The sequence below is a fragment of the Macrobrachium rosenbergii genome, chromosome 9 (assembly GCF_040412425.1).
Source record: "Macrobrachium rosenbergii isolate ZJJX-2024 chromosome 9, ASM4041242v1, whole genome shotgun sequence".
Taxonomy (NCBI): domain Eukaryota; kingdom Metazoa; phylum Arthropoda; class Malacostraca; order Decapoda; family Palaemonidae; genus Macrobrachium; species Macrobrachium rosenbergii.
Window position 1 is genome coordinate 50,858,062 of NC_089749.1, and position 72,089 is coordinate 50,930,150.

General features: G+C 39.1%; 1 protein-coding gene across 1 annotated transcript; it reads right to left on the bottom strand.

Annotated features, from left to right (window-relative positions):
• Positions 1-2,554: 2,554 nt before the first annotated feature.
• LOC136841984 (uncharacterized) lies at positions 2,555-43,683 on the bottom strand. Its single transcript, XM_067109388.1, has 7 exons — positions 43,599-43,683; positions 40,397-40,467; positions 40,195-40,306; positions 38,343-38,471; positions 37,853-37,948; positions 35,678-35,740; positions 2,555-2,658 (listed from the first exon to the last, which is right to left on the bottom strand). Exons 1-7 carry the CDS (start codon positions 43,681-43,683, stop codon positions 2,555-2,557), a joined length of 660 nt encoding a protein of 219 aa, XP_066965489.1.
• Between the last annotated feature and the right edge of the window lie 28,406 nt (positions 43,684-72,089).

Consider the following 72,089-nt stretch of genomic DNA (forward strand, 5'->3'; position numbering starts at 1 on the left):
CATGAGGAAAACAGTGTTAGCTGTGAATTCACAAACTTATCGATATAAATGAAAAAAAAGTTAACAACTACTTGGTAACTGTTACACTGAGTGTGAGAGTTTGGACGATACAAAAAGAGTCATGTTGCATGAGTAATGAGCATGGCTGTGCCTGAAAAGTAAATATTTTAGAAAGTATACCTCAGAACGACACAACAAATATGCAACTACCAAAAGTTGTAGTATCCGATGAAAACATATTCTTTTCGGCAAGGAAAAAAAACTTAATTCCTTAAAAGCAGGCTTATTTTGACCAATGGGTTTGCAAAAACAAAATACAATCACATAGCCAACAGCAACAAAAATAGGGGTAGGGCGAAGGCATACTCAATTTTAATCTTCACTATTGTTTGAATGGAAAACGTCTAGCAGATTCGTAAGAGCAGCAGCCGCAAGCAAGCCAAGTGGAGTACTGAATGACAGGTGGGCGGGCTTCCCCCTTCTGTCGGTAGTTTACTACCTTGTTAATAAGTTTGAATGGCCATTCCAGCTCGCGTTGGCAAGAACAATCCCTATGTAAAGAACGAAGGTTTGTATTTGTGCAGAGAGAAATGAATATATAAATATTTCTTCAGCCCAAAAAAATTATTATATTAATAAACGATATCTTCGAGCGGCCGTCTCGTTTACAGTTATCATATATATATATATATATATATATATATATATATATATATATATATATATATATATATATATATATGTATATATATGTATATATATAATATATATATATATATATATATATATATATATATATTTATATATATATATATATATATATATATATATATATATATCTCACAAATGTGTATGGTCTTGGTAAGAAACTGTCTAATGGCTTTATAAAATGGTGTGATTAAATCACTTACTAATAAGTAATATAAAATTTATTCGCAATGAAAGTATAGTCCACGATGTGTTTAAACTTTTTACTGGAATAACATAAGCAGAAGTTAATTTTCCCCAAACGAAGCTTTGGGTTTCTTTGAAATCATGACTGTAAAGTGTGCGCGGGAGAAGTACAGATTAGTTCAGTATTGTCTGTGCATCGGCACCTCCTAAGCTCCCTAGTCTTCATTCTGAGCTCATTTAATTTCGTCCCTTGACTTCCACATTCTTTGCGGTATGTTTTTTCTTCTCTTCTAGTCTTCTTCCTTAAGCAAGAAGTTGACTAAAAGTTTTTTTTTTAGTCTTGATAAGACTGCTAGAAGGTTGCCATACGTGAACCCCCGCCCCCCTTCCCTAGTTAAAAAATGCAGTTTGTATGATCTATCACTGATGTGCACGCGTGTGTGTATGATAAAATAATAAAAGAAAAATTACCTTAACATAAGGCTGATTATCTTTAATTTCTATTTAATCTTAATCTAGTTACAGGCTTCTTTGCTCATTATGTCTATGGCTTCATGTTGTGTGGCGTGTGCCCATCCATATTTTTAAGAAGATCTGATACTTTTCAGGAGAACTTTATTGGATCTTATGTAGTTGTAGAAGTCACTGCATGATGTCTCATGGAAGTTGTATTGTAATGTCAAGAGACCCTTCATTGTAGCAGCATTCAGCTTATTCCTCTCTTTTGTCCACTGACTTTTCATTAGTGAAAATACTCGCTCTACATTCGCATTGTGGGATGCTACAGCAAAGAAAAACTGTGCGATTCGTAGCAATTGTGAACGACATTCAATATTCATTGATTTTTCAAAGTATTTGGTCCATTTTCATGTGCTGACAATTTATTGAATTCTACATCATTGTTGTAATACCGAAAACTGTGTGCAATAACCATTTACTCTTCTTTTATTTTTTCACAACATTGCTGATATGAATGAAGTGTACACTTACAAGAGAAAAAAAATCAGATTATTTTAGCAACGTTAGCTAACAGTGAGCTAGATGTATGAAGGGCTTTGTGAGAGTGAGTGGTTGCTAGCCACTCTAAGGATGAATGCTTTATACATACATACATATATACACATACACATATATATACAGTATATATATATATATACATATATATTATATATATATATATATATATATATATATATATATATATATATATATATATATATATATATATATATATATGTGTGTGTGTGTGTGAAACATTCAGTATATATATATATATATATATATATATATATATATATATATATATATATATATATATATATATATTATATATATATATATATATATATATATATATATATATATTATATAATGTGTGTCTGTGTGTGTGTGTTAACCTTTTGTTTGACGAGTATAGGACGACCTTGTTAAACCATGCACATCTCCACTCTGGCAGTGACCGGCTGTAATCCACTAAGTACTGAGTACATCATTCAGTCTATCGGTCAGCATAACGCACTTCTAACTTGAATACATACCCAACCATTCATTCTATTCAGAAATAAAAATACCTGAGCATAAACACTTACAACTTTCACTTATCACAACAATCGTTTCTTGACTTGTAGCTTCTGTTGTATCTGTTGATGTGGAGAAAGACTCAGTTGTCGTAGTTGTCGGTAGATCTGTCATTTGAAGACTGCCGGAAATGAGTTGCAACACCAGCACGGTGAAGATGGACGCTGCTGGTCTCTTCATCGTGCCCTGAAAATAAGAATAAAAGTGTCTTCTTTACTCATAAACATATGCGTATCTATTTTTTTAACACACCTCGTTCCCTGTTTCCTGATCAAAATATTAAACTTTAAATGTTCATGACAAAGAAAGGAAATACAAAATCTAGATATGAGAACAATGAGCACTCTAGAAATACATTCCTAAAACAAAGACACTCAATGACTACATGTGCCAGCAAAAAAAAAAAAAAAAAAAAAAAAACAGAAGTTAATAAGTTCGGGAGAGTACCCTACAAAAGCAAAGAAAGCCCTCTTGGAACATCACACCAAGTGAAAGACAGATGTGAAATTCAAACATTAGAAAGAAAATTGGAAAAATTTTAAGGAAATGGGAAGTCATTTTATTAGTATTCCATCAAGCGCCATTTTTCCAGTAGGCTTTCCTACCAAGTCAATCATTTTATAGGATCCCAGATACGATAATTGGTCCTCAAAGTAAAAACAACTAAACAGTTACTACGCCTGTACATGTGTTCCAGAAGGATTTGAAAGACAAAATAAAGAGGATTACCGATAGGTAGATTTCGATGTTAATCTGTTAGCCGTTTTGTGATCTCTCAACCTTTTTATGTTCCCTTAGAACTTATATCCACCATATATATACATATCCAACATATATATACACCCTTGTCTTCTTATATCTTTAGTTGCTGTGACCATGTCTTGGTGTTAAGACGAAAGTACTTAGCATCTCATTGTTTCACTCTTTCTTTCGTGGCTGTAACTTTGTTCGTTTTTACCTTTTCGTGATTTAAAATCAAACACATATACATACATACATTATATATATATATATATATATATATATATATATATATATATATATATATATGTATGTATATATATATATATATATATATATATATATATATATATATATATATATATATATATATATATATATATATATATATATATACATATATGCTGATAGGTGCACAATATTAGTTCGTTACGAATAATACTCTTTTGGGATACCTAAGTGAGAAATCACGTAAGACTCATCGTGTATAGCATTACATTTAATAAGAATGTAAAGATATTGAGTCCAGAAATATCCTTGACTTCACAATAATAAAACAATAAACTCGACCCCATTCTGCAGAGGATGTTTGGAGAAGATTGAAGAGCAAAACTGAACTTTGAAATCCGGATGTGTCCTTTGCCTCGCCTTCTTTAATCAAAGTGCCTAAGTTAATCCTTGAAAGCTTTTCTTCTCCTGAAGATTTAATCAAATTAATAACACTTGTGTTGACTGAAATGTTTACAGACCCGACAGAGTTTAACTGTTTTTGTAAAACCGTATCTTCTGTGGAATCTTTGCTCCATTGTAAGTAGGTTGCTTTAAAGTGCCGTAGAGTAAAAAGCAAAAGACCTCGTTGTTTATCGTCATGACAGAAGTTATGTATATATGTACAGTGTATATATATATATATATATATATATATATATATATATATATATATATATATATATATATATATATATATATATATATATATACTTACATACACACACACACACACACACACACACATATTGTGTGTTTGAGAGCGATGCTGGTGAATGTATGCTTATGCGTGCTTTCAGTGAATCCTATATTCCTGAATCTAGTCATCGTAAATAAGATGTGTTTCAACATTATTTTCAACTGTGCCTGGCGTTACAATGACAGTAGAAATGTTTTAATTTCTATCATCAAGTAAATGAATATGGCACATCCTTCGGAAATCCATAGCTTTGAATACCAAGTGACTGATCTGTTGTAAAATTAAGGGAAATATGTGATTCCTGCTATAACCTAACATTATGTACAGAAAACGTCCATTTATTTAATGTTTTAAAAACAAATGTATTAATCAAGTCATTCTCTTGGTTTTGCGCTGACATTTTGAGGTAAAAATCCATTTCAGGCACTTGAAAGTCCGTAATTAGTGAAAAATTTACTTTTGTAAAGGATATAAATATCCTTCTTTCGTCGTTTCCTTCATCATGTTGAAACACACAGCAGTTCACGCTTTTGCTTTCAGTCATTTCCCCATATGAAATAACTGTTAATGACTGAAATCCTTGTCATGTACATTAATCGAAGAAAACACTTCGCATTCCTCATTTTCAACTTCAGACAACTTCCTCGGAACATCGCGAACGTCGGAACTCAGACTTACCACAAAAGGCGTTTGCGTCGGAAATTTCAGGAAATTTGTCTTTCCGTTTCCTCCGTCAGTCTCGGGCGAGAGGAGAAGGAACTCCGACGACCAGCAAAGCTTGGACAGTAATAACCAGAGGGAAGCAGGGAACGTCTGTCAGAGCTAAACGGCTTTCATACTGTAAAATTAATTGTACTGACGGTACAGACCTTGCTGGCAACACATATGTTTCCTCAGGCAGAGGCAGATCAGATGCTATCCCAAAATTATAAGATATTTTTCCAAAGCATTTCATTTTTTTCTAACGCCGTAATTTATACAAACCTCAAAGAATCCCAAAGGCCCTTAAGAGTCAAGTGTTAGGATGGGATTAGCAAATTGAGGTGCTACTGCATGGCGGAAGAGTTGGTCATTCACCAAATTACAGGGTGACAGATAAGGAAGTCAGGAGGAGAGAGAGGGAGGAAAATACAATGTCATAAAAACGAGTTAAGCATATGAGCAAGCATCTTCAGGGAGCAAGCATTTTTAGGGAGCAAGCATCTTTAGGGAGCAAGCATTTTTAGGGAGCAAGCATCTTTAGGGAGCAAGCATTTTTAGGAAGTCCATGCAGATGCAGAGAGGAAGGTTAGCTGTCAAATGGATCTTGCAATAAAAGATGTAAATGAAGAAATGTTACCTGAGGCGAATTAACTCCTGAGTCAGAGGAGTGAGTATTTTAAAGATTGAATAGGAAAGACAGAATATTTAGCAGAGGCAAATGGTACAAGAGTGGAAGAGGTTGGTTTAGGCTTGAGTAAGATTGTGGGTGTAAGCTGGTCCACTGGTACAGTGGTTGGTGTTGTGGCATGCCACTCAGATGTCGCTGATTCGCGTCTCCCCCAGGGCGAAGAACAATCACTGGCTCTGTATCATGATCGGTTACTGCTGCAGTGTGGGGTCTGTGGTGGGAGGTTGAAACCAACATTCTTTGGAAGTTTGAATTTCAAGTCAATGGCTCTTGTGTGCTTGTTTCATGTGAATAGGTTTCATCTACTGAAATAATATAATAACTATTGAGGATGCAAGTAGGGCAATTATGACCTGGTGTTTATAGTGTCTGGAAGAAACAATGTTTTTACGGGAGTGGAAAGAAGAAAAACAGTTACTTTGCACAATGACAAAGTTGATAAATGAATTTAAAAAATTATATTGGCATAATGTTACTTAGCATACCAGGTAAGAGGTAATTGGATTTGACTGAAAAAGTAAAGTAGAAGAAAGAAGAGATGATAGGGTAAGAAAAGTGCGGGTTTTGACAAGGAAGTGGGTATGTGGGTCAAGTGTCCGTTATAAAAGCAATTTTGTACGAAAGCAAAATATTAAAATTAAATTCTTCCAAGCAGTGTAATATGGTTCAGGTATGTTGACGACATAACGTATTTGGATAATGACAGAAGCCTACCCTTGTGGATATAGATAAGTTGGGTGCAGAAAAGCTACCAGTATTTTTGCTGTTGCTGTGCACATTCCTATTGTGATCCAAGCAACACATAAAGAAATGAGTTTCCACATCCATGCTTTAAGAGCATTACATATAAGCGCTCCTGAGTATATTGAGGATGAAATAGATATAATTAAGAATACAGGCAAGTAACTGAAATAGCCTAACTCTATATCAGACAATCGGCAGAAAGGGTTCTTTTGGAATAAAAACTACCATACAGTAATAATGTAGGATGTAAGAAAATTACATAATGAAACAAGCACTTATAAAGGACTCTCCCGACAGTGCCAGAGGATGTGTATATCAATTCCTATGTGACAAATTTTATACTGACCAAGCTGAAATTACTGAAAAAGAGAGTAGAACAGCATAAGATATCTATAAGATAAGCACAGGAGAACAGTGCAATTTCTGTTGACGTTAGTGAAGGCAATCATGCCACCAGTTGCACGAGGGCTAGAAAGATAGTTTATTCCAACAAAACAGTGGAAGGAAATAATGTAGAATGCAATTTTATAAAAGGAAGCTTTGGCGGGAATATGAATATCAACCAAGGAACGTATAAATTCTGTCCAGTTATTTCAATGGAAATATGTAAATGGTATAGATATTAAGGAAGGTAGTTTACCTGGCCCGACAGAAAAGGCATGAGCCACCTACATAAATAAACAAGATTTGTAAATGAAGCACTGGCCTCAAATGGTAATGAATTTGGTTCTGCCCCTTTTATTTTATCTACTTATCGGGTTTGAATATTATTTCCAATTATGTCTATGTTCGTTGTACTGTCACTCTAACTTATATATCATAAATTTCACTCACTATGTATCCGTCCCTTTGGTAATGTCGTAGAAAACTAAACGTGAAATCAACCAGGATTTATACTAAGGTTCCAATTGCTCCTTGTGTTGCATCTACGTATTTGTATGTATAGAGTGAGGTTGGAAAGATATCCTTCTACTTTGAAGAGTGGTTTCAGGCAACCTCACCTTGACTTATTACTTGCGAGCTCACGTCCTACCCCGGGCAAGGATGAGGAAGGGCTGTACATTTCATTATAATTCAAGTTATCTTTAAAATGTATGTTTAGACTGTATATAACTCATGCAGTTTGTATATTGTTATTTTTTGTCTCTTGAGAGAGCTCTACAAAGCATTAAAAACTTCGTTGCAGAATTCTAGTTTAGCCACCAGCTTTGGCAGCCAATCAGAGGCGACCCCGTTTATTTTCCGTCCGCATACCTGGTGGAAACAGGTTGATCTCATAGTCATATCCATATCATCCACTTTCATATCACAGAGCCACTTATGGGTTGACATGACGCCAGCTTAAACAAAAACAACTAAAGAATAAAGTCAGTCTCACTCGAGACTCCTATGCGTCTCTTTCCTTACACCAAATCTGAAATCCTGTGCACTGATACATAGTAGATATTTGACTTTCGTTTGGACTAATTAAGTTCGTCTGGTTACAGCTTCTGCACAAAGGTTTGTGCCAAAGGATTCTTTCATTATCATTTAGTATTTCTAATTCAAACTCTTATTACCTGTTCTAAGGGAGCAAGTTCAGCGTTTAGCTCACTAAGATTCATGAAACAGCACTATTGCGAGTTGCTCAATAGTACGATCTATCATACGGAAGAATCTTTCAGATAGAATAGTTTTCCCGATGCCATTAACTTACAAACACCTGTTTTGCTCTGAGGAGAGATGAAGACGGCCCCTTGATACAAGTGGTGTATCGACAAAAGTCATGCAGAGGACAAACCACAAATACTACAGCGTAGAATTATTTTGTCCTGAGATTAACAATGAAACGGAATTATCTTCATGCAAATCATAAGTAAAACACTTTTGATAGTGCACAGTATTACTTTATAAGAAAAATCACCGTATACGTACAAACACATTATATATATACAAAAAATGGATGTATGTGTGTGTGTATGTGCCATGCTAACTCTGAAACGCATTGAGCAATTTCATACAAACTTGGTATACATATGACTTACTCTCTAGAAAGCAGCACTGTTGGGGTAAGACATCACTAGCACCAAAGGGCACCAAAGGGAGGGGGGAAGGGCTTCCCTGAAACACGGCTGGTTATGCCTGTAGACTTAGGAACTTTACGAATTTATCATACCTAATTTCGGTATAGGCTACACATGACTTACTATCTGGAAAAGAATACTGTGGGGGTAAGACATCAATGGCACCAAAGGGGGTGAGGGTTGGGAAGGGGGTGACAGAAAGAGAGTGAGAGGGAAAGGAAGTGAGCGAGAGAGTAGAGGGGGTATTAGGGAGAAGAAAGGCGGGGAAAGACAGGAGGGTTGGAGAGTGAGAGGGGGGGAAGTGAGAGAGAGTAAAGGGTGTGTTTGGGAGAAGAAAGAGGGAAAGAGACAAGGAGGGCTGGAGAGAGAGAGAAAGAGCGAGAGGGTAAGAGAAAAAGAGTGAGAGGAAGTGAGAAAGAGAGAGTAGAGGGGGTATTAGGGAGAAGAAAGAGGGAAAGAGACGCGGGGGTTGGAGAGAGAGAGAAAGGGAGAGAGTGAGAGAAAGAAGGAGTGAGAGAGAGAGTAGAGGGGGTGTTAGGGAGAAGAAAGAGACAGGGAAAGTTGGAGAGAGAGAGAGAGTGAGAGGAAGTAAGAGAGTGAAAGGAGAGGAAGTAAGAGAGTAGAGGGAGTGTTTTGGAGAAGAAAGGGGACAGAGACAGGGAGGGTTGGAGAGAGCGAGAGGGGGAGGGAGAGGAGAGAGAGAGAGACATTGTGAGGGGAGGAAGTGAGAGTAGAGGGGGTGTAAGGGAGGAGAAAGAGGGGAAAAAGTGAGAGAGAGAGAGAGAACGTGAGAGGGAGAGGAAACGAGAGTGTGAGTAGAGGGGGTGTCAGGGAGGAGAAAGAAGGAAAAAGTGAGGAGAGTTGGAGACAGAGAGAGAAAGTTTATCAGTTGTAATTCAGAGTTATCCCGGGCAGTGCCGGGTTGTGTGTCACTGGATCAATACATTATTGATAAATTAAAGTCTAAATAGAATACATGCCTATGAAATACAATATGTAAAAATCATTCTTCTGACAATGAGTAGAAAACGAAAATACTCTCGGCATTACTCATATCAGGATCATCAAACATGACTCACTGGTTTCTTCAGTGCAAGGAAAGAGTGTTCTAGTATTTGATTTTCGTACATTTTCTTTTGAAGAATAAAAGTTCATGTTTGGAGCACTTTGTGGATTTTCGGCATTTATCTCGTAGGATTGCTTTTCCGGTCACAAGAATAAAGTGTACTGTATTATTCATGGATGTATACTGTCTTGCCATCCTTGCCGCAGTCACTTTATGAATGATTTTCTTTAATAGCGAAACAAATTTGAAAGTAATTTTTCAAATAACGAGTTATATTTCCGACAAGGAATAAAAAATATATTAACCAAATGTCATTTGCTCAGAAATGTCCCCAATTACCATGCTCGATTACGACATTAGTCTAGTTCAAAAGAGGTTCAAATGATACACTGGTGAACATTCACCAATGGTTCTCACTTTCGCATCAAGTACCTTTTTATTAATTCTTGTCTGTACGTCACATCTCCATGCCAGTTCTTTCACATAGGGCCATTATATACTTTGCAGCCTGTCTAAACAAATTATAAGAACTTTATTTTGGTTTGCACCCAGTCTTTTCTCGCCAAGAGATTCGTCGAAGTGTGTCCTGTAACGTCTTTCAACATTTTGCCAGCGTTGTTTCATTATTTATTTATTTTTGGCTGTAAAGGGTGTTTCAGGTCACTTTTGTGTTTCAGATAGTCTCATCTTTGTTGAGGACCTCGTGTATCTGCATGATGTAGTCTGGGTTAAAAATGCATTTCGGGACAAATTTCAAAGTCTTTGGCAAAGATTTTCTATATTATCTGGTTGACGTTTTGCTAGTGTGACATGACATTGTGACGGGTGACGGTGCTGCCATTTTTCCGGAAAGAAATGCCTGCAGTACAGTTACTTCATTTCCAGGATTCGCCGTATCTTTCCAACAATATCTCTTGTAGTAGTCTTTTAAAGAGCAGCATATTTAATTTTAGACTCTATGGCCATTGTGTTGCGCCGTAACAACCAAAAACAGGACGTCTATCTGATATATTAACAGGAGTCTCAGAAATATCAAAGGAAATAATTGAATCGCAGCTCCCAAGTGTCGATCCTGATGATTGAAAACAATTAGAAGTTTTGGTTCTAGTGATAACACAGAACAACACCTGTCGATACGTGAGGATTACTTCGCAGAAATAGGACACAAAGTGTAGTACAGGTGGATGATGCCAGAAAAAATCCACTTTCAGACTGTGATATATTGTCCCTGTATACACGACGTTAAGTGTCTCGACGGATTTTAAGGAGTGAACCATTAATCTCTTGTAGATAACAACATATATCACTCAGCAAGCGTTGTATTTTTTCCATAAGCACGAAAGTAACATATCCTTTATCGAAAAATGTAACATAGAAAGGAAAAAATATCGGTTTCATAAGAATCAGAAGAAAATAATATACGACAAAAACAGGTTAGCAACAAATTCGGTTAACATCATATTTCTAGACGATAGACTACAAAGACATATTGGTGGTGTACACTGACAATCTTTGCAGAGGTGATATAACCTCGTTTCAAATAAATCATGACTGCGATGTGCACAGCTTTGACTTCAATATCCAAAGAAACACAGCGGCCTGATAGCTGGTATTTTCAAAGTGTGTCTTTAAATTAACAACGACAAAGAATTAGTATTTCTGATTCAAAGTTTCTCCTGGAACTTTCTGAGCGTCACGCCCAACCTCTTAAAACGAAAAAACTGACACGAAAACGTTTTCAGTCAACTGATTTACATACAATGTAACTGATCTGAATTGGTGAAGGTTGATGCGTAGATAATTACTTCTCAAATCGTCTTCATATGTTTTCTAATCAGACTTATTTTAAACTTTCCGCGATGTCTAGAAATGATAAATTATTTAAATCGTAATAACTTGGCCGTTAGACGTAACTTAATTCTCAAAATCCCATGTTACAGCTCACTGCTATAGAGGATCGGCCACACACTATCAGACGTATGTGCAACGTGTCATATGATCATGCCATCAGTGCACCTCACGGGGTGCACTGTAGGAATTACTAAAAGTTCTTTGCAGCGTCCCTTCGGCCCCGAACTGCAACCCCTTTCATTCCTTTACTGTACCTCCTTTCATATTATCTTTCTCCACCTTGCTATCCACCCTCTCCTAACAATTATTTCATAGTGCAGTTACACCTTTCGAACCTACTGCTCTCAGTTTCCTTTCCAGCGCTGAATGACCCCATAGGTCCCAGTGCTTGGCCTTTGGCCTAAATTCTATATTCCATTCCATTCCATACAATTTGAGAATGTATGGCCAAGTTGGAAGGACTGACGAACAGTTTAATAATCGTCCATCCAAAATATTTCAGTTCTCTGACGCATAATATCGTTCTGTGGCAGTATAATATTATCAAACATGTTGGACATACGTTTTGATAGTGTGTGACTCGCCTAAGATAAGGTTGAATCAGAATTTAAAATTCAAATCAGGGGGTAAGTTGATATTATACACAAATAGTTTTTTGTGTCATCATTTCCACGAACTGTAAGGAGAATAAGATTTGTAAAGCAGAATACCGTGTGTTTATTAGCACTTATATTTATCTATCAAGCACGCAAAATGAACTCTACATATTCTGCTAAAACTCTGTCTCATATCCCCCCCTCCCCACCAGAAAATTATATTAATCTAGGCTGACGTCTTGGTAGAGAAAGATTTGTGAAGATAAGTTTGCCTGAGGTTTCTTGATGTCCTTATTACAAGTTGTTCTAAATGCTTTACGGGTAATTTTGCTCCAATGTCTCATTTTCTCTATTATGGATTAATTGGGGTTATTTTCTTGCATAATAAGTCTTGATAAAATGCACCAAAAACAAATTAAGCTTTAAGAAGATTATCGTCTTTATCATCAGCGCATTTCTGTCTGAAGTTTCGATTTATTTCCATTCTTTCTGACAGTGACAGCAGTGTTCGTAAAGCTTAAGGATTTCAGTTGTAGTTATAACAATATACCAATATTCAGCACATAAGAAAAACATGGTCTTGACTATCCTCATCTTCAAGGAACGTGATTGTTCTACATAGTACTATTTCCTATGTCACTAGCAGTGTAAGGGCATCAAATCGCCTCTCCTTTCTTGTGTTTCTCTCTTCATACGTACATTAACCACGTCATTCATGTTACTTGTTATTATTTCAGATTCTTTATGTATCTCGTCATATGCATCATTGTACGGCCTTTCCGCCGATATCTACCTTTTACATGTTCCTTAACGAATTTTGTATGTCTTTTTATGCCTGTTAAGAAACACAATTTCTATATGCATGCAGCAGGGGACCTCAGGTCGCCCGCTACTTTTCCGTCCGCCTTTCGCATTATAAACACCTGTCGAGAATAATAAAGAATCAGTCTCTCTCTTCTGACATTTCCTTGAACCTCACATTGGTGTAGCGCGGTTTTGGTCCAGCCATTAACGGACTAAATACGGCCGCAGCCTACCATCAGAGAGCCTTTAGCGGACTAACTACGACGTAAAGTTTAGGCCTCTGATAGCTCCCTCCCTGGCAGAAACTGTGCCATTAGTGGACTAAATACGGCATACCCAAAAGGGCATGTTTTGGCACTTCGTTCGACCACTCGAACAATCAGCAACATTTATGGACTCAATACGGTGCATTTTCCCGCATTTTGGTGCATGAGTAGTAAAGATGTCAGAAGACGAACCTCAGTGTGAAACCATGAGCATCGTCTGTACGCCTCTCTTGGCAACAAAGCCAGATGCGGTCAAACTTCCCCTATTTTCGCGGCAAAACACGGTCTCATGGTTCCTGCGTGCAGAAGCGCACTTTTCGCATGGCGCACATCTCAGACGATGCTATCAAATCCGACATTATTATGATGACCCTCCCAGAAGAGGTGTTCAGCAGAATCTCCCCCTGGCTTGACATGCAACTGGACAAGGTCACATACATGGCCTTGAAAGAAAAACTAATGAAATCTTACTCCATGCCCATGACCGAGAGAGAGCAGCGCGCACTCAACCTGTTATCTCAGCCCCTTGGAGAAGCATCACACAGGGAAGCCCGGGATGAATTACGGGCATTGGTAACGCTGCCAGGCCACAATGAAAACGGGAGGAAAAGGATGGTAGATTTAACAAAAGTGATCTTCTTTCGGTGCCTTCCGCAGGAAGTTAGGCGCCAGATAAGGGATGCAGATACCCTCCATGGAGACATTAACGCCGTTTACAGAAAGAAGACAACACTCAGGGAACAGGACATGTTCAAACCCAGCGTGGTGCTTCTACCACGGAATCTGCAGGCCTCCCTGTTCCTTCACAAAAAATGACAAAAGCGGCCACAAGTAACAGCTGTGGCTGCGAAATCCAACTCCCCTGACCAGTAGGTTTTTCATCAGTGATGAAATTTCCGAACGGCACCTGCTGGTAGATGCAAAGGGCAATAAAGTCGGTTTCCCGCTATCCAGGGAAGGTTTAGAAAAAATACCTGACTCTATACCCGCTCTCATAGCAGCAAACGGAACTCCCATCTGCACATACGACACGACGACTCAGAATATTTCATTCTGGGAAGCAAATACCACTGGCCCTTCGTCATAGCAGAGGTCAAGTTCCCCCTGCTGGGCGCAGATTTCCTAGGATGCCACGGACTTCTAGTCAACGTCGCTAGACAACGCCTCCTCGACACAGGAACCTGCCACTCCTGTCAGCTCTCCACCGGACCTAGAATGCCCACCATCTGCTCCACAGCCCCCAACAGCTGCACGTCCCTCCTACAGGAGTTCCCAGGCGCATTCAAACCAGAGCTACGCCAGTCACCTGGGGCTTCAGCAAAGCACAGCATCTTCCATCACATCACCACAACGGGCCTACCAACCCATGCCAAGTTCCGATGACTGTCCCCCCCCCAGAAGTTACAAGATGCTAAACGGACCTTCGCAGAGATGGAACGGATGGGCATCTGTAAAAAGGCATCAAGCCCGTGGGCGTCTCCCCTCCACATGGTAAAGAAATCTGATGATTCATGGAGGCCCTGTGGGGACTATCGGCGTTTGAATTTACTAACAACTCCAGACCACTACCCCGTCCCTCTACGGAACCAAAATTTTCTCCAAGATGGACCTACTGAAGCCATACTTTGAAGTCCCTGTGCATCCCGACAGCGTCCCAGAAACTGCCATCATCATGCCTTTCGGGAGCTACACATTTTCCTATTCCACTTTCGGTCTCAGAATGCAGGTGCCACATTCCAGTGCCTGATGGACACCATCTTTGGGGATCTGCCGTTCTGCATCTGCTACATCGATAACATTCTCATCTTCTCCAGGTCCCCAGAGGAACACCTTCGCCACATCCGTGCAGTCATGGAACACCTGCAGGACAGTGGACTAGTCAGGTTCAACAAGTGCATTTTTTGGAAAGAAAAAGTAGACTTCCTGGGCCACGAGATTTCCCCAGCAGGAGTGCGCCCCACGGCCTCCAAAGTAAAAGCTATAGAAAACTTCCTGAAACCACAAACCATCAAGGCCCTTCAGGAGTTTCTCAGGATGATAAACTACTACTGGCGCTTCATCGCAGACGTCGCCCACACTATGTACCCCCTGACATCAATCCTGAAGGGCAAACCAAAACCACTGACATGGGAGTCTCCGCAGCAGCAGGCATTCATTGAAACAAAGAGAGCCCTCTCCAGTGCTACTACCTTAACTCACCACAACCCCACCACTGCCCTCAGGTTGACAATGGACGCCAGCAACATCGCCTGCGGCGCAGTACTCGACCAGCTAGTGAATGGCACCCCCAAGCCCTTGGCCTTCTTCAGCCACAAGTTTTTGTCAGCAGAGACCAGCGCCTTCGACAGACAGCTGCTGGCTATCTACCAGGCTGTGAGACTCTTCAAGTACCTGTTGGGGGGAACCGAATTCACAATCCTAACAGATCACAAACCCTTGGTGCACACATTTGCAAAGCCGGCAGATGTGTGATCTGCAAGGCAACAGCGGCACCTGACTGCCATCTCCGAATGCGGTTGCACCATCAACTAGGTCCCCGGCAGGAAAAACCCGGTGGCTGACGCCCTGTCAAGGGTAGAAATCAATTCCCTTCACCTCGGCATTGACTACAAAGACCTGGTGAGAGAACAGGCAGCAGACCCAGAGACGGCAGACTACAGGACGGCATTGATGGCTCTTAAGTGGGAAGATGTGCACTTAGCAAGCTCAGACACAACTCTCCTCTGCAACACCAGCACAAGCCGCCCATGACCCCTGGTGCCCACTTTGAGGAGAAAGCATGTGTTCGACATAGTCCATGATCTCTCCCAACCATCAGGGCGCACAACGACGCTCCTCATGACTAACAAGTTCATCTGGCATGGCATCAACAAGGACATTTGCCAGTGGGCAAGGAGCTGCATCCCGTGCCAGGCAAGCAAAACATCCCGGCACACCGAGTCTGGGGTCGGCGATTTCCCCCAGCCTTGTCGACAATTCGGCCACATCCACATCGACGACGTCAAGCCCCTTCCACAGTCAGGAGGAGCCAGATTCCTCCTGACGATCATAGACTGCTCCACCTGCTGGCCCGAAGCAATCCCCATGGAGGAGGCATCAACAGCATCATGCGCCGAGGCCCTCCTCTCCAGTTGGATCAGCCGTTTCAGAGTTCCAGACAGCATCACTATGGAGAGGGGTCCAGCCTTCCTGTCAGAGCTCTGGGTCTCCTTGGCATGCCTGATGGGTACAACTCTACACGGCACAACGGCCTACAACCCCACAGTGAACGGCATGGTCGAGAGGGCTCACGGCTCTCTTAAGGCAGCCCTCATGGCACGTTGCACCGACGAGAGGTGGAAGGAACAGCTGCCCTGTGTCCTGCTGGGTCTCCACACTGCACTGAAAGCAAATGGTGATGCCTCCCTGCTGAGAAAGTCTACAGGGAGACACTGGCCGTCCCTGAAGAATTCTTCCCACTGTTGGCCGACGGCGCCGACACCCACCTCCTGAGGTTGAGGGAACTCGCATAGAAGTTCGCGCCCTGCCATAAGACCTTCACTGACAGAACCACCACCTACAGCCCACCCGCCTTACACTCCTGCGCCTACGTCTTCATCAGGGTGAATGCCCGCCGGCTGCCCTTAGCCAGGCCATACAGGGGACCCCACCGAGTCATCAGGAGGGCCGCCAAGGCATACCTCTTTGACATCCACGGGCGGGAAGACTGGATCACCATCGACAGGCTGAAGCTGGCATTCATGTTGGATGGCAAAGTACACGAAGAAGAAGGCAGGCACCCCAGAGTTCACCCTCAGTACCTGCCCACAGGTGCATCCGCTCCCCCACCAAAGTGGGATCCCGGGCGGCCCAGGAAACACATCCAGCCAACCCCAGATGTCAGTCCCACCCCATGCCCACAGTTCTCCAGAAGCAGGGGCCCACTCCGACTGCCCCAGAGCCAGCGTGATTAATGTTATTTTCATCCAATAATTGCTCCTCTAATTATTGTCTTTGGAGGGGAGTATTTGTAAGGGCGTCAAATCGCCTCTTCTTTCTTCTGACATTTCCTTGAACCTCACAGTAGTTATGAGTAGATTAATTTTTATTTATACATTTTACACTCAAATACAGGTCTCGATTGTTAATTAGCTTTGCTTAATTTGTGCTTTCAGACAAAGAGGTAACTTGTTTTCCCTGTGAACACCACGTGTGTGGCCCACCAGGAGACCAATAACCAAGATGAACTTTCCCTTCCGTGAGTCATCTGACGAGAAGAGCACACGGTCGAAGAAACACAACTTCTCCCATACGACTTTTATACGTATTTCTCTGTAATCATTATTGTCGCATTTCATTTATGATCACCACTCTATGCATTGCTATGCAAGCGCTCCGATCATGCACTCATAATGTTCAATTGAATCTTCTGTATCAAATTGTATGTATGGCTCTTCTGTGAACAAACACAGACGCCTAAACTTAATCCCTGTTTTGATTTGTCAGAGAGTAGTAACTATGTTGCGGGTCTCGCCAGCCGATAACCTCTGAGAAGATTCTGAAGATTCTGTACATCATCTTCTACAGGTTGCTCTAAGAGCAAGAGCCCGTGCTGACACAAGGCCAACTAAATCTGAAACAACAATGTACATCAAGCAGTAATAAACTGGACAACAACCAGCCTGCATGTCAGTCAGTACCTTCCTTACACCCTGTGAAATAACTTCTTTGGATTCTCTTAGTCCTTCTTCGTCTAAGATCTTTGGCAAGTTGATGTTAAATGGTTATTAGATAAAATGTTTTCTTTGTTTATTATAACTTTTGCATTATGCCTTCCTTACAACACTTACCAAAAATACGTTGCACGTAAATCTATAATTGGTCTGCTGGTAGAAACCATTGATTCATATGCCCTGAAAGCTAAAAAGCATTGAATTTAAAAGTCATTGTGCATGTAAGTATCACTTAAACTGTCTCGTCATATTTGCCTCTAAGAAATGTAGTTTGCAATTACTATTAAGTCCATTTTGAGTGTACCCGAAAAAGTCAGTACTTAAAGCTGAATGGTAAAAGGAACCAACGTTTTACAAGTTTAATCATCAGTCAGAATTAGCCGTTACAGTATTTGTTTTACATAGAATTATGTAACAAAATAATCTTTTAAACCCCTTCTTCATCAATGTATAACTGCAAGTACGGATTGAATCAAAGACTGAAAGCGCTACTAATCAATTACGTAGAAGGCCAAGACAGACTTACAAGCAATGAACCATTGAAAACCAAGGATTGTTGAAAAATGAAAGTAGAGGCCAAACAAATTTATCCCCTCTAACTTTAGTTGTTTTAGATGGAATAACGTGAAATTCAATTGTCTTACTGACTGGCTCTTGAGAGATAGCATTAAGTTTTTGACCGATAAAACCGTGGCATTTCTAAATATATTGTTATTATATTGTGAAACCCGCACCTGCCATGTTTACTGGCCTTGTACAAAGCCACTTGTCGTGAAGACAGTACGCGGAGAAAAATGCAATATAAAATAAAAATGGTTGAATAACATACACATAATAAAGACAATCATATTGCTACATATTTTAAATGTTATTTTAATGCAGATTAATTATTAAAAGAGCGAAAACTATAGGTGTTCTACAGTAACCAATACAACATCTTGTTAGTGTAGCTGATTCGTGAAGACTGTCAGTGCAATGAGATTTTTGTTTATTTTGATGTCATAGCTCTTCAATATGGGGTCCATTGCCAGCAGACAAAACGCTGGTGTTGAGGAGGTTGATATAGGGGTCAATCATGCCTACCGGTACCCACCAAAATCTGGTAAGTAGTCAAGACTGAAGTGAATTGCAGTTGTCATGGTTTAGCCTACTTTGAGACGATCCAAGTCAGTCCATAGCTTAGCTTGACTTAACCCTATTTCACATGAAGATAGTTTAAGTACCCAATACCAGGTATAGGCCAGCGCGGATATTAAAATGAACTAATTTTAATATTTAGATGAAATCTCGCAAATTTTTTTTGGTGAGAGTAACCTCAGCTAGGCTCTTCTGAAGTAATCCAAAGTCAAATAAAATTTAAGTCTGCTCACTTGCTGCGAAAAAGTAGCACGAGCCGGTTAATGACGTTATCTAGCCCGCAAAATGCTAGGTCCGTTACATGGAACAGAGTCAGTCAGCAACGAACTGGTGTTGTGTGCAGAACTCTGGCTGCGGCAATCAAACATGCTTCGCAATTGTGCTGTTAGTGGCTGCACATCCAATTACGAAAACACTTGCACATTATACTCGGTGTTATTTAATCCCTTTCAGCATCAACTTAACAAGTTGTTATGTAGCCATATCAATGCTAATTATTCCACTACAGAAGGTAAGCTGGAAAATCTACAAAAAAAAGACATGAGGATAGAAGCTTACATTTCAAAGGTTAATTATCTAATTAAATGCCAAATTACTTTATAATGTGTGAGGTGCTATGTTCATTTCTCTCTCATTTCTTCTCATTTACTGCAGTAACTTCTGAAAAATTACTAAGTAATGACTTCAGTCTAAACATGATAATAATATTACACAGTCATTTATAATATTACACAGTAATTTACTGACAGAGTACAGTGTAAACTGGCCACTCCTCACCCATATTGTTAACTCTAAGTAAGCTATAACAAGAATAGACAGAAACATTACGTCTATATTTTAATCATACTATTTATATTTTTTCTTTAAATATGAATGATATACTTGAAATTAATAAAGTTAAATAGTGTGACTGAGAAGCGAACAACACAGATAAAAATAAAAGTCCCCCATTAATCACTCCGTTTTCTATAATTTAGGATACTCAGGCTAGGTGATGTCACGACCTGCGCACGCACAGAATTATCTTTTATTAGACTTTGAAGTAACTTGCCCAGTTGTCCTTACAGAATAGGCAAGTGCACCCCTAGTGATAGGCATGAGATTGGTAAATTGTTAAAAAAAATATTTTATGGTTTTGCTCTAAACGTTTTTTGATTCAGCCAATTTAAAAGAAAAAATGGCAGCCTATTTTCTTTAAACCATTAAGCTGTTTGATATTGGAGCTTATGTACTCTGATCTTAAATCTCCTTAACTTGATTAGTATGAAACTGATGCCCAAATATATTGCAACTTTAAGGTTACCGAGCATTTGCCTTCTTTTATTTATGTGGTAGAACTAAGCATCAGCCTAGCTCTGCGTGTCAGATATTTTTCCTTTAAAATTGACGTTTCCTACAGTATTTTGGTTGCTTATCAAGAATTTGCCATTATTTTTTTGTCGGTAGACAGTAATTAATCTGTAACTAATCTCAGAATGGGGATATGTTTTTGGATGCTGACCATCCTGAAATGCTAATGCGCATGCGCAGTGCTGTAGGGGAACTTTTGGTAAAAAGTGGTTTACTTTACCGGGAGGGTCAGTAGGTGGAGGCCCACGGCTAAGTAATACGGCCTACTAAGTTAGGTTAGGTTAGGTTAGGGTACATTAGATTAGTAGTAATAGGTTTCCTTAGCCAATCCTTTCTTGAACATATGGCTCCCTAATGACTTTCATATTTGCAGAACTGTTCCATACAGTCTGTGCGGAGCTGTTACTTAGAAATACTGTTTATTGTTTTATATTCATTCCAACGCTGCCCATGGGAGTGATACTGGTAGGTTGTTTCATAAAACTTGACAGCAAAAGAAATAAACCTCAGAAACAGTCAGTGCACACATTAACACAGGAAAATATTTTCAAGCCCAAAATATGATAATGGTGTAAATTAAGATTTTACCAAAAATTTTTAAATGATGCCCTCTCGGAAATTTGCATTGCAGACTGACCTTGTTATTATCAATACTACAATACATTATTTTCTTGTCACTTAAGTTATCTATATATTTTCCAACTGCTTATCTCATTATTTCATGGATTTCTGGTTGTAAACTTTGAGCAAATCACATTTGTGCTCTTTTTTGACGGCTACCTAGCTTTTACTATGCAAATTTTGTGGGGATCCTGTGGAAATGGGTTTTAAGGTTTGGGGAACCAAGAACTAGGAGTGCTGAATGACCTCTTAGGTCGCAGCTCTTGGCCTTTGGCCTGAATTCTATATTCCAGTCCAATCCAACCAAAAGCAAGTGAATTCACCGACTGGAATGATTTAAATTGTATTAACCAAATGACATGCAGTAAGGAAAACAGCCTACATAGTTCATGTTTGTTATATCTATAGGTTAATATGTATGTCATAAAAAAAGTCAAAGATGTTGCAATGCCAGTTACTGGGAGTTACTGGGGTGTGTCCTAAGAGTACTTATTTAAATTACCTTAGGTGATCAAGGGAGTGAATGGATAGCCTTCCCCCCCCCAACACTAACCTGACCTTATAAGGCATAAGTCTAGAAAATTACAGTGAACTCATGTAGCTTATATTTCCCAAGCTAACCTAACATAAACTAGTATGTTAGGGTTTGCTGAACAGGGAAGGCTTTTTACCCTTCTAGACACCACCTATCCTTACCTGATTAAGAGGAAAACCATCTCACAAATGAGAAAATTGTTGATTGATATGTGTCAGGGCTTGGAGTAGACTGAGATCTCAAAGACTGAGGGGGCGTGGATGAAGACTTGCATAAACATTACATAAATCACTAAGGAAGGATATTTAGGAAGGCTGGACCTTGTAGAAATTCTGGCAGAAAGTACTCAAGACAGGTTAGACTGGACAGAACTTATACCATGTCACACCTTGCAGAAGGAAAACCTGGTTTCCAGAATTAATGGAAATGCATAACCATGTGTCTTGGTTAGTACAGTATGGTATTTTACCTGTTTTGTCCTGGGATGATCTGAAAGTAGTATTTGCCCCACCCTTGTACAATGCTCTTCTTGGAGAGGCCAGTATCAAGTTCTTCTTACTTTCAAGAATCATTAGAGTGATTGCCTTCTCATTAGGAATGTTGTCTATGATCCTTTATATTAGCTATTTTAGCCATTATTGAACTATTTGAATGTTAGCAGTCTGAAATTGAAGTGTCATATGAGTAACTTACCAATTAATTACATAGCTCTAGTTTCTAACTCGTGCGGCAGCCTTTATTTGAAAAAATTGCTGTACTACTTTGAGAGTTTAATGTAGGTGACAAGCCCTGCCCTCTAATGGGAGCACTGGAAACAATTTAGCAGAAAACCTCATCTGTTCTGCTGGCTCTCAAGTAAACACTGGTTGTTTGCAGTACCCTTGTTCGTTGGTTTTCAGTTGAATAACTTGATTTCGGTGAAGTATTATCGCTTATTTTTAGTAGCCTACAAGCTTAGATAGCTTTCTGGATCAGTTTTCCAGTGTTTGTTGTTATTCTGTATGATTCAAGTTCATCTAGTTTTGCTGCTGTAGCATAGGTTACAAACAGAATGATCAAATCTTCATATGACTCTTGTAGCAAGGAGACATATATAATTTGCAGTAAGTGTAGGGTGCAGTAATGTAATAAGGAGAAAACTTGTGCTGAATGTAATGATTGGCCGAGCGCCTGATGCCTGCTCTCAAGCGCCCAGCGCCAAGTGAGCTGAAGTGGAAGGTACTTAAATCTCAACTAGACAAGTTAGTGATAGGAGGAAGAATGTGGCTTCTACCACTGAGAAAAGTACTTCTCTTAGCCTAAATTTATACCTAAGCCCAGGTGAGAAGATAACCTTGCTATTCCTTCCCCCTTCCTACTTTTTCTCCTGCTACTAGCCCTCCTACTTTTAATCCAGATACTCCCCAACCTGGCTCCCTTGCCATTACCAGTCTCGAGTAACAAGGAATTTAACCTAGTAGTGAATACAGTGAAGTGGAGGAGGTGGCTACTTGTCCCATCAGTTCTCCTAGACCAAGGTCACTGTCATACTCCCCCAAACTTGGGAGAAGACATGCTGAAAGTCCAGGGGAGACCGAGGGGGGTTGGCCCACGGGTAGTTGCCCCCCAGTTGAACCTGTTGCATGTTCCCAGGTATCGGCAGACAGTCACTGGTAAGGCGTCATTACAGGAGAAAGTGTCACGCAAGTGGAGGAGGTGGCTGCTTGTCCCTCCGGTTCTCCTAAACAAAGGTCCTTGTCATGCTCCTCTAAACCTGGGAGAATACATACCGGAGGTCCAAGGGAGGCTGGTGGGGTTTGCCCACGGGTATTCACCCCCTCCCCAGTCGAGCCTGTTGATCACTCCCAGGCTTCGACAGACAGTCGTTGGAAAGGCGCCTCTGTAGATGTGTGTTAGTTATCGTCCAGCTCTCAAGACTCCAGCCTGGACTTTGAAGCACCACAACTGCTTTCTAGATTCGTCTTGTCCATTGGAGAGGCATGCAGGCGATGCTGGCTGCTCTTCTCCAATGCCCAGTTAGTGTTTTAAGGAGCTGGGTGCAGTCTTCAACCTTCCTGCAGTGCATGGGACAGTCCGGAGCATTTCTCTCCTGAGCGTATTTCTGTTGGACACCAGTATTTGGCTCCCAAGTGCCCAGCAATCCTTCTCGGGCACCCTTTGTCTTTGTTCAAGTGCCCTTCTCTTCATGAGCGTCCACCTCCAGCTCCTGAGTGTCCGCTGCCAGTTTCTGACCACTCAGCGCCAGTTGCCAAGTGCCAAACGCCCGCTTCCGAGTGCCTGGTGCCAGCTGCCAAGGGCCCAGTGCCAGTTCCCGAGCACCGGGCGCTAACTCTTCAGTATCAATTTCCTTCTCAGAGTGCCAAGTGCCCGTTTCCAACCGTGAGTCTCTAACCTGTGCAGCTCTCCTTCAGTATTTGCAGGTGAGCTTTCCTATTATTTTTGGCTCCAGCTAGCCCTGGTCTTGCCTCCCTATGCCCCTCCTGTGAGGAGCCATCCATATGACAGACCTAGGTTCCCCACAATGGTGCTTTCCTCATCTTCTAGGAAGGCACTTAGGGAGATGTAAGTGTTGGTTTTCTGCTAAGAGGGAGCGAGGTAAGGCTTCCTTCGTCTTCCTTCCTTGCTCTTAATCTGTTGGAGGTTTCTTTCTTACGCCACCAGGGAAACTCCCTCTTCCCGACGCATGGCGTTTTTGTTGGTGAAAATTGTTTTTCTTCAGCAGAACTTGACCTCCTTGTCAAAAATCTCTTTTGAGTTGTTTGAAGCTTCAGTTTCTTGGACTGGATGGTGAGAGTGCTAGCCAAGAGGATTGAAGATTGCAATGATTTAGTTGGAGACTTTGCCTTGGACTGGCTAAGAGTCCTTGTGCAGACAAGACCATCAGGGATGGCTCTCTTGAACTTCACTTTGGGGGTTTTGAAGAAAAGAGTTTTTTTGGTGCTCCCTTTCCACTAAAGTAGTCACTCAGGCCCGGAAGTCGGACCTCCATAATAGAAGTTGACTTAGGATCTTCTAGTGCAGTCTTCCAAACGCCCCCAAGGATTTGTCCGCTTTTGTTCCTAAGACGGTTTCTCCTCTCCAGCAACATCTCGTTTGTGGGAGTAAGCCCAAGTCCAGTCTAGGACCCACTCCATTGTCCGCTTCTTGGCCAGAACTATGAAGAGGAGCTCAAGTCCTTGCCCAAGAAATGAGGAAGAAGTCCTCTGTGCACAAGTAGGAGCCAGTCTTCTCGAGTTTTGAGAGAAGTGGAGTATAAGAGGGACAGAACAATGGCTTGCCAAGGTTCTGAGGTAGGGCTTCTCCATTCTGTTCATGGAGAGCCCCCCCTTTAGTCCCTTCTCTCATCATTTTGACAGCCTATTCAAGAGGCTTGGGAAACTTCGGCTCTTTTGGAGGAGGTCTCCTCTCTCCTACAAAAGGAAGTCATAGAAGAAGTCGAGGACATCAACTTGGAGGGCTTCTACTACCATCTGTTTATGGTCCCAAATTCATTGGTGTTTGGAGACCAGTCCTCAGTGTAAGCGCCGTCAATCTCTCCATCAGGCAGACGAAGTTCAGATGGAGACAAACCAGTCAGTCCTTTCATCCATTCTCCAGGGTGATTGGATGATAACCTTGGATATACAGGACATGCTTCCACTTCCGCATCCATCTGGACTCCAGGAAGTATCTAAGGTTCATCTTCTAGGACACTCTCTCAGGCACCCCTGTTAGTTTCTAAATACCTTTTTCCTCTCAAGAGCGCCCGGCGCCAGCTAAATCTTCCAGTTTCGGGCTCTTTGCTTTGGCCTCTCTACGGCACCTCAACTGTTCACTCAAGTCTCCACTCCTCTAGCAAAATGATTTCATTGAGGAAAAGTGCTCAAAGGACTTGAACTTCTCCTCTTTCAGGAACTGGGAATTATCATCTACTTTCAGAAGTCCCAGTTGGCCCCGTCGCAAGAGTTTCTGTATTTGGGGATGAGTCTCAACTCTTGGACATTTCAGGCTTTTCCATCTGCAAAGAGAATTGCCAGCTGCCTTCAGACAGTCCACTAGTTTCTAGCTCCTTCCTCTTGCTCGGCCCATCAGTGGATGAGCCTGCTGGGGACTCTGTCGTCTATCAAGACGTTCATCAAGTCTGGCAAACTTGTCATAAGAGTTTGGAATTCTTCCTCAAGGCCAACTGGGATAGGGAAACAGCCTGAGATCAAGTTGGACCAGCATCTGGCGGTCTGAACGCAAACTTTCGGAAGGAAAACCCTTCATCCTCTGAGCCCAGACCTAGACTTCTATTCAGACTCCTCAGTTCTAGGTTGGGGAGTCCTCTTGGGGAACTGGGATGTTTCTGGGACATAGTCGCCAGAAGAACAGAACCTTCACATCATCATCAAAGAACGGAAAGCAATTCACTTAGGGCTTCAGTGCTTCTCGACCCTAGTTCACAACAAGACTGTGGTAGTCCAATCAGACAGTACCACAGCCCTAATGTTCATACGAGAGTGAGACAGCACTCACTCATTTTCTCTCTGCCAGACAGCAAGAGTCCTTCTACTGTGGACAGATAAGATTAGGTGAGTCTAGTCACTTGATTTATTCAGGGCAAACTAAATATTGTGGTGGGCGAACTGAGCCTTCAAAAAGTAGGTCCTTCTCAGCGAGTGGGCCTTGGATCCCCTGTTCTATCGGAATCTGCGATACTATGGGGCAGGCCGACATTGGACCTGTTTGCCACCTCAAGAAACCATCGCCTTCCTCTTTTGTTCTCAGGCCCTGGACCCTCTAGCATGGGCAACAGACGCCATACTGCAAGATTGATCACTTGGACCACTACACCTTTCTGCCCTTCAACATGGCCAGGGAAGTGCTGAATAAGTCTTGTACTCATCCCAACGTTACAGTGACTTTCATAGCCCCGTTCTGGCCCATGAAAGAATGTTTCCAAGACCTGCTATGGTTGTGGGTGGGCTTTCCGAGACTCCTAACCCCTAAAAACCATGTCTGCTCTGACAACCTCGCTTTAAGAGATACCAAACGGTTGTCGCTCTTGCCCTGACAGGCTTCAGCTGTCCAGAAGCTTGTCAGAGCATAAGGGATTTCAAGATGCGCTGCAAAGGCTATTGCAAGATGCAGGATTTCCTAGCTGTCTTCCAGGCAAAGTTGGCGATTTTCCAAATCTGGTGTCTCAGACTCAACATCTCTTCTCCTGAGATGTCTGTGACCCAATTTGTCCTGCTAGGGCTTTAAGGCATTACATACCTGAGCAGGACTGAGAAGATCAGAGGACCATCCTGTAACCTCTGGTGCTCTGTCAAGAAACTGTCTCACCCTCTGACTAAGAACGCATTGTCCTTCTTCGTGAAGGACTTAATTTCTGAGGCGCACTTTCAGATTCAGGAGGACATTTTGTCTACTTTTAAAGTGAAAGGTCATGACTGCAGGGCAGTCTCTACCTTATTAGCTTTCAGGCACATTTGTCCCTCACTTCCATTCTGCAGTCTGCGTACTGAAAGTGCGAACCGATCTCAGTATTTGAAAGAAGTTGAAACAGTGTTTGAAAATTACGTTTCCTTGGGGCCATTATAAGTGGCTGTCATAGTATCGGGGGAGGAAGCATAGGAATCTCATTTTCTCTTACTATCTCTTCGCCTTGAAGTAGGGTGTCGAATTCTTACTTCTCCTCTTACTTCCTCGTTAATGAACACCATATTCTTTGGAAGCTTGAATTTCAAGTCAGTGGCCCCAGTGGGCTTGTCCCTATGAGTAGGTTTGATTGTCTGAATACAGTAATAATAATCTTTAATAGCTATGCAAACCCAGAAGTCTAGCAGTTGCAACACCTCATTTGTACAGCGGGCTAGAGGTGTGGGGTCTTCCTTCTTTAGCTCCTACCTGACAAAGATGACATTCCAGAGTTAGGCAAACTTACCGATTAGTTCAGAGTACCCAGATTCCTCCCATCAGTGGGTAGGTCTATGTAAAGAATGAAGGTTAGTCTGTTAGTAGGAACATATAGCAAATATTAGAAGTAATTTTCATTTTTTCTAACATACAACACCTAAAGTTATTTACATTTACTGCCCATCTTAGTCACCCCTTTCATCTGGCACCTGGGCCGGAAGGCAAAGTGGATTGCTGATCGACAGGTGGCCAGGGCTTCCTCTTGCCTGTTGATAGTTACCTACCATGTCAGTAAGTCTGAACAGCCATTTCCAGCTCGTGCTCGAAGCTAAATTCAATGTAAAGAACTTCAAGTCTGTATAATATTTTTTAGACTATTCTGGAGATTACATAAAAGTGTAGTTGGCAGCTCACAAGGGCAGCAATGAATATGGACATCTTTTAAGTCACTTTCATAAGGGACCGACTTTCTAACCGATTCATGGAAATTAATGTTTACTTTTATATTAAATGTAACATCCCAAGTCCCTACTATATTTTTACACAAATATATAGATTGTTTATGAATTCAGTGAAGAAGGAAAATGTCTTTTCAGATAAAAAAGAGAACTACGATGTAATTGGATGATAATATAGCAAGCAACGAAAAGTAAGAAAATCCTACACCGTTGCCTCAAGGAAGCATTGGTCATCTGCATTTTCGTTAGATTTCTCTAAATATTGTTTGACCCCATCATCTGACAATAGCTCATAAACAAAATATCATCACTTTATGCACCTCTGATCCAAATGGTGGTGACATCTGGTGGTAAAGTAGGGTGCAACATCATGGCTAGCTAGCAGGACTGCTACAGTGAAACAAAATTTTATGTTGCCAATATTTTTATTATTGCAAATGACAGAATAAAGAAACGACAGGTACTCTGAAGAGTAAAAGAATTACATTGTAAAATTTGTGCATGAAAACCCAAACATTTCAGTAGTTCAGAAATCTTTCTATGAGAAAAATAAAAAAGTTGAAGGTGAAATTCGTCCCCTAAATAACGAAATACATTACAGAAATTAGGTCGCTAGAGTCGACTGAAGAAAGAATTTAGAAAAATTATAAGCATCTGAAGCTTTAGAGGACTGGAGACTCTACAGCAAAACGAACGGAGTTTCCAATTTTTGTTTGATCTTACTGGTATATCCTAGGCTACATATAGACTTATCTCCAATAGGCTACACATAGACCTATGCCCACAAATTACTTATATCACAAGTTTTCCTTATCACTCAAACTTCTTTCAGTGCACAGCTTTATTGCATAATATAAAAAATAACTTCATTATATTACCAGAGTTGTATCCATGTCTGTAAACTGGAAAAATAATCTGTAATGATGTTAACCAGCTTTAACACAAAACACTGACAAGCGAACGATAGACTACACTATTTATTCACTAGATGTTTCATTTTACTGGCCTTCCTTTAACTGCACTTTCATTTCATATCAGAAAAATTTACTCTTTTATTGTAACCCGATTTATTCATTCTATATAAGTATCGTTCCAATGCCTTTAATAAGAGAATAAGTGTAGGCTAGCCTTTCATACTATATGTGTCATAAACACACAAAGGATGACTGGAACTCTTTGAGATTTCAAACTTTTGTGCTATAAGTTATTTGTCAAAATGATCTTGTAACTGCCCTATCAAAGGTATTACATTGATTTGTATTCTCAAGTAAATGTCACATAAATGTGCAAAGTATTCTGGAAAGAAAACTGCAGTACCATTGCCATAGATCAGCTGAAATTTCCTGCCTTTCAGCTAATGTTGCAGTAGCTATTCTTTTCGCCTACTCCAGACAGCACGGACAACACAACACGATTTTATGTTATTTTGAATATTACCTTCCTCCTGTAATTTGCATGCAAGAAATTTGTAAAATACCTTTTATTTCCTCATGCTCAGCCAGATGTTGTTTGATTGACCTAAAGTGAGATGTGCATAAGTATTTAAAGCCCATCATTCATTTCTGTTTGAACTGCTTAGACTATCTGATATAGATTCGTCTTTCGTGTGCTTTTAAAGTTATATGTAATCGGTACGTTTATGATCTATATAGGTGTGAGGATTATAAGCAATCAGGAGTATTATTGAAGAAATAGTTTGCAAATTTATCACAGTAAGCCTACGATAGCGTAAACAATGATTTCAACCAGTCACAAGCTAGCAGGTTGCAGATGTAATGAACCAGACTAGATTTTAAAGGAAACTTTTTCCTTTGAAGGCCCCTTTGAAAGAGGAATTATATAATGAACATACCTGAAAACTTTAACTTCCCCAAAGCTGCTCTTTACAAAAAAAAAAAAAAAGTAAAATTGACTGTTTTATCACAGTTATTTTCAGGAGCATTTGTATGTATTTAGAGGTTTGGTTGACAAGCTTTTTATACACGTGAAAAACTTTTGGGTGTAGTTACTAGGATACATTTGGAAATTTAAAGCTGATACAGTATTTAGTAGAATAGAAAGCAAGAACAATACTTTTATTCTGAAAGGAAAACTTGCCACTTTAAAGCATTAAAAACTAAGAACATTTTAACAATATTAACCAATGAGCCAGTGGGCTTAATTGTTACTAACCAAGGAGACGATTTCTCGTAGTTATCACACAATTAGTAAACCAACCCTACAAATTCTTTGGCAAAAGCATAGTACCAAATAATTAAAAACCCACCAAACACTGTTCTTAACAGATGTACAATATCCACTAAACATTGTTCTTAACAGACTTACAATGCCTCATGCAATACATAGGAAAGAAAATCAGCCACCATAATGTTGCCATCAGTTAAAAAATTATAAATATTCCTGTCATCAGAGATGTTTATCTGATGAAGCATTTATCTAGAGAATATAATAACTTCAAGCCAAAATTATGAAAAAAAATGCCAAAGATCAGGTCCAAATGCTGTATTTAACTATTCTTTCCTTCTTGACTCTTGGAGCATCATTCCATACTGACTTTCATCAAAACTTGCAGCAGTAGTTTACTCCTTCTACGGGAGGTGCCTGAAATAAAACATATTTAGGTAAGAAAAAAAATTTATGTGATGTCCTATTGATGTTAATACTGAAATAATCCTTCAGCTGTAGCCTTCCATCAAAGAATAAAACTTGGAAGGCTGCGGAAAACAAAAGGTAGTTATCTGGAGTATACAGTTTATTATCCAGAGAGAATGTTGCTCTCAAGAAGCTGTTGAGCAGCATAAGTCATCAGAGAAAGGGGCTGTTCTTATGCTTGAGTCATACTGCTATCTAAAACACAGTGACACCTCATCTTATGTCATTTCGTTGCCACCATTTTCGACTTCACTGCATTTTTGTGAAAAATGATTGGGAAAAATAAAAATTGACTGACGTAATTTCAGGAACACAAATATTGGAAAACCATAAAAATACATATTAAAACAGGTTTTGAAATCACAAAAACAAACATTAACATAATGTACATTATTATAATGTACAGAAAGAAACCAGTAAAAGCTTAAAAATATGGTTTTACAGTAGTCTCTCCCATATCTGGATTAATACGTCGAAGATAAGTCAGGTAATGGTAATTTCCGGATATGATTACAAAGAATCTATGGATGTGAATCAGCAACTTCATACCCTTACTCTCCTTACCTTGCCAACACCACATAACCATTTAAACTAAGTATGCTTATAAACAACACATTTAGTCTGCTGATAGGCAACACAGAATACACTGTATACTACTGTACACATAAAAAAGTGTAAAATAATTAACACTGAAATTCTCTCTCTCTCTTATGCGTAATATGCTGCAATTGCTTACTTTGGCTGAACTTGAATTTTTTTTTTATAAAGAACAACCCACAGAAAGAAAGTGAAAGGCAAGCAAGCACACAGCAACATGGTACATACATGTATATATGCACAGGCACATATACGTGTATACAGTATATGAGGTGTGTTCAAAAAGTATCTGACCTTCATTCATAAAATACTCGTATTCAGATGCAACAAACTTACACTAAACTCCTTCAAAGTAGTCCCCTTGGGGTGCCACACACTTCTTCCAATGGTTCTACCACTTTTGGAAGCAGTGCTGGAGTTCCTCTTTTGAGATGTGTGCAGCTGGTCCATTGCATGTCTTCTCTGGACTGAAATCTGGACTCTTTCAGAGGCATTTTCAGCTTGGGGGAAAGCCAGAAGTCACACCCACAAACTTAAATTGCTCAGCTTTCTTTCTCTCTCTCTCTCTCTCTCTAATTGGCAGTTCCATCATGAGAATGCACCCACCAATTCTTCACATTTGATACAGAGTTTTCTGGCCAAACGCAACACATCTATGCTTCATCAGGCTTCCTACTCTCCTGACATGGCTCTGTGTGACTTCTGGTTTTTCTCCAAGCTGGAAATGCTCCTGAAAGGGACCAGATTTCAGTCCAGAGAAGACATCATGCAGAATGCGATGGACCAGCTGCACACCATCCCAAAAGAGGCATTCCAGTGCTGCTTCCGACAGTGGTAGAACCATTGGGAGAAGTGTGTGGCAACCCAAGGGGACTACTTTGAAGGAGTTTAGTGTAAGATTGTTGTATCTGAATACAAGTATTTTTTATGAATAAAGGTCGGATACTATTTGAACACACCTCGTATACTTGCTGATTTTCTATTGAACAAGTAGCTATCATTTCGTACTGTATTTTGGCACCTCATCATTAAAAATCTAATAAACCTTTCAATCAGATCTGATTACGTGTGTGTGCAGGTCTTTTCAAAGATGTATCACTATAGTATTATGTATGGCTTACAAAAATGTTTGAAATCTTTACACCTGAAGAACCACATAAGCAATTCAATAGTTCGAAAATCATTGTTAGAAAACTTGGATAAATATATAATGCACTATATTTACTTAATAACACAATGATATTCATTACTCTCCATGGTTAAGGGATATTAAGGGATATTAACTTTGGCATGTATTGAATATCGAGTTCATACTTTGAACACAAGTAACAAAGCGACCAAGGTATGAACGTCAACCTATGATAAGATTTAGAGAGAGAGAGAGAGAGATGCAAAACTGCAATTTTTATTACCTTGGAAACATTTACAGTCCACATTTGACTCGATTACAAGAGATTTTAAGCTATCACAGAGAGAGAGACTTACAGCTACTATGCAGTTTTTAAATGGTTACAGCTGAATGAACAGCAAATGCTACCTAACTGCATTATCATGTCTTGAACTCATATGGACATGTAATACCTGTTGCCCCCAAATGTGATGTAACTTGAAAATTACAAATGAACGAAAAGTGAACAGGAACTAAATGCTATACCTAGTCTATTGTTTGTGCCATACGGGCAGACGATACTCTCAAGTAGTTGTGCCCTTCTGTCAGCAGTCTTATTAATGCCTGCCTGTTTAATACACTCTCTCTCTCTCTCTCTCTCTCTCTCTCTCTCTCTCTCTCTCTCTCTCTCTCTCTCTCTCTCTCTCTCTCTAACACTGTGTTATGCGTGATTATTTTATGAAAATTTAGTATCCTCCAATATACAGTACAGTAAAATAGACATACATCATTGGTTGAAACCTTAGGTAAACAGACAATGCAATATGTTTAATGACAAACAATTATATAAATCATACGAGTATTTCATTAAAAGATATTAAGTTGTCATAAAATAATCTTGGCTTGCCTTGGCCAACTTTTCCCCACAATACTCACCCTGTAAGGGACTGCATGGCGGTCCTATGGGCACATGTGCGTGTGAATCAGCCATCGGACAAAACGAGATCCCAGAGCATCCCGCTGTCTCTCTCTCCCTCCCGTGTGTCAGTGGCGATTGCTCAACGGAACGCAACTTCTACCATACAGTATTCCTGTCTATTTCTCACTTAACCATTGTTGTCTCGATTCATGTACGATCACCACCACTTGCACTGCCATGCAAGCATTCCGATCATGTACTCAGTGTTCCACTGAATCTTCTGTATCAAATTGTATGAATGTTCCTGTTTGTGAAGACGACAAACATCTCACCATTTCACACATATTACGCTACTGCATTGTATTTATTAATCTGTCTCGAATCTCATGCAACTGTCCATATGTGGAATTTCCTGGCTTTTCCATTGATATATGTTTTATCATTGTACATTTATTATGTCTCTCACAATCGCCATCTGTTTGTCTGTCGACAAGCACAGATGTCCGAAACATAATCTCTGTTTTGTCTTGTCTGTGTAGAAGCTACACTGCAGCTTGCACCAGCAAATAACAACCTCGAAGATTCTGTACATGTATTCAGTAAAGAACCAGTAATAAACTAGACACCACCCAGCCAGTACTGTATGTCATTCAATACCTTTCCTTACACTGGTGACCCCAGAGTGACCTGACGGAGCCAGTGGTAGACGTCCGACCCACGATAATGACCCACGTGCCAACGAATCCTTCGCTGCCTCCTCGACTCAGCCTCCCGCCATTCCCAAGCCTACAGTAGATGTCCGACCCTCCGAGATGACCCACCCCACCACCGGAGCCCTGGACGGCTCCTCCAGGCAGCCTGACACCGCCCCAAACTTGTATCAGACGAGCTGACCAACGAAGGACCAGCCGACGTCATCCTTCAACCTGCTGCCATCCCCCTCGAGCTGGCCACCGAAGGATCAGCCGACGTCATCCTTCAACCCGCTACCATCCTCCTCGGGTTCCTGCTGGCCAGCGTCATCCTGACCGGCGTTGTCCTTCAGCCCGCTGCCTGCCCAAAGCCCATGCCCTTTGTGCCCGTTTGATATTGTCAGTAAGACGATTTTTGCTATCAGGGCCTTGCTTGGGGTGGGGGGCAGTATTGTAAGGGACCGCATGGTGGTCCTATGGGCACGCATGCGTGTGAGTCAGTCACTGGACAAAACAAGACCTCAGAGCATCCAGCTCTCTCTCTCTCTCTCTCTCTCCCTCCCGTGCGTCAGCGGCGATCACTCGAAGGAACGCAACTTCTACCATACAGTATTCATGTCTATTTCTCTCTAACCATTGTTGTCTCGATTAATGTACGATCACCACTACTTGCATTGCCATGCAAGCATTCCGATCATGAACTCATAATGTTCCACTGAATCTTCTGTATCAAACTGTATGCATGTTCCTGTTTGTGAAGATGACAAATGTCTCGCCATTTCACATACATTACGCTACTGCATTGTATTTATTAATCTGTCTCGAATCTCATGCAAATGTCCATATGTGGAATTTCCTGGCCTTTCCACTGATATATGTTTTATCATTGTATGTTTACTTTAATCTGTTTTGTCTTGTCTGCGTGTAGAAGCTACATTGTGGCTCGCACCAGCAAATAACAACCTCGAAGATTCTGTACATGTATTCAGTAAAGAACCAGTAATAAACTAGACAACACCCAGCCAGTATGTCACTCAATACCTTTCCTTACAAGCCTCTCAAAAGGTGTACGAAATGATGTTGAAGTGATGGTGCTTTCAAGCCAACAAACACTGTGAAAGCTCTCAAGAAGCCCAAACACCTGCCTACCCCTCCCTACCCATCCTGTATGGGCCTCCTTTCCACCCAAAAAATTGTTTTCCCAGCCTCTCACCCACCAAAATAACCCTTTCTCAGACAACTTATATCTGGAAACAGTGTTACCAGCACTTCTTGCTGCCCTAACAGCATTTCCAACAATCATAGCATGGTTTTTTTAAATTTTACATATATATATATAGGCTAATTATATATATATATATATATATATATATATATATATATATATATATATATATATATATATATATATATATATATATAGATAGATAGATAGATAGAGAAAATGGATGTACCTGAATATATGAGTAACTTGAAGAGATTTCACACTTAGCTGTAAGCCATATATTTTTAAGGGTAATGTTGTGAGATGTTTTTGAAATGGTATTAAAGTGTTGTAGATGATAGTTTAAGGTATATTCTGTGTAGGATGGTAGTTTAAGGTATACATTTGGTGTTTGAACTATTAAAGTAAACTGTTATAAATGTTTTTAAAGGGGGTCGTTGGTGTTTGAACTATCTGAATAGCCAGTTATAAGCATTTTTAGAGGGGGATGTCAAGTATTCGTGGATTTTAGCTATTTGCTGGGGGTTGTGGTCCCTATCCCCCATGAATACTGGGAGCTGACTGTGTATATATATATACACACACTGTATAGTTGGGGCCCTCTGATAGTGTCAAGTGTTGGATAATTGATGGAAAACCAGCTTTCGTAGGTAAGTCCTACATTTATTAAATACATTGCCTAAAACCTGCAATTATCTGGAATTCTAATGAATTACTTTTCTAATTCTGTATACTCTTTCTTGAAGTTATTAAGAAATCTACAGCAAATTTAACTTTGTTGTATGTGGTAATATGGGACAAACAGACCATTTTGTTTAATACCAAACTCACCTTTATCAGCAGGAGACCCTGGTTTAGTTATCGGTGTTGCTGAACTAGTGTCATCAACAGGATCTTGGAACAAAAAGCAAGTGTAAAGACTATTGCAGATTTTGCAAAAAATAGCAGAGAAATATGGAAATCAATTTCCATCATTTTATGCAATTTTACATCATTAACAACAAAAATGAAAAGGTATAACAGTAGAATTAAAAATCAGCACTATTGTAAAAAATGTTAGCACATATAAAATAATAAACAGTATTGTAATGTAAAGAGTAAATTAATTTAAAAGATTAAAATACAGCGATAAAAGTATTTTTCTAGTTCATGATTAAACTGTACTGTGGATAATATACAGGACACTGTTTTGTCATACAAATACAAAAATCAATAAAAAGTGAAATCATATACAGTAACAACAAATGTTAATATATATAAAATATTATACAGTATATTAAGGTACAGTATACAGTCGTTTAAAAATATTGTATTACATACATTAGGATCGGCTGTGACACAGTTGGCAGTCTCTGCAAATGTGGTGTTATCGTGTATATTATTTGTAGTGTCTTATTTGTGTAGAATTTGTGTTTATTAATGATTCCTTTGGCTCCAAAGAACGTTCCTAGTGCTAATGCTACTAAACATAATACCATATTGTTGGAACATAAGATGACTGTGAGAAGTAAGTCCTATAATCAAAATGCCATAACAATCAAACCCACTGCATTTTAATGCATTGAGACAGTAGACTGTGAACAGTACTGTACACCAACCAAAACAATTCAATCAACTCATAAATGTGCATCTTTATATTATAGTTTATTTTTTCAGAATTTTAATAGTTAAAATTGGGTTCATCTTTAAGGTCAAAACATCTTCCATGTTGGGAAAAATGGTAATTACAATATGCTGAACAAAAATATATATATATATATATATATATATATATATATATATATATATATATATATATATATATATATATATATATATATATATATATATATATATATATGTTTCATAATTCGTCATGCCAGTGTTCTACAGACAGATATCCTTCCTAACTCCAACCCTCCCAATCTGTTTGGGCTTGAGACTGACCTAAGTAACCTGGCTTTCCCAACCATACTCTCAGATGACCAGACTGAACTGAGTCAGTAACTGATATATGTGTGTGTGTGTGGAGCCAGACTGCTTTACCATGATATATGCAATAAAAAGTTTGAGAACTTATTGGAGTCCATGAATTTCAAAATATATTAGACCATCTTTACTGCTTGAGCTTGGAAGGGGGTTAACATGTGTATATTATTATTTTTATTGATATTATTACAAACAAGCTACAATTTTAGTTGGAACGAGGCTCCTTCAAGCCTAATGTCCCCTATACAGAAAGTAGCCCAGTACAGAAAAAGAATAATTGTGAAGTGAAGACTAATATTAGGATAGGAATATAAGATTTAAGCCTAAGGTCAAGAGTTAGGACCTATTAGGTCATTCAGTGCTGAAATGAAAACTGAGAGTAGAGGTTTGAAAGGTGTAACAGGAGGAAAACATCGCAGTTGCACTACGAAGCAATTGTAAGGACAGGGCAGAAGGTAAGATGGAAAAGAGGGAATACAAGCTAAACAAAACTGCTGTAAAATACACCTGACTACATATTTCATTAAAGAAGAGAAGACCATTGTGAAGAATAATGATTAGAAATCCTGCATGTGAAACCGATTGTAGGATTTCTTTTAAAGACATAGCTAAGTTGTGCCCTCAAAATGGGGCATAGGAAGAATACGGATGATTTTTTGGTTCAGTTGAAAAGGCTTTGCTCCTTAAAATTTGTAAAAATCAGCCCCCGTTGTCCTATGTCTTTACAACTGAAATTTAATTTTTCGTAAATACGAAGTTGATTTCTTGTTTTCTAGCAGTCACATGGACAAATTATATAAAATTTCTTGAATTAACCTTTGATTTTCAACTTATTTAGTTTCCATATGTCTATTTTTTTTAATAAATGCCTTTTCTTTAATACCTGAAAGTACCTTAAATACAATTTAAAGTGTTACTCTTCTATTACTTCATCTGGAACGTAGTTGTTGAGGGATTCTCCCTAAAATCTTGTGATTTTGTTACGTAGAGCAATATGGGGCGTACATGTCCTTTCATCTAATGCAGTACCAGACTCACCTGTATTCTCAGAAGACCCTGGCTCAGTCATCTCTGTCACTTTAGTAGTGACACTGAAAGGCTCTTGGAACAAAATCTCTGGTATAACATCAGTATCTGCAGAGAAATTAAGCATGTGTTTAGACCAGGATCTGGAAGCAGTTTAAATTATATGGGGAGACAGATAATTAATAATCAAGAGTAAAATCTTTAGTCCACTGTTTGTATGGAATATGAAATACAAAACAAAATTGCTGTTTCATGGCTAGCATTTCCTTTTCCCATTTTCAAAGATCTCTTCCTAAAAAGCATAGGCAGTCAGGGATGCAAATAAACATGGAGGAACCAAAAAAAAATGTATATTAAAAATTATCCAACTATAGATGTTTAGGGAAAAAATGCAAATTTTTTATGTTTAAAAATGTCCCTTCACATTGCATTGAGGTATATTCAGAGCCATGCATTCAACATCACAGTGTCATGACTATCAAGTAAAAGATAACGTCATTACCAGTGGTTTTGTTCTGTACATCTGAGATGTCTACCACGGATGCTTGAACTTCGCCCAGCCAATTTTCAACAACATTTGCGTTGCCAGATGTATTTTGGTAGATGGAGCACGTATCAAATACGCAGTTGTCTGAAAATTGAGGTAAATGGTCGATATTTTCTTAACAACTTATAAGGTTTCAGCAACTATCTATTCACAGTTTTTATCTATAAAACTACTTGTCGTGTCTCAGAAATCCTTAGCATATGAAATTACTGTTTACGGATGAAATACTTTCTTCAGAATTAATGATTACACTCTCTCTCTCTCTCTCTCTCTCTCTCTCTCTCTCTCTCTCTCTCTCTCTCTCTCTCTCTCTCTCATTTACCAAAATAACCGGAATGTTAAGCCTGCGTCAAATTCCAAATATATTTTAATCCAAAACAACAGTCGCCCCTATTTATATAGAGTTGCAGGTGAGAGGTGTACTTTATTCCATTGCATTCAGCCTTTAAGGCATGTTTGTAGTGACAGTGTCTTACACTCGGCAATATCACTGATGCTCAAGGACGACGTCAACATGGCTTCCTTTATATAACATGCACTCAAAGTAATCAGACTTTAGAATAAACCAAGCCTATAAATTCCCTATTAGTTTTAGGATACCGGCTTACAGGTGAACCAAGTACAGAATTTACATGGTACTTCCATATACTTGCATACAAGTGGAACCAACCTTTATGTGTGATTTTTGTAAGAAAGTTTGTTTCACTACACTTCACTTTCAACTAGGTCCTGGTATGATTACATTCTAGTACTTTTCACTAGCTTGAAGATATTTTCATATGCCTAGTTGGGTTTTAGATTGAAACTGTGGTGTAGTGAAACAAAATTTCTTAACAAATCGTATTTAAAGGTTGGTTACATCTGTATGCAATGAATGCAAGGATATGGAAGTGCCGTGTAAGTTTTATACTTTGTTCGCCTGAGAGCCGTTACCTTACAACTAATAGGGAATTTACAAGCAATGCTTCTCAATCAAGTTTCCTCTTAACTGGGTCAATTCCAAAAAAAATATTGTTTATACAGATAACATGGTTCATTGCTATAATTTGAGCCAACATCATTCTTGTTCTCTTTCTTCCTTGATGCTTCACTGAACATTGCCATTGTGATTTGCTTCATAATATGGAACTACTAAATCAATGACCCAATAGAAAGTGTTATGCTTCACCTCTTATTGATTCAAATAAATGTTTTTTTGTAGTTTGGTAAGTGCACATTCTAAAAATTTATTTGAATCAGTTCTGCATTACTTTCTCTTCAGAAATTTTTTGACTGTGATCTTCATTGTTGCTGGAGTTGTTATTAAACCTTTCCCGTTTTAAGATATCTGATTAATATTACTCTCCATACAGCCTGTACAGTATACCATTGTTCCTTCGTGTTCTCAGAGCAGATGAATTAAACAGTTTTACCCATCACCAACTTTTATGCTTACAGAAAATTTATACGAAAGCAAACAAACTACTCCAAAACTATTTGCAGTTCTTTAAAGGTATAATTGTCTTTCACTGTTTCTACTAAGTACACTTTTACCAGCAGTCACCTGCCTGTCTTCTTTGTCCAGACAGCAACATCGGGAACTGATCTAAAAAAAAACTTCAGTTCAACAGACCTTGAATTTCTGTCGTTCCCTCAATTTTAGCAATGATTCTTTACTACCACTATGCTTTGGTGGACCCACACAATAGTTATCAGAATATTCTCTCTCTCTCTCTCTCTCTCTCTCTCTCTCTCTCTCTCTCTCTCTCTCTCTCTCTCTCTCTCTCTCTCTCTCTCTCTCTCTGCTTTGAAAAGAATGAAAACCAACCAATCAGAACACTGATCATCTCCTGAGGTAGAATTCCTGATTCCACAACAGTTTGATTACACTGACTGCGTAGTCTGTCTTCAACCTCTTTTTCCAAGGTGCAATTCCTAACCTGTGGATTGAAAATGAAGTGTTCAGTACAGCGGTGTATGTATAAGATAACTGTCTTTCAATTCCATTACAATACAGGAACCTCACTTACCTCATTTCTTTTCATTCTTCCCACTGTTAGCTGAGGAGTTGTACCATGAAGGCCCCCTTGGCACAAGTGACCTGCAAGTAAAATTTTAAGATTTTTCTTTCATTGAATTTTTAAGCTGTAATTAATTCATTAAGGGACAATATTAAGATAATAGAGTAAATTGATTTAGAGATCTTTAAGCTGGCCCACTTAACATTATATGAGAAGAAACAGGTCTTTTCAAAAACATAAATATTAATTTCCTCAAGACACCACACCACTCAAGGCTACTCACTAATTAAGTTAACTTTAAAAATGAACTCATTCTGCAATATCATTACACTGTTAAGTTATTGGCAATCAACTACAAGCACTAATTCATTCCAGAAGTTTTCCCTACCTCCCAAGAGTCTGGAAACACTACTCCCGTAGGATATTGTTCTAATGCAGCAATAGTTCCATCTCTTTTGGTGAAGTCATTATCGACATTTCCATCGAAGTAGCCACAGAGACCATATAATTTCCCGTGGAATTCAGGTGATCCCCAGACTGATAAAGACGAACCACACTTCTCCACCTGAAAAGTTTTGCCATTGACCTGATTCGACTGCCATTTTCCGTAAGAAAAGTTTAACAACTTTCACTTACATTCTTACCCCAACAAAGACAAATTTTACTGAATGAAATAGCAGTTTACAACAGTAATTTTACACTTACTTGCATCAGCACAAATAGCTACATAAAAGCTACTTTATTCTCATGACTCTGTTTCAGGTTATTACACTGAATAATGTTTACTTATTTCTAATCTGCCACTGCTATGCAGTAAGGGTTTTCCCTGCAGAGACAAAATATAAAATCCTGATTATAATTGCTATTAGTACGGTATATCTTTCATGATACTTACTACTGTATAATGAAGGTAAATAAAATTCTCTTATTCAATATTACTTCTGGCTGATTCATAGCTTTCAGTAATCAAAGCCAGAGTCAGCTCTTAATCATATCACAAACGATCAAAAACGATAAAAGAAAGGCAACACAGATTTTTAAAGTCTTCCACAAGTCGTAAATGAAGAAAAATCCATAGGGTACTAACAGCTATTTGACTGGAACCAAGAAGGCGAATACATCCGTAGCCATACCTCCAGGCTAACACTTGGTGCTCAGTTGCACCTTCCTTCACAAACCTTGGTATGTGATCCAGAATCTCGTACAATACCCCGTTAACCAAAACCTGCAGGCATGTGATATATTGACATAAAGTTACGATACATTCATAATAAAAGTAAATTTTAAAATTCCCATTAAATTCTTCAAAGCCCAATTAATTTGTTTCTCTAATATATATATATATATATATATATATATATATATATATATATATATATATATATATATATATATATATATATATATATATATATATATATATATACATACATACATACATACATACATATATATACACACATACAGTGGACCCCACCTATTCCGGTTCCAGATTCACAGTTTTGCCTATTTGCGGATTTTTCTGTGTAACGTGTATACACATTTGCGGAATATACACATTTGCGGAAAATTCACCTATTAGCAGTACTTTTCATAGAAAAATATTCACTAATTACAGGCAGTCTCCTGGTTATTGGCAGGGGTTGTGTTCACTGATAACCAGAAATTGGCGCCTCTGTTAGGTATGTATCGGCGCCAGTATCCGATTATCGACACCGATACGTGGAAATCAGTGCATATCGGCGCTGAAAATCTCCGATTTTTGTTGCTAGACAAGCGCTGTAAAATCAGATCGCCAATAACCGAGTCCCCCGATAACCAGGGACTGCCTACTGTATATTCATATAATTTTCCTGAGTAAATGCACTTTTGGGACAAAACTATTTAAGTACTCAAGTATAAGGATTTTTAGAGGGGTATTCAAGTATTTGTGGATTTTGGCTATTCATTGGGGGGTTGTGGTACACATCCCCGCAAATACAGGCATTTGTATATATAAATAAATTATATATTTATATATATATGTATATATATATATTATATATAATGTATAACTGAATCACAAAAATATGGAACCTGATGAATATATATTGTAATTAAAGACAAAATCCACAAAGGAAAGAGAAACACTGGAGTGCTGCGAGGCCTTTCAATTGTCGTTGTTTACTTAGCTAAGTAAAGGACGACAGTCGAAAGGCCTTGTAGCGCTCCGTTGTTTCTCTTTCCTTCGTGGATTTTGTCTATATATATATATATGTGTGTGTATGTGTGTGGTTATCGGCGGGGGTTCTGTTTCGAGGGTGTGATGATAACTGAAAATCGTGCCAACCAAAAATCGGCAATTTTCAGCGCTTTTTTGGCGATTTTTGGGGCTTTTCAGCACCGAAAAGCCCCAATTTTCGGTTATCAGTGCCTCTGTTATGTATGTATCTGTGCCAATGCTCCCAATTAACTGCACCAATAAGTGGAAATCCACGAGTTTTGTTGCCGAAAATTGCAGATTTTCGTCACTAAACAAGCCCCGTAAAACCGGATTGCCGTTAACCGAGCCTGGCGTTAACCAGGGACTGCCTGTATATATATATACAGTAATCCTTAAATTATCCTGAATTAATATAGCCAAGGGCTTGTCAGATATGGGGAAAATCCGGATAATGAAGATTAAATAAATCTAGGGGTGTGCAAGGGCATCTCCCTACCCTTCCTCACCTAAAATTGTCAATACTGCACAGTGGTCAACTCTTAATATTCTTATAAACAACAACCACCACACTTTAAACTGAAAAATTTATGCAAAAAGCAATTATCTACCTTGTTTTACATATTTTTAACAAAATAAACTCCATAAATACACTTAAAAACAAAAAAGCAACCCCCCCCTTTTTTTCCTCGTACACAGCATGTAGTTCAGTAGGCTACACGTTTTTAATTTACTAAGAAATACAGTGTATTATTCACATAAAAAGTAAACCCCTTTTTGTCTTGCATGCAATGCAATATGATAATTCAAAAAATAACAATTCTAATAACACTATAAGAATACTTTTTACTCTCTTACTTAGCTGTGTACGCTGACTTTCTTGCTTAAGATGGCCAGACATTGGAAAAACTTGTGAGGATGTTTACTAGTCCTCCTATTTTTCCTCCTCCTCCTCCACGGGCTTGACTTTTGCCATGACCTTGCGGGCTTTACTCCGGGCCGTCTTCTTACCAAATTCCATCTCATATTTCTTCAGCTTGTCCTGTGAATCCTTAATATCATGCAGGGTTGACCGGGCAATGTCGTATTCCTCCATTATATGTGACCGGGTCCAATTGCTCCATCCTCTCAACAATTTCCAATTTTTGTTTGAGGGTCAGCACCTTCCTTACCCTCTTAGGACTAGGTGGGGCTATACATGCAATAAGCAGCACAACACAAGCATGATTTGCAATGCTGGAAGCACTGCTAAAAATACCATGTGCTACATAATATATATGCATATCGAATACAAGCCCAATCTCAATCAGTTCAAAAGCGCGACTGAACAACCACAAACTTGAAGAGGGAAAACAGTCTTTGTTACCAAGTGCACTGAAGCTTAGAGATGTAGCCAGTTAGCATACGTTATGTTTATGATGCTTGGACTATCAGCCATTCAAAACTATAAAACAACAGTGACATAGTGCCTGTCCACCCACGCACCTCCTACTATTCGTTCCTAAACTGATGACGTACCCATATCAGCCAATAACAAGCGATAAGCCGTGTGACGTTTCATGACATCTTAAGTGACATCAAGCTTTTGAGCCAATAGCCATTGCGAAAGCTAACTCTTTCTCTTCTACCTCTTCGCTCTGTATGTTTGTGAGTTTGTTTCTTAGCGCTTTACTGTGTCACGTTTGCCATTTTTTTTATTTACTTTGCTCGATTTAATGTACTGTACTTCATTACAAGTTTAGTTGACTATGATTATCACATATCATAACAGTACACAAGAGAATATTTTATCACTGTTGATATTTCATCTCTAATAACCGTCAAAAATGTTTAAAATGCGAATTTCATATGTAGCAAGTTTGTAAAGTCCCTGCTCAACGGGTTTTCTTTAGGGAACCTCCCATTTTCTGCGGTGCCTTTTCTCCTGACCCTAGGTCGCAATACCTAGTCATGTTTTATTTATGTAGATATGCGTTTATTACTTACTCATTTGTGCCCTTTTGTATTGTGTGTGTGTCAGAGCATGTTTTGTGTCCAGTCTGTTAATTTTATTTGTCACGTTATCTGTATGTACCTGTCCTGTTTCACATAGAGAACAATTGACCTCGGGTCACCTGTATGCCCTTGTATGTCTGTATTGACGTCCGCACGCCGGTTTATAAGTGGGCTGCTCCCTTAATAAACTAGCAGTCAATGTCTACCTGCTCTTTCTTTTGCATCCTCTCACAAGTTTATTTTTTTGCCCGTAAAACTAAAAAAAAAGGAGAAAATACAGCAAAAATATGAACGAGATTATTGTAGCATAAAATATAAGCAAAATAGTGTAAGGGTGTGTGTGTGTTACTGTATGAGGCTTTAAAGTAAACATGCCTCAGTTCTCTCTCTCTCTCTCTCTCTCTCTCTCTCTCTCTCAGTACTGTGCATATCCTTCAACAAAATATGAATTATTATATCATAAACAGAAAAACATGACACCAGACAAGCTCTATCATATCAGGTCTATCTAGCCCAATTCACCCATCCCTCACTGCTTCCCCACCCCTTCCCAGCCTTAGAAACTGCTCCCCAGCTCCACCCACCTTCCAAAACAACCCCCTCTCTGAGCCTTCCTCTACCCAGCCTTGCTGCCCCTTATCTCCGATGGCACCAAGCCATCTGACACCGCCCCCACCATGGAAACTTCTTGATGCCCCCTCTCACCCCGCCAAAAACCTTTCCCGGTCAGTCTGAACGTTGACAGTGTTACCAACATATTCATGAGGCCGCGCAGCATTGCCAACCATCAGGGGTGTTTTTTTTTTTTTTTTATTTATAAAAATTATATATATCATATATCGTTGGGGCCCTGATCCCTGGTCCAGGTGTCAGATAATGTCGAGTTCCAGATAATGGTGATGTGGATAACTGAGGGATTACTGTATATAGCAGCACATATGTGGTTACATAATTAAGGTGTTTTTATAAAATTTTCTGAGGTACTTCTCTATGTTGGTCTCACTATTCTCTATTCCAGACATGGTACTTTTGTGGTAGCATAATACTAAAATGTTGAGACTTAAGGAAGAGATAATGGTGAAGGATTAAAAAAAAGAGAGAGAGAGAGAAAGGATACATTATAGTTAAAAGGAAATACTCACTGTAAGAGCATTTCTTGTTATATCAGACTAAACAGTCTTGTTTTTAAGAACCAACTATCACCAACTGTCTCGGCAGATAAAACTAATCTTTAGGATTAAAAATAGTAATAATCTGACACCAGAAATGAAATGTTCCTCACCTTGTAAAGGTCGGGTGTGCACCTTCCATATGCTCCCATTTTAATGACGGTCCCAGGGCTGTCTTTGAATGTGCTGGGGCCAACACAAGCAGCACCCCAACACTCCCTGGAAAATGTTGAATTCTTGGGATCATTTAGATAAAGATCTAGTTCTGTTTTCAATATCTTTCTGTACATGACGGGACGCTCAAAGTATAGTTTTACTGTACAAAATAGTGTCATTAGAAATTTTTAAAAAGTATGTATCAGTAGCTAATATGGGTAAAAACAGTTTCTGTGCATATGGTTACTGACAAAAACAATTTTTTAGTCATAATCATTGCTATCATATCTATAATGAAAGCTGCCTACCATTCATACACTCAAACATACAATATATATATATATATATATATATATATATATATATATATATATATATATATATATATGTATATCTTCTTCTTCTTCTTCTTTTAACATGCTTTTTTCCCATTTCTGTATGGGGTAAGCACAATGCCTTCTTTGAAGGACTTTTGATTTTGGCTTTGGGGTAGACCGTAGTCTCGATTGGCTGCCCTGCCTGACATTGCTTAGACCCCAGTAGTGTATGGTACGTGTATCATACCAGACCCAACGCCCTTTCTCCCAGCAGCGAAGTTGTTTGCGGGTAGGTCGAGAGTTCGAGACGTGTGAGATGTTTGTTATGTTTTTAGAAGATGTTGGAGTGGCTTTGTTTTGTGTGTGTATTTAGTCTGTAACACCCATTTGCTTTTAAGCAAACCTATCCGTTGGTTACATACATAATCCCGGGGTGTCTACACGGATAGCAAAGTGTCCGCCTCTCTGATCAGTCGGCTGCAGATTTGAAGTCGCGCCACAGACTTCTATGAAGTCCAAAGCTGCTGCTGTAACCGACTGTGCCATCGAGGCTCCATATATATATATATATATATATATATATATATATATATATATATATATATATATATATATATATATATATATGTTTATTAAATATATATTATGAAATTAAAAATCTTGTTAAAAATGAGCAAAAGTGACTTTGACATCTGTCACTTTCAAGCTTATCAGTGATGAGAGCTGATATAGAGGCAGCCAAAGTGTATGGTTTCTAGAAACTAGCATTGTTTTTCGTCCTTTAAATTTCTGAATGTTGTTGGATTACAATAATGACTTTCCATTTACATACATACATTATATATATATATATATATATATATATATATATATATATATATATATATATATATATATATATATATATATATATATATATATATATATATATATATATATATATATATATATATATATATATATATATATATATATATATATATATATATATATATATATATATATATATATATATATATATATATATATATATATATATATATATGTGTATGTATATAAAAGGTCATTATTGTAATCCAACAACATGTTACCTTATGGTCATGCCAGGGGTCCATAAGACAGAGCAACTAATATCAAGAATTGTCATAGCTGATCTAGGCCAGAAATAGTGCCTGTTGGCACAGTGATTAAGTATAAAAGATTCAAGTGCACAGGTCAGCCACACTTGTCAGGTCTGTGAAAGAGAATATTCAACAAAGGGAAAGTGGGTGGTTTGAGGATTCACAGTGGCTATCAATAACAGCTTTTCCTACTTCAAAACCTTCTTTTTTATAGTGTTTGCATTTATACTTAAAGGAGCATACAAAAGAAAATGACAGGTGATGAAATGATGTAGCTCCTGAGAAAGGAATCCCAACTACCTAGATAAAAGAACAATCCATAGAGGAGTCATGATAGAGACCACCTCTCCTCTTTTATTCAGGATTCCTTTGAAGGAATAATAAGGAATGAGGGGGCCAGGTAAAGAGCCTTGGCATCAGGAGTCCCACTCCCACATCACTTTGTGCTAGGGAGTAATTGTGGCTGGGATTTACCTGACTACCTACTGACATGGTGCAGCTGAACCTCTTCAGTCTCATGGGAGGAATGTTTTGGGAACACTTTCTGTAATGACCAACCTGTAAACTTTGAAATTTCTTTGAAAGAAATGTTTCCAGAGAAAGCTAATGAGGCACCAACCTCCTGGATGTCATGCAACTTAGGGAAGAAGTTTTTAATTAGGGACACTATGCCATTTCTCAGCCATTGCGTTGATAGTGGCTTGTTAGTGTTAAGTAGTAAGAATTAAGGACAATCTTCAAAGGTTGCTGTGACATCTAGGTAAGCCTGAAGTGACTGGACCAGGCATAATATCTTACGTGCAATACTGAGTCCCTACAGAAGAATTAGGATTTCCTGTTCAACAGATTGTCATTCTTGCCCCAAGAATAAAGGGCCAGGGGATCAACAGCAATTGATATTTATTCGTGTGGGTGATGACGATACAGGTCCTCTTTGGAGGCTCCAGTTTCCTGAGAGACAGGAAGAGGGTCATCAACTCCAGCAAGCTGATGACAACCATCCCAGTGACCCCCAACCTGTCAAGGAGCCATCCATATATATAATTAATTATACAGCATGGGGAGTCAGGCTGACCTGTTTGGTGAGAGCACCCTTCCAGGTCTCCAGATGGAGTATCTTCCCAACTACCCATTTTTGCAGGTGGAGACAATCATGAAGCACTTTTCAGATGTGCCAGATCCAGAAGTTGAGCATGCCCTTAAGTTGCAGTTTGTGGATTAGGCTAACAGATTTGAACTTTAACAGCCCCAAGATCCATTCCAACTTTTTTGGGGACACCGTGGATCATTCCTGGCCTAAGTCTGGCTGGGAAGAGAAAACCAGCCATGAATGGTATCCCAACAAAGTTCTAACCACATACAATCCCTAATAGGTGTGAGGCACAACTTGTCACAGTGATCTGGAAACCTGTTGATGACTCTATTGTTTACCAGTTACAGGTTTTGTAAGCACTCCCCTCTGGTGGTCTCCTAGACTAGCCAATTGTTTAGATGGGCCATAAGTTAAACTCCTTCTTGTTCAGCTTTGATCAGTCTAAGATCATTCTCAAATCACAGGAATCCTTTTTTGGGGACACTGAATAAATGCTCCTGGCATTTTTCTTTGTGGTTACCGTTAGGAGAGCCTTTTGGGCATGTTTCTTCAAGAAGGGGTCCCAAGGGGAAGACGTCTACTGCATGTGGTTCTGTGGAAAACGATCCCAAACTGCTAAGTCTCTTATTATACACTTTATGGATATTCCAGGAGTTGCCCTGACTTTTACTCAATGGGCACGTCTCTATCTGCCAAATTGGGGATGCTGTTGTTACTGTAGCTGCTGCTGTTGTTTTGCCCTTTTCTGTTGCTAGAGGGATCCCCTATGCAAGAATGGAGTGTATGGTTCCAAGTTGTGCTGGGGTTTACTTGTATTGGAGTGTAGAACTCCTGGGAACATTGTTTCCTAAGTTGCCCAACAGAACAGGCGCAATACAGTTCTGCAGATGGGTTTGTCCTGTAAGTTCTGGGTAAGTTCTGTTACAACAAATTTCTCAAATTCTTCAAAGAGGAAGGAATATAACAGAATGATGACATTAGGAAGCAACCTGCAGGCTCCCAACAGTTCTTCTCTTCTGGGCCTGAGGTGTCATCCATAAATCATAGAGCACTACGCATAAGGTCTGCATAACTCTCTTTGCAACCACAGCTAAGGCTGTCCTACAAAACTTAGGAAGCTCCCTCACAGACACTTCCAGTATAGCAGTAGATGTTAGGACTGAAAGGAGGTGGAGGTGGACCCTAGCATAGAACGAAAAGGTGGTGAACCCTCACACACAACTGAGAAGTCTGTCCTATATGAGACATTGGCCATAGGGCCACCAAACTACTGGGCAGCTATGTTCAGTGGGAGCATTTTTTGTGCAAAGGGAAGACCAAGGGTTGCCTATTCAATTATGGAATTGTCAGATACTATGATGGCTGAATGAATGGCTATACTGTATTTCTGCCTGTGACTCATGTTTCCCAGTAGCCACAGTTCTGAAAGTCTGCCCTCACATGATTAATTGTTTAGGCAAGGGGACAAGAGGCTGGGACCACTGGGGGCTGGGGTGGGAATTGGTTTTCCAATATTGTTGAGGTACTAGTTTCTGTCAAAATGGAAATAAGGGGATTTTAATAGCTTCTGTTGCCATGCCAGAGGGGAGGATGACAGTCTCATTTGGCAGTTTCTGAATTCCTACTGCAAGAGGGACCAAGCACATACTGTATTGGGAAAGGCATCTCTGTGTAGAATATGACATGTTCTTCCTCAACCATTGCTTTCCTTTTGTTGATGAGGTCTTTGGCATCCAACGAAAGGATAAACATTAAGGCTTCACACCAAGAGTTTTGGGGCTATATTCTGAACTGGTAGGAATGTTAGAACCAGTAGGTAACATCAAAGGAGGAGGGATGTCCCTCTGTGAGTTAAGGTCTGACTCTATAGGGGATCTAAGAGATCGACTCAACTTTTTCTCGATCTTGCATTCTTATGTTCACAGGCTCTAAGGATCTAGCAAGAGTAACCATCCCCATGCAGGTGGCCTTTAAAAATAAAAATAATCAAATATAAGATTGGCCTGAATTCCTGATGAGATTCCTTTTACAGTGTCTCCGTTGATGCTTTGTAAGATCTCCAATCCATCTCCAAAACTCCAGCAAAGCACCTACAGGAATCTTATCAGGAACCTCCATTTGGATGGGTTGGACTGGGACAGCTGGATCACTGCCACCTAGCCTATGGGTAGTCTTGGATTACTTCTGCCAAGCTGATTAGCATGATTCAAAACAATTGTTGCATGGGAGAGCCTGGATCCCCTTCTGGGAACTCACATGTGAGGAAGGAAAAAGGGGGAAGGGGTCACTGTTAGGGGACCCCAACATTGGATTGCTCCACAGGTGGTGCACCTGGGCTCTCTGGGTTCAGTAACAAGAGCTCAGCAGCTTGGTCTACTCGAAGTCATACAGGGAGATCACGGATTCCGATGTCTTGGCATGTTTGCCAGAGCATGGAATCTACTCGGGTTGGGGAGGGAACACTAACACTTCCTGACAGACTTCTAGAAGTATGCATGTTCATACAAGCACAGAACTGAGAGTAAACTGGGTGATTTAGTTCTAATACTTGCAAAAACCTACTTTTAATACAAGCTTATATTACCTTCATGAGATCTCTCCGTTTTCTGATTTTATTCTAGAAAGAATCACGAACAACTTACATATTTACAAGACCTTGAAGTTTGTTTTTGTGTGACCCCAAGCATCACTGAATGATCTTGAAGATGTCAGTGCAGTCCAGCATACAGAGGTAAATTGGATCCTTGATCTTTTGAAATCCTCAAGATGCTTCTTAGAGATGTTTAGCAACTTAGCTTAGAGGGATGCTGTGATGTGGTGGTTAAATATTTACTTGATCTTAAGATCTGCAAAGTCAAACCTATTTCCATCTGCACCATATGAAAGCTCAGCACACAGAGAAAACAAGATAAAATCAATATACATTACATGAACTCAGAGTTGACTGCATATTGAGGATCATCTGTCATCCCATCTTGAGCCAGGGCATATTCACAGGTTCCATGATAGTCATAATAATACCCATCAAATGTCAACAGGTGAGGGTCCCAGTAGGCACTGCACTGACTACCTAAATTTGGAAAAAGCTGAAATTAAAGTTCAACATACATTTACAGTATACATATAACATTGTAATAAGGATGTACTGTACCTAGGTATGGACAAAAATGTACAAAATTTTTCAAGTAATTTATATTTTTCCCAGGTATACAAACAACCATTTATATAAGGTATCTTTCAGAATGAGCTGCAGTGGTTGTTGAATTTGGTAACAAGTTAACTGGTGGTTATGGGAGGTGAGTGGGGAATACCCCTCACTCACCTCCAGTCAGTGGTGACTGACAAAGCTGGTGGCCGAAATGGGTTTAATTTATAAAAGTCTCTAGTTTGTATACATATGAAAATATAAATAACATTACAAATGTTATTTGTTCCTACAGTAATACAAACTATCACCTTTTAAATATAAGACTTCTTTCTTTGATTGGTGATTGTCTTTGACAACTGAATGGAGTTGAACCCTACTCAACTGTTATGTTCCTGGGTAGCATAAGTGAGCAGGGGATGTGATGAATCCTGTAACCTCCTACTCAGTCTGGCATATGGGGTGACAGAGCAGTAGGGTCCTGGGCCTGAGTAAGCATCTACTCAAGAGAGAGATCACTCAAAGGCAGAAAAATATTGGAGAACCATGAAACCCCCTGATAGGAAACTCAAGTTAGAAGGCAGCTACTTCTTGCTAATGCCAAGTAATGGGCAGCTGCTTCTTGCTAATGCTAAGTAATGGGCATCTACTTCTTGCTAATTCCAAGTAATGGGTCTACAGTGTAGCTCTACCCATGTCCATGGAGGGATATCTTAGAAACATGCTAAAATTGAGTGCTTGAAGTGTAGATACTAGTATCTAGTTTGACCCAGCTGATACCTCTATCTAAATGGTGCTCAAGAATGGAGGAAGGGAAAAAACTAAGTCCATTCACTATGAGTTTATAACCTCAGGCTTACAGTAAAAGTGCCTGTGCGAGATACTTGTCTGTCCAAATGGAGCTGGGTGCCTTCAGAACTTTTCGAGCAACCACCATAGGTCCCAAGAGAATATCTAGGGACCTATGGGTGACATATCTCCAATAGAATGAAGAAAGGGATATCCCATAACCTAGAAATCTCCCTTCTCTGCCTGGAAGGCTGAAAGTTCCTCTGAAAAGGCTAAGGATGATCCAACACCTTGACTTCATGGGGTACTGCACGAGTATGGCAAGTGATGTCCTCAGAAGAGTCATAAGCTCGTTTGGAACTTCACAAAGCCAGAAAGGAAGGGTATTCTTGGACACCTTATGCTTGCTTGAAATGAGAATAGGCCCCAGTACTCCAAATTAAGAGCATGGGTCCTTTCACGAAGTACCTTACAGCCAGCATCAGGCATAAGAAACCTCACTCGGATATCCGCCAGTGAAGTCTCAGAGTGGGGGCTACAAGAACTCTCAAATCTCCTATCAGGAACATACTGTTCCTGACGAGTTCTGAGATTCCGCCATGAATTCAGGACAGTGGCTGGTAAGGTGCTTGGGAGCTTCACAAAGAGTGTTACAAGACCTCCACATCTCCACCAGGATGCCAGGAAGACTTTTCAGTCAGAAACCACGCTTTAAACAGCATGATGATGATAATGTTGATAATGACTCAAATACAGAGAATGATGATGATAATAATCACATTTATGGTGTTTGGCTTTATTTTTGTTTATTTTATATATAAAGTATTTATTTTACTAAATCCATGAGATAAAATTTTATTTACTTGATAATATTAGTTATTATGATACATGATTTGGTTGTAAGATTATATTATTTAATTTTTTTACTTGATTTTTGTGAAATTAATGATTTTGATGTTAATCATCATGATGTTGAACTGATAGATGATGTGTTAAAAAAAAAAATGTATTTTTACAGAAGATTTCACTATCAATTCAGTCTCCTGAAAATTGAGATTGATATATTTATACATTTCTCTAACATAAAAACTGTTGGAGAAAACTTAATTCATGAAATCCTTGACAAAACTACAATAATTAACAAGAATGGAAGATATGAAGTTTTAAGATGACATAAGCCGGAGGTGGCCATCTTGGATTTCTTCAAAAAGTTCTTTTGTGAGGTATACCCTGCTTAATTTGAGCAAAACCTTCCTCTAAACTGAAAAATTAACCTTGATCCCAGAAGATTGGTTGTGGGATCTATTGAGGGTCCTCTGCTAATAATAGATTCATTCTGAAAAATTCTAAAACAGCATGAATGATGATGATGTTGAAAAGTATTTCTGATGTTACATCTGAAACCTTAAGAGAGTCACTGATATTTATAACTGTACCATTTAAATGTAAATGAATGGGCAAAAGTGCTGTGGATCAATCACATTTTAGTTTGGTTGTTTGTCCAAAGCTTTATTTTTTTCAAGGACTTTATTTTATATCTAATACAGATAAAAGTATTTATTTTACTATTTTAAATCCAAACTCTTTGAGATTAAAAATTAATCTAAAAATGTTTAACAACTCCATGTACCCAATAATCTTAGCTTGTAGGTGATTATGATACATAAAATTAAACTGTTGCATGCCCATTAGTATGAAGGCAGTAGATACAAGAGTGCATCACAAGTACAAGGCCTTTACAAAACCCAAACTATAATGCTGGTAGCAGGTTATTATCGTCAACAACCTACAAAGATGCTCAGAAAGCAGCATCTCAAAAACCTTAGATAAAACAGAGTACTGTAACTGAAATCGGCCTGTATTCAGAAGAGCATGTGGATGGGACTTAGTCCTTTAGGTAATGAAGCTATGCGTCTATTCTTGTAAACAGAAGGAAAAAGCTATGCCTCTATTCTTGCAAACAGAAGGAAAACCTGCAAGTCTATCTAATTTTTTGAAAAATAGTCGTAATCTTAGGATTGATGAAATCAACAGTCTTTTTAAAAAAAGATGAGAAAGATCTCATTAGGGTTTGTACCACCATGGCAGTTCCATCATGCTTGAATCAACTCCATAGAGTGATGACTTGAGGGTAGACCATCACTTACAATCATCATTATAAGCCCTCTCAGCTCTCTCATAGACCACCTGAGCTTGACTTTTAAGCTCAATGAAATTACACCACATAAAGTTTGATTGAATTCTCCTCCATAAACAATATGCTTCTTGTTTTTCAAAACAGGAAAGCGTACATACAGCATTAAACCATGGCTTATCTTTAAGGTGAAATTTCAGGATTTAAGAATGAATTCTCTTCTCATTAAAGTCGTAAGGTGATCATTTAAGCATTCATTAATATTCAGGCGTTTATAAATACAGCACTACCTGAGCTCAATAAAATCACGGTGAATACCATCCCAATTTCAAAGTATACTTGAAATCCCAGGCCATCCCAATTGGTCTGGGACAGCCTGTCCATCTCCACCTTAACCTTAATCAAACAAGATACAATCCCTGTCACAACTGTGAATACAGTGGCCAGATTGGTGAGTGGGTTCATTTATTAACTGCTCAAAACCATAAACAGTAGAGAAATCTAGAGCAGCAACACCATGATTATCTGAGGCAGAGACTAAGCCAGCATTCAGTGTGATGAGCACTGTAATCACCAGTAAGCCTTGGAGTCAGCTTCCTGAAGTGCTGCCATAAATAGTCATTCAAATCTGGGTTCCTATGGGTAGCAATAGCATAGATTTATTAGTCATTCACAGACTTTACCCTCTTAGTTGCGTGACATCCACACTCCATACAAGCATCGCTAATATATACTGTAAACCCACTCACCGAGAACTTGGAATAGCATTATGCTTGATTGAAATGGCTTCTTAAACCTTGGAACCAACAGATCTGAAATGTTGCAAATCAGACACAAGAGTTTCAGGAGAAGAGGATATCAAATTAACAGCAGCAACACCTAAGGCCTTTTGAATTCTTATATAATAACAGACACTACCTTATAAAATTCGACATTTCTGTGATTGATTCTGTGGACCAGAATTATGTTCAATTATGCTAGAATGAAGCAACAGCATATGTGTAAAACAAGCATAAATATTTGCAAATTCAACAAAAACAATAGCAGGAATAATATATACATTTAGAATCGATACGGGAAAGTCTGTTTCCATTAAAAGACAAATTATTGCTGAAATGAAACTAGTAAGGTGGGAAGAGCTGGCACACCCAGCAAAGACAAATACATCTCCAGTTTTGCCAGATACTGAAGGTACTGAAGGAAGGACATTTGTGGTTTTGAAAACGAATTAATGGGTTGAGGTACAGAAAAACAACATAAGAGTAAGGCATCCTCTTGCTAAACCAACAGGCATCCTTGGTCCTTCTACACAGCCTGCCCTGCGCACCATTGAAAAACAAAAGGAAGTGGGAACTGACGGAGAAGTATGTTTGAGTGTACCCCCAGGCAAGGGAACTCCAACCCAAGACAATGGAAGAACCCAGTACAAAGGCTATAGTACCATCCAAGATTGATGAACAGTGGTTTATTTCGGAAGAGATGCCTACCAGGCTAAGGAGTCTCTTCTACACAACAAGAAAGGACAGATCAAAAAGGCTTAGAAGTGTAGGGTGTTCAGTGGTGTCTAGTATATCAACAGTGAAAGATAAGTAATGAATATGCTGGACTATTCTGAGTTGGTGCAGGCATGGAAAAAGTCTTTTGACCAGAGAGGGGACCCAATACTAACAGACTATGCTGGCCAGCCTTAGGCTAAGGGACCATAATACCTCTAGAGATAGTACCTCGACGGAAACCTGGTGCCTTGGTAAGGACTGTCCTGCGTCATTCATTTGTAAATAAATATTTACCAAGTGCATAATGATATTTCCCTGCAGGAACATCTTGGCTTCCCATTCAACATCAGCTGATATATTATGTTTGGTGTACTTATTGTACAAAATCTATAGCAGGTATCAAGTACTACTCAATTGTGTTATTTTTGTGTCGTTTATATTCAAAATACAAACCACAGACATTTCGTTATTGGTTTATACCATTCTTTCATGTGTTCTCGTAATAAGATGCAAATTCATTTTTACACAATAATGCATAGCTTGAGAGCTTTCAAAGGACAAGTAAATGGGCAAAATTGCGTTTTAGAAATGGTCTTTTACAGGGAAGATGGATTTGGACTGTTATTGTTAAACGAGAATATTGTGATAAGAACTCATGTACTTACAATTCGCATCTACATGTCCGATTTGCACCCACTTTCCTCCCGCACAGTACACCTGGAAACATCCTGGAAGTCTCATCGTGTGATTGTAATGAATCCCGTTAAAACTGCATCCTGAAACGATGGGTGAAATTAAGTGGTATAGCTCCCCTTGATATGCGTCAGTCCAATTTTATCGTTTCACTGCAGTCACAACATATGCAAAATTATAACATTACGCAGTAACAGTATCATCAACTCACCCAATTGAATGAGGCCTGTAAAGTCAGAGAAAGCAAATTAATTTTTGTTTTTTCATTTTATCACACCTCAAATTTTCTTAGCATATTCAACACACTATAAAGCTCTGAAGCCTTGTAAAGTTTTCATTAAAAAAAAAAACTCATCTTCAATTGAGTTTTATTTTATATTATACTTGTAAGTAAATGCCCCATTTGGCCTTTTATTCTACACCGATCATTAGCAATACAAAGTAGTTCAGTAAAATTACTTTATAGTTTAATATTTTGTTGATCAAGAAAGATGTCAGCTTTACTCAAACCCAGGTAGTTGTTATAGCAATTATGTAAATATAATCTTACCGTAAAAAATAATGATCTAGTTGAAAATATAGTTAAAATTAAAATATATACATCCTTCGTATTCACACAAAAACATTGTTCCTATAAAATATATTACCTTGTATCATCATGAAGCGATAAATCTCTTTTTCAAGAAAATACTAAGGTAAAAAGTCGTCCGTATAAGAAATGGACACAACAAACTACTTACACATGACTTACAAATGAGTGTAACTTCATGATAGTTTTACAGTTAAAAAGCAAGCACTGATTTTAAGAAACACTTTAATTGATAGTGAATTTGATAAACGCAATACTGCATGAGTGAAATATAAAAAGCAATGCTGAAATTCAAATACAAAGGAAAAACCCAAACCGGGCAATTTACGTACAGTCAGGGATTACAACACCAGTTGAGACCCAGTTGTTTCGAGAGACACACTTTACTTCTTGACAGTCAGCCAGGGTTCTTGTTTCATTGACTTTAAACCAGACTTTTAACTGTGTGACTGGATCAACGCCATAATAAGCCGATGTTGTATGGAGATAATTATATTGCCAACGAGTGCCAGTGTCAAGAATCCGACAGCCTGGAAATAAATAATTGCATGTCAGACTCGATTATATGAAGAAGAAATATAGTAATTAGACAAAAAAAGGGCCACTTAATGTGGAGATGAAAGTTGGGCAAAATATTGTAGTGGGAAGTCAAGTGCAAGTATCACTATTGTAACATTAGCCAAATTGACCCAAATAAAGGCTTCACAGTCTTATGCCAAAATTAAATGAAGAGTGCCCAGTACGTGGGTAGTGCCGTCAGTGCATCTCATGTGGTACACTGTAGGCATAACTTGAGGTTCTTTGCAGTGTCTCCTGCCCCCAGCTGCAACCCCTTCAGTTCCTTTTATTGGACCTCCTTTCCCCCCCTCAACTTGGGACCACCTTGACGTGGTGAGGGGGCTCTTGAACCCCAGGAATCTGTTCCCGGGTTTAAGTCCAAGAGTCCCATATGGTATTATATATTTGTTTGGATTAAATTATGTGGAATTTTCCACTGTTGCTAAAATTTATTATACCTGATAAACAGGAAAAGATATCATAGCTGGGAATGGGTTTATATCTGAAGCTAAATAGTGAGAACTGTGGTAGGACCATCAACTGCCCGATAATGTTCGGGCCTGAGAGATATCAGGTGGAACTATTCTTTAGGGCTGGACCACGGATTCCAGGGGGGTCTGGTTCTAGGGATAGGACTCTCGGCATTCTATCCGGTTTGCCCATGACATGATTAGGGTGGGGATGATTGTATTCTTGAAATACTCTCAGTCCTAGCAAGCGGGTTGGCTTACACTTGGGCCACTCTAATCATGTTGTGCCATCCCTATGGGGTAGGGTAGGGAGGACATTTGGGAGTCGGTTCTCAGTTGTGCCATTGGCGGAAGAATTACCCCTGAAAGGGGAGGTTTCAGGTTTCTCACTTTTTTTCTCCAGTCTTAATGCAAAGAATAAACCCCATGATTGACGACTGCAGGAAAACCTCTCTCTGTAAAAATCAGAAAAGTTTGTCATTAGATTCCTGAAAAACAAACCTTGGTTAGAAACGGAGAAAAAAAGAAAAAATATCGGCATTGAAATTAGAAAAACCTATTAAATCGACATTCAACTGCTGAAATGTCATTCAGACAAGTAAAAGAACAGATGTGGCTGATAGAAACCACTACAAGAAATCAATCGGAAAACTACTTAAATATAAAAAATATTGATAATGTAAAAGTATATGTTAAAAAATATGACAATATGAACAGTGTACAGGGTACCATAGTATTCCCTGATAATGATGAACCAATAGAAAAGAAAATATTGCTAAATTCCCTTAAAAAAAGGTACAGCAATATACAAGACTGTGAAATATATAACATAGCTAGTAGACGGAGTAATGAAAAAATACTAAGAATTACCCTTAAAAATTAAAATCTTGGGCCAAAGCAGAGAACTGAGACCGTATGTACCAAAACCACTACAGTGCCAAAACTGTAGTATGTATGGACATACAAGGAAAAATTGCCGTAATACATCTGTATGTGCATACTGTGGATCTGACAAACATGTCACACAGTGGAGGTGTGGTGAACCAAAATGCGTGAACTGTGGACAAAAGCACCATGCAAGATCTAAGGAATGTATGTATTATATTATATATACAATACGGAATTGAAATTACTTCAGGAAAGGACAGGAATGCCTATAAAAGAGGCCAAATTAGAATTAAAGGTTAGAGGAATGCATGATCCCGCTAAGAAACGAACTTTTTCTTCAGCAATAAGATCAAACAAAGAAACAAAAATGGAAATAAATAAGAGTAACAAAACCCTGATAGCTCAGTCTCAAAGAAAAATAACCACTATGCAAGAAGAAACTAATTTAACAAAGGACCAAGAAATGTATACAAATCTTTGCTCAAATTCATTTGAGATTTTAAGAGAAATAGAATCACTAGAAGACAATACAAGCACCACAGAAATATTAAAAGATAGTTATGATGAATTAGAAACTAAAGAAAAAAGAGACCTTTAGAGAGAACTCCACCCAAGACCAACAAAAAACTAACTATTATTAGAGATACATCCATTAAAATAAAGGCGGGAGACCCCAAGAAAGAACATAAACCAAATAATAAGAATATACCTTTGTCTCCTAAAGTAATAATAAAACCAATAGAAACAGATACCCAGAACACCAAAGAAATAGTAGAGGAACAAACCATTGACAATAATGATTATGTGATGGAAGAAGAGATTACTCCATCACCAACAATAGGTGCAGCAAGAGTAAATGAAAAAACGACACACGAAAACACGTGGATGTAATGAATGTTTCATTGAACTGTGCAACAAAAATGAAAGCATAACAAAGGACAGTTTAACAAACGCTATACGAAATTTTATAAGGTACAGAAATAAAGAAACTACTAGTTTGGACACTCACGAAAAGGGCTGTATGTGCATTGGAGACATAGTGTCTTATAAAGAAAAACAAATATTGTAAATAAGATTTTAGAAAAATGCAAATTGATGAGCCACAAAAAGAAAATAACACTTGAACACACTAACGTTATACTTTCAATAATTATATTATACAATGGAACGTAAATGGTCTACAGACCAGATTACATTTGGGAGAAATACAACGATTACTAAAGGAATATGAGCCAATGATACTATGTTTACAACATGTCAACAAAACAATATCAACAATAGGTAAATATACCTTAGTATCTGCATCTAGAGAAGAAGGAAATTTAGGTACTGCTATATATGTACATAACAAAGTATGTTATGACAGAGTACCTGTAAATTTTACTGACTTGCAAATATCAAGTATTAAAATACGAATAAAAAACGATAATTACATAATCTATAACCTATATAACCAACCTAATAAAAGTTACGACATTGATAAACGTAAAGATTTACTTAACAATACCAAGGAACCTACATTAATAGTAGGTGATTTTAACGCTCACAACCCAATATGGGACTGTCATTGTACAAACTCAAATAGAACAGGTAGTAAAATAGAAGAGTTCATGGATTCCAATGACATGTGCTGTATAAATGATGACGAAATTAGCACATATTTTTCAAAAGCACATGGAACATTTTCCTCAGTAGACTTAACTTTATGTACAACAAGCATAGTTGACAGATTGGATTGGAATACAGTTGATGACTTGCACACCAGTGATCATTTCCCAATATTAATTTCCTTATTGCAAAATAATCCTGCAAAACATGTCCCTCACTATAACATAAAGCAGATTGGGAGCGATATGAAATGCACACTAGAAATATCCCACAATTTGAATATTCAAAAGACCATAATGAAACTAATAAATTTCTTGTTGATTTCATTAAAAATGCTGCTGATAAAGCAATACCAAAGTCAAAACCCCATCCAACAAAACACAAAGTTCCCTGGTGGTCTGATGAGTTAACAGAATTAATAAATATTAAACACTCAATCGGGAGACGATTAGATAATTTGAATAGAAAGTTCAATAAAATTAATAAAAAATTACCGATATTAGCAAGAAGTTTACAAAAAATGACTGTATTATTACTAGAAATTGATACATTAAAACCTGTATACAACAGACTATCTGCAAAATTTAAAAAAGAAGTAATTCAAGGAAGAATCATTTCATGGAGGAAATACGTATCAGATCTCTCTAATAATACTCCCATACAAAAAATATGGGAAAAATTCAGGAAAATAAATGGTACCCATGTCAAACCACCTAGACATGCCATATTAAAAGATGGGAAAAGAACACTTGATTCAAAAGAAATAAGTAATATAATGGGAGAAAATTAAGCAAATATAAGTAGTGATAAGAATTTAGATGAACACTTCCGCACAAAAAAAAAAATAAAATAGAATTAATAACAATAAATTTTGAAACAATAGACGATATATATTATAATAGAAAATTTAGTATGTCAGAGATGGAATATGCTCTCTCGAACAGCAATAAATCTGCTCCTGGAGGTGACAATATTTGTTTTGAGATGATCAGCCACTTAGCACCTTTGGCAAAGTCATACTTATTAGAGTTTTATAATCATTTATGGCTTCGAAATTTATTTCCAGATGAATGGCGTAAAGCTATAATAATTCCTATCCCCAAACCTGGAAAGGATCCCAGTAACGTAAATAATTACAGACCAATTTTTTTAACAAGTTGCTTATGCAAATTGTTAGAGAAAATGGTAAATGCTCGACTAACATGGCACATTCGAGAAAATAAAATTTTAACCCCCACTCAGTTTGGGTCACAGTGTAACAGATCCACATTGGATTCTCTCTCTAACTTAGAAGACCATATACGTAGAGGTTTTGAACGAAAACAAATTACTGTAGCTGTCTTTTTTGACATTGTAAAGGCATACGATACCTTATGGAGGTATGCTATATTAAAAACTTTACAAAACAACAACATCCGTGGACATTTACCTAGGTTTATACAGAACTTTTTGACAAACCGCAACTTTCAGGTGAGAATTGATGATGATCTGTCTAGAACATTTCCACTTGAAAATGGTGTTCCACAGGGAAGCGTCCTTAGTGGCACACTGTTTACTTTAGCAATTAATGATATCAGTAAAAATCTACCTATTGGCATTAAAAGTAACCTGTACATGGATGATTTTGCCATATATTATTCAGCATCCCGAATAAAACATGCAGAACGAATCATTAATAAAAGCATAGTAAAAATAGATGAATGGGCCTCATCTGTAGGCTTTAAATTTTCCATAGATAAAACTCAAGCAATCCTGTTTTATAAAAATAAAAAGTGGAAAAAAGGTGAAGAAATAGATTTAAAAATCAGAAACCATAGTATACCAATTGGCCAAACAGCAAAATTTTTGGGATTAGTATTTGATACCCACTTGAACTGGAGAGCCCACATTACATATGTAAAATCTAAAAGTAAGAGAGCATTAAATCTAATTGGAAAACTATCGAACACTACTTGGGGAGCCGATAGACATACCCTTACTGTGCTGTATAAGGCAACAGTTCTGTCCATCATTGATTATAGAAGCGAAGTATATGGCTCGGCATCTGACGCAGTGCTGAAAATGTTAGACCCTGTCCACAATGAAGGCCTTAGAATATGCTCAGGAGCCTTTAGATCATCACCAAAATCATCGTTACAAGTTGAATGTGGTGAACTGCCTTTGTCTCTCCATAGAGAGCTGGTAACAATGAAAAGTGCTTTAAGAATTCAAACTAGTGATTCTCCAACCAAAAAATTATTTGAATTAAGAGATGTATTTATAAACATTCATCCACCACCTTTCCCAATTATAGCTAAAAGATTGTTTGAGTCGCTGAATATAAATATACAAGTGCCTGTAATAGTAAAATCACCTCCTCCTGGACAATGAATAAAACGAGAATTTGCACACACCTCAAGTATTTATCAAAAAGTAACTCATATACACCAGAACACCATAGACAGCATACAATAGAGCATATAAACCAAAAAGGTCCACATTACGCAATATATACAGATGGATTTAAATCAGAACACGGGGTAGGATATGCTGCAGTGTCCCAAGACAAAACTTATCAGTTCTCTCTTCCTAGTAATGCTTCTGTATTTACAGCAGAATTGTATGGAATTGCATCAGCTATAAAAATAATTAGAGAATCATCATTCAATAATTTTGTAGTTTTCAGTGATTCAAGAAGCGCTATAGAAGCTATTCAAAGTTAGAATTCAAATAATAATATAGTACAACAAATTAAATTATATCTCCATAAATTATATAATAATGGAAAAAATGTAGAAATATGTTGGATCCCTGCACATATAGGGATCAAAGGAAATGAAGATGCAGACAAAGTAGCTAAAGCAGCAACTCACATGACAAGATCAAATGCAAATATCCCTGTTACTGATTATGCAACTCACATAAAAATGGGTATCATAAATAAATGGCAATATATATGGGATGAAGAACCTGAAAGTAATAAACTGAAAGAAATAAAACCTAATGTTAAAAAATGGAGTTCATCATATCAGAGAGAGAGACTGCACAAGTAATTTTAACACGCCTCAGAATAGGCCATACTCGTCTGACACATGGGCACTTAATGAGCAGCCCACATGGCCCGGCTCCCGAGTGCTCAGAATGCAGAGTAACAATAACGGTCAGACATGTGCTATGTGAATGTCCAAAGTATGACCGACAACAAATGTCTACTTTTGGAAATAGATCAGTGAAAGAAATTTTGTCAAAATCTTTCACATTTTCAATCGTTCCAATTTTGATGTTCTTGAAGAACTGTAATTAAATTAACAAAATATAAAAATAAATAATGAAAGCATGAAAACCCTTTTAACATTTGAATTTTACAAAAAAGAGAAAATTTTTTAAAATTTTGTTTAATTTATATTCTGAATTTTAATATAGGCTACCGTTTTAGTATGTATGTAAGGAAGTCTGAGTAAATGTATTTATTGTATGAGAGGATGTGCCTATGTGCAGTTTTTAATTTCATTTTAATTCATTCATCTTTGTATCGAATGATCTATTGGGTCCTAGCGCTTGACTTCAGGCCTTGACCTAGTATTTTAATCAAATCCTTCGGGCCAGCCCTATGAGAGCTGAAAGTCAGCTCAGTGGTCTGGTTAAACTACGTTAATAATAATAATGGACCTCCTTTCATATTCTCTTTCTCCCTTCTTACTTTCCACCCTCTCCTAACAATTGCTTCATATTGCAACTGCGAGGTTGTCCTCTTGTTACACTTTTCAAACCTTTTACTGTCAATTTCCGTTTCAGCGCTGAATGACCTCATAGGCCCCAGTGCTTAGCCTTTGGCCTAAATTCTGTATTCAGTTCAATTCAAATGAAGAGTGAAACATAACTGCTATTCCGTATGCCCCTTCCTCATAACCCCCTTATTTGTGTTTCCAGCTCCTTGACGAGTTAATGTCCATTTGTCATTCATACATTACAAAAAACTCACATTGTGGATTTAAGTAGTCTGTTCGCAACCAGCTTCCATTTAAACAGACGTAGCCAATGCAGTCATCCTTGTAAATTGGTAGGCCATGGTGATACCACTTCATGTTGTATTCACAGCCTGAAATGGCAAAAATTGAATGATTTATGAAGACCATGAGGATAAAATCATCAGTGGTCTCCTTTACTATAACAACTACTTGAAAAAACCACCAAGCTGCTTAGTGAGGAGTGAACATCAGTAAGGTGAAGGTAAAAGATCAGTGACAAAAATTGTTTTAAAATATCTAGAAATGGTCAAGCACTTACATTCTTTCTTGATGTCTTCAGTGATGCTCACGGTGTTTCGTTCTGTACACACATATCTTCGGCATTGTTCATCGTAGAGTGAGTTATTGAGGGATGCGTAGGAAGTATGGTACTGATTGTTGTTGCGATACTCGTTTTGCCACTCAGTGTTATCAAACCACCAACCGAATTGATACTCATTCTCATAATTCCACAAGAGATGGCCATAATTTATATACTGCCATCCCCGAAAATACCAATCCCATCCAGGAATCTTCCAAGCATCGCAACCTATAAAATATGACATTAAATTTAAAAATTTTGGCTTATCTATTATCAAACCATGCATTTATATATACTGTACAATATATGTACATATATATATATATATATATATATATATATATATATATATATATATATATACATATATATATATATATATATATATATATATATATATATATATATATATATATATATATATTGTTACGTGCAGCGTCTTGGCTGATCAGTTATTGTTTAATTTACGTAAAGTTTCACGGCCCTGCATGCCAAGAATACACGTAACCTGTCACTTGAAGCCACGAATTAACCACAAAGACAGACGTTAATTAACCAAAGGTCGCCAGTTAAGGGTAATTAACCTTAACAAAGAATATTCAAGGTATAAAGACTTTATGGTAAACATCACCAACTACGGACGCAGAAAAATCTCTACTCGTTAAGATGGTATTAAAACGAAACGCAGCAGTTCCTCCAAACAAGGGACCGAGACACAAAGAGTGTGTAAGAGCCCCGACGCTGTCTCTTCCAAACACGTGTGTGTTCGTGTGTTCATCAATCGTCATCATCGGAGTCGACAGGACAAAACAGGAGCGTCTCGTTTTCTTTCTCTACAGGAACGTGATTTCAATCATACAATATTTCCGTCTGTTCTTCCTAAGCATTGTTGTCTTAATGTATGTACAATCACCACTACTTGCATTGCCATGCAAGCATTCTATTCATGTACTCATAATGTTCCGACTTGAATCTTCTGTATCAAACTGTATGTGTGTTTCTGTTTGTGAAGACGCCAAATGTCTCTCCATTTCACATTTATTATGCTACTGCATTGTATCCATTAATCTGTCTTGAATCTCAAGCAATTAGCCATATGTAGAATTTTCTGGCCTTTCCACTGATGTATGTTTCATCACTGTATGTTAATCACGTCTCTTGATATCGCCACCTGTTTGTCTGCCGACAAACATAGATGTCTGAACCTTTTATCTCTGTTTTACCTGTCTGTGTGTAGACGCTACATTACCACTCGCACTCGTCAATAACATCGAAGATTCTGTACATTTATCTCAGTAAGGAACTACCAATAAACCAGTAAACACCCGGCCAGTATGTCACTCATACCCCAATCCTTACACATACTGCATGCCAACCTAATACCATATAATACAGTGTGTACACTATCTAATTCGATGGAATACAATCTGTTAACACAGAGAATAGTCCTCCAGAACTTTTTCTTTTTTTTTGTTCATACTGTCAGTCAAACATCCTGAGCCACTGAATGATTTTCAGGTGGGCACTGAAAAAATTAAAAGAAATATTTTTGAATCCACCTCCTCTAGGATGAACTTTTATAAAGAAGTAAATGCCAGTTTTAGTATACATGATACTTATACAGGTAAAGCTAAGTGGTTTGAGATTGAGAAAGTATCATGGGCTTGCATTCGGTTGAGTGCTCATTACCTAGCTATAGGAACTGGGCATTGGAACAGATGAGGAAGGAAACACTTTCCCGCAGCACTTTACCTACAAAACAGTTTGGCTTTTGGAGAGTAAGCAACTTGTTTCGTGAAATGTCAGATCAAAATGTGGAATATAAAATCATACTTAGCATATTGCAAGACATTACAGTGACAGTTCATTTTAGTCCATTGTTGTCATTGTGTTCTTTTGTAGGTGTTCGTGTAGTTTATTAGAATATTAACTTTGTCATTACATGTTATCTTTATTATTTTTTATGGAGTGCTTGCCACTTTTACAATGTTGTTGGTATGGAACTTTTCTTATTAATTGAACCCAAAAAAATTATCTATTGTCAGATATGAGAATCTTGTAATATTGAATCGTTTGTAATTAAGGACGTTTGTAATTTTTGTGGTCAATATATCGATCTATCTATCTATCTGTATCACAATACCGGAAAAAGCCTGCATTAACTAGCAAATCACCGACTGCCATCGTGAACCGCAGGCAGAAAAATCTGATGAAAACCAAAACATTCAAAGCACACATGGTGGAGAACAGGTGAACCAGACAGCCATCCAGGTGCACCAAGTGACCCTTTTATTTTGAATGCCGACCACACCTCCTGGTGTGAAGATGTAGCTATCTTTAACAGTAGGTAAGTTTCATCCCTAATAAATACTCGTATGTAAAAGGTTTGTACTTCTGTTGGAACAATGATTCATCTATTTTGTTACACAAATTTCCGTCAGCAAATAAGAATTACTTACACTGAGGATCAGATCCATTAGTTTCTGCCCAGACTCCATTCAAACAGCCTGAAAAATAAAAATTTCAAAATAGCTCCTTTTGCTTTATGAGTCTTCAATATTAAGAGACCCTACAACATAAGCCCTCAGATTTTTCCTTCTTTTTTCTATCAAATCTTCATAAGGTGGATATGAGGAGGCTGAATATATTGAGCATTTTTTTATATGAGGAGGCTGAATATGTTGAGTATTTGCTACATAGTTATTATTTGCCTGAGCTTGTTAAAATTATAAAATGAAAAACAAAATACCAAAGCTCATATATTTCTAAAGCCAATTTTTGTTTGTTTGACTGAAAAATACACAATCAAGTTTAAGAAAACAATTTTTTCAAGTACTTTATGTTATATTTTAGGTATACAAACCAGAGTCTTTTATATAGGAGTATCTTTTAGTGTGAGCTTGATCCGTCATTGAACTTGATAACATGGTAGTAACTAGTGGTGAAGGGTGAGTTGGGGAATATCCTCCCTCACCTACCGACACTTCCCATGTTTTCTACAGTCATTGGGATCAAGCTGGGCAGCTAAGGTGGGTTCAGCATATAAAAGGCTGTGTTTGTGTACCTAGGAAAAACACACATTATTTTTTAAGTTCGTTATTTATTCCTAAGGACCACTGACTTTTACGCAGGAGACTTACTCATTAGGTGGGAGGTAGCCCTAGTCAACTGACTGTTGTTGAACACCCCTCAAAAATGCCATACTCCAACCATTACGGTGAAATGGCTGACCATGTGAGCGGTGCTAAAAAGAGAGCAGGTGGACATGTACTGCTGGTTTATTGAGAGAGCAGGCCGCTTATAAAGCGGCGTGTGGACGTCATACAAAGACATACAATAGGATACAGGTGACCCGAGGTCAGTTGTTCTCAATGTGAAACAGGACAGGTAAATACAAATAACATGTAAAAATAAAATTACAAGAATGGACACAATAATGCTCTGACATATGTACAATGTAAACAGGCATAAATGAATGTTGGCCGGGGCCCCACACTAAGGTCTTCAGGTGGCCCTTCAGGATCTCCGTCATGGGGGCCATGGTAAGAAAGCAAAGCCGGGATGAACCTCCTGTAGTAGTTGACCATCCCGAGGAATTCGGTATGGCCTTGACGGAGGTAGGGGTGGGGAACCTGGCAACGGCTGCGACTTTCGATCGCAGTGGACGGACACCCCCGGGGATATCTCGTGGCCCAGGAAGTCGACTCTTTCAATGCTTCTTCTTCTTCTTCTTCTTCTTCTTCTTCTGAAGGTGCATTTATCGAACCTGACGACAAGGCCGTTCTCCTGCATCCCCAAGATGCTGTCCATCAGTCTTTGGAAGGTTGCCCCTCGTTCCTCAGGAGAAGGTGGAGAAGGCGAAGACATAGGATCTGAAGGGCGTGATGATGGCAGTTTTGGGAATGTCCTCTGGAGCTACTGGTACCTGAAAGTAGGACTTCAACAGATCTAATTTAGAAAATATTTTGGCCCCGTGAAAAGAAGCCATGAGATCTTGCATGTTTGGAAGGGGGTAGTGATCTGGTTCCATTATGAGATTGAGCGCCTGTAGTCGCCGCAGTCTCCAGGAGAAAATCCGGTTTCTGCACCATGTGGAGGGGGGAGGCCCACGGGCTGGAGGCCTTCCTGCACATGCCCATACGCTACATCTTGGTGAAAGTGTCCTTGGCCTCTTGAGGTTGCCTAGGGGGGAGCCTCTGGAACTTTGCATGCGTTGGGGGGCCCTTTGTTTTAATGTGGTGGTAGATTCTGTGCTTGGCAGGGGCCCCAGGCACCTGATGCAGTTCGGGCTTGAAGACGTCAGGGAACTCCTTCAGCAGCTGGGCATACTGGTGCAGGGCGACGGAGCAGATGGCGGGTGCACTGGGGCCCGTCGCCAGAGGGAGGGACTGGCAGGAGTCAGTGTCCATCAGGCACTTGTGACCGACGTCGACTGCCAGGCCGAAGTGGGCGAGGAAGTTCGCGCCCAGGAGTCAGGTCCTCACGTCCGCAACCATGAAATTCCAGTTGTACCCCCGGCCAAGGATGGAGACCGACAGGAGCTTGGTGCCATAGGAGAGGATGGGGGACCCGTTGGCATCTGTCAGGGAGGCAGCTGGGTCCGGCGGGCATTTGTGGTCCTCTCTGGATGGCGGGAACACTGATCGTATGGCCCCAGTGTCGATCAGCATCATCCTGTCGGAGATGGTGTCGCGGATGTAATAACCTACTGGTTCTGGGCTCCTGGGTTCCTCTGCTCCCACGGCGGCCTGTGCTGTTGGCTGCCGCCTCCTCCGTTTTTTGGATGGGCGAAAGAGCAGGGCGGGTTGGCAGTTCCGGGCATCCTTGCCGTACCGCTGGTGGTAGTAGCAAGGCCCCAGCAGTTGCTTCTTCTGGTGATAGGTTGGCTGCCTCCTGGTGACAGCGCTTATCTCCCCCTCCGCGCCTCTTCCGGCTGGAGGGAGTTGATGGGGTGTGCGGCGTGGATGCAAAGATTCGCTGCCCTCGTGGAGTCCGTTAGCTGCTGTGCCATCCTGATCAGGTCGTCAAGCAGCAGGGTATAAGGCTTGAGGATCTGGGTCCGAACCTCCGGGAGGAGTTGACGGAGGACGATCTCCCTCGACAGGCTTATCTCCGACTGCCTGCCACTGCCGTCCGTCCCGGGTAGGATGAGGAGGTCCTGGATCACATTCCATGTCTCCCGGAGGTTCTGGTCGTGTCGGGGGTTGTTGGCGAGATCAAGGGAGCGGGCGGCCCTCTTGGAGACCGGCAGGGAGCAGGTCTCGACGAGAGAGGCCTTCAGCTTTTGGTAGGTGGCGGGACATGCAGCAGACACCCACGGGGTGATCTTCTTGTAAGAGACCTCTTCTGGAGGGCGTTCATCACGGCGTCTGCCTGCAGCACTCGTTGGTAAGTCCCGCCAGCCTGAACTGCCCCTCGACCCTGTGAGAGACATGATGACGGGTTGCTGTGCATGTGAAGCGGCAGCTTTAAGGCGAGGCAGACCTTGTTTGGTCTGTCAGGGCGGGCAGCGCACGAGGAGTGGTACCAGTGTGGAGGAGCGCGAGCCATTTAATTATGGGGGCCATGCGAGCGGTTTTGCACAAGGGAGACATCAGAGTCTGCAAAAGTTCGTGGTTATTTGTATGTGGGAGGGAATGTCCGCGCCCATAATCGCTTCTGCACTCTCACTTGGAGTGGGTTACACTCACGTCGATACACACTTGGGAGCACGCCGTGTGGGTCTGCTAATGACGCCGGTGATCTGCCGACGAGAGTCGAAGAATGCTTTGTTAAAGCGCCGTGTTTAGTCCGTTAGGGGCGTGAGGTTGTTCATGGTGCCAAAACTAGGTCACCGTATGTGTCCGCTAATGGCTCCGGGAACCACTCCGGGGTCACCAGTGTGAGAGGTGCTAAAAAGAGAGCAGGTGGATATGTACTGCTGGTTTATTGAGAGAGCAGGCCGCTTATAAAGCGGCGTGCGGACGTCATACAAAGACATACAATAGGATACAGGTGACCTGAGGTCAATTGTTCTCAATGTGAAACAGGACAGGTAAATACAAATAACATGTAAAAATAAAATTACAAGAATGGACACAATAGTGTTCTGACACATGTACAATGTAAACAGGCATAATTGAATAAGTAACAGATACATTTTTACATAGATAAAATGTGGCTATTTAGCATGACCTAAGTTCATGGGAAAGGCACCGTAGAAAACGGGAGGTTCACTATAGAAAACCTGTTGAGTGGGGACTTTACAACCAGAGCTGCAAGACCCTGAACCAGAATATCATGCATTACGCAGGAAAAAACACTAGAGAACCGTGGAATCCCTCTTAAGGGAATTCAAGATGGAAGGCAGCTGCCGGTGGTCAAACCAAAAATTGATCCAGCAAGTAGCTCTTCTTACGGGCAGCCCCCTTATCAAAAGGGAGGGTAGAGGGAGACACATCTTGACTAAGATGGCGCTTGAAGTGAAGGTACTTGTATCTAGCCCGACTCAGTTTATACTGTAGTTTGGCCTAGATGCTGATACAAAGTGGAATTAGGGGAGAAACAGTCTGCAGTCACTTTGTACTCATCCCCAAGATTACACAAAGCTTAACAAGGAGTAAATTTGCCTGATATTTTTCTGACTTCCAAACTAAAGTCAGAGGTGTTTTTGAATTTAAAGATGATATGAGTATTGTCTTAGATTCCTTTTGTGCCTTTGTAATTTCTAAGCAGAAATGTGCGCTTGCCTTTCAAAACTCAATACAGTTATACTCACGTTTTCGTCTATGATATCTTGTGAATGCTGACCACATAGTTCTACGAGTTTCAACATAACGCTTCCAAACTTAAATACTTACCCAGCTATTTATTAAAAAATGGAAACACCTGGACATAAACGCTTACTGTTCCCAACTGTCGTTTGTTGATATGTCTGAGTTGTTGAATCTGCTTTTGTTGCGAAAGACTCGGTCGTTGTAGTTGCCGGGGTTGC

Excerpts from the sequence above, each read along its gene's own strand:
- LOC136841984 (XM_067109388.1), bottom strand. The coding sequence starts at position 43,683 with ATGGAGGAATACGACATTGCCCGGTCAACCCTGCATGATATTAAGGAT. Across the intron at positions 40,307-40,396 it reads GAAGAATGAAAAGAAATGAG|GTTAGGAATTGCACCTTGGA; the intron begins GTAAGTGAGGTT and ends TTCAATCCACAG. Across the intron at positions 37,949-38,342 it reads TGTACAGAACAAAACCACTG|ATACTGATGTTATACCAGAG; the intron begins GTAATGACGTTA and ends ATTTCTCTGCAG.